The sequence below is a fragment of the Salmo trutta genome, chromosome 19 (assembly GCF_901001165.1).
Source record: "Salmo trutta chromosome 19, fSalTru1.1, whole genome shotgun sequence".
Lineage (NCBI taxonomy): Eukaryota > Metazoa > Chordata > Actinopteri > Salmoniformes > Salmonidae > Salmo > Salmo trutta.
Window position 1 is genome coordinate 2,406,888 of NC_042975.1, and position 60,084 is coordinate 2,466,971.

Genomic DNA, 60,084 nt, shown 5'->3' on the forward strand with positions numbered 1-60,084 from the left:
GCAGAACCTGAGACCAGCATGGCCTCCACCACACAGCCTGATGACACTGCACCAGCCTACCAGTCTGCTCCAGCCCAGATCAACCTACCAGCCTCCCAGTCTGCTCCAGTCTCCCAGTCTGCTCCAGCCCAGGTCAACCTACCAGCCTCCCAGTCTGCTCCAGCCCAGGTCAGAATACCAGCCTCCCAGTCTGCTCCAGCCCAGGTCAGAATACCAGCCTCCCAGTCTGCTCCAGCCCAGGTCAACCTACCAGCCTACCAGTCTGCTACAGCCCAGGTCAGAATACCAGCCTCCCAGTCTGCTTAAGCCCAGGTCAACCTACAAGCCTCCCAGTCTGCTCCAGCCCAGGACAGCCTACCAGTCTCCCAGTCTGCTCCAGCCAGACAATCACCCACAACTGCAATCCTTATTGATTCAAATGGGAAGTTCTTAGTCCAAGAAAGATAATTCCCTAGACACCAGGTGTATAAGTTCTGGTGTCCTACAACTGACAGCGCAATGCAGCAACTCAGTCAGACCAGGATTGACACCCCCGACAACATCATCATCCACACGGGCACAAACCACCTTCATGCCAAAGGTGAAAATGTATCTAAAGGCAGTGAGAAGAGTGGCAGAACGGGCACAGGCCATGTTCCCAACAACCAATAGAGAAAAGACTTCACCAGGACAGTTGATGGACAATATAAATCCAACAGATCACTGTGGACTGTGCCTCACTGCTCAACGTCAGAACGGCTCACCACCCCATTCTGACATGTCAACACTTATACCATAATGTACATCTTGATCAGGACAGTATCAGAACCTTTGCCAAGGACCTAAAAGATGCAACACTTGGCAGGGACCCACACATCCATCACCCCAGCAACAGAGGTCCCCCGCCCCACATTCTGAAACAACAGTACCTCCACCATCCCCAGGAGAGAAGAGCCCGACACGGCTTATTACAGCACAGCTCTACTAGACCAGGCCCATCACAACACAGCTCTACTAGACCAGGCCCATCACAACACAGCTCTACTAGACCCCATCACAGCACTACTAGACCCCATCACAACACAGCACTACTAGACCCCATCACAACACAGCTCTACTGGACCCCATCACAACACAGCTCTGATCACTACTCCAGGGTCGGACAGAACACTGTCCTTCAGAGAAGTACACCACATGATGCAGTCCACACCATGTATTATTCAGATCATCAGCCTACATATGCTGAGGTAACCTCTGGCAAAAAGACACCTAGAACAATCAGAGATAGGAGAGGTGCGCCAACTACTGCAACTAATATGCAGACTATTCTGGGCTAGACAGACCCTTTAATTACACACAAACTTACAAAATAAACACATACATACTTCTACAAAGGGTTGCAGATTCCACTGTACTTATTTTAAGTGCAATCTTAACACTTCCTATTGTTTGTTTAAACTATTCTGTATTTTATTGCCACTGGTATTATAATAATATTATATATTTTTTATTTATGTATGTATTTTTTTATTTCTTGTTCTTTTGTTTTGCTTTTTTGATGTACTTTACTCAATCAAACCAGTGAATATCACTTATTATAAATGAGATCATTAACTATCAGCTCTCGGAATATCCAGGGCCTATACTCACATTTTGGTTATAAAAACAACAAATCCAGAATGGATTAAAAACATCAAGGGACAGGACATCATAATCCTACTGGAAACATGGTGTCGTGGAGACATAGATACTCAGTGTCCCTCAGGCTATAGAGAAAGTTTACTACCATCAATCAAACATAAACATGTTAAAACGGTGAATCAAGTGGAATCATTTAGCATAAGCAGGATTTAGCACTGGATGAAATGAAATTTAAACAAAAAAGAAAAAGGTACTAAATCACATTTGGCTAAAACTTAACAAAAAGGTACAATCTATTGTGACAATGATGTATACATATGTGCAGCTTATGCTCCTCCTTCAGATTCACCATATTATGATGATCAGTTTGTTGTCAATTTCCTTACAGAAATCATTACATTTCAAGCAGAGGGTCAAGTGCTTCTTTGTGGAGATTTCAATGCAAGAACAGGTTCTGAGCCTTGACTACACTGATGAGGGAGGTAACCACCACATATTTGGACACCCCTCCTTGTACAGTAGCCCTATTATAAATAATAGAAACAGTCCTGACCAAATACTGAACAAAAAACAGGAAGGATTTAGTGCATCTCTTGTCGAGCCTTAGGCCTGTACATCCTTAATGGTAGAATCAGTGGGGACTCTTTAGGTCAGTTTACTTACTAATCAGCTCTTGGTACAAGTGTAGTCGATTATGCCATCACTGACATCGACCCCTCCTCCATTAGTGCATTCACTGTCAGACCACAGACACCATTGTCAGATCACAGTCAGATCAACGTGTTTCTGAAGAAATTAACCGGCAATATTCATTAAAAAAAAACATCCCAATAAACTCTACAACATAAACCCATCGTACAGATGGGATCCAAACAGTGCAGAGAAATTCATTGAAACATTATACATCAATGAAATGATGAACTCTATACAGTTCTTCAATAACTCACAATACCAAAACAATAAAAGGTGGTGTCAAGTTCTGCTCCTAGAAACATCAATTGCATATTCCAAAAAGCAGCATCAAAAGCAAATCTGAGAAAACCAAAGAAATGCAACAAACAAAAATGTAAATATTTCAGAGAAGAAAAAAAAACATTTTGATAATGAATGTAAAACAATCAGAAAACACCTAAGACAAATGTCAAACGAAAAACATAAGCAGCAAAACAACCCAGAGCTACACTATGAATACTTTGAAACTCTGAAACAGTATAAACAAACACTGAAATGCAAGAAATTTAATTATACCAACAAGACACTTGGTGAAATTGAAAACCGCAAATGGACAAAATCAGTTCTGGGACATGTGGAACAATTTAAGCACGACAAAGCCACAAGAATTATCCATAGAAGATGAAGGAATTTTGAAAACTTATTTTGATAATCGATTAAAAAAATTCAAGAAAAAAAATGAACATCCTTGAATGAGTCATTAAACACCCCAAATCCATTGAATTACCCAATAACCCAACAATAACTAAATGAAAAGCTCAAATCTACAAAACCAAAGAAGGCTTGTGGTCTAGACAACATCAGAAATGAAATGCTGAAAAACAGCACACCTTTTGTGATTAAATTGTTCAACTTTTGGCTGCTTTCCTGATGTCTGGAACCAGGGGCTCATCTCTCTTATCCACAAAAGTGGAAACAAATCAGACTCCAATATTTACAGAGGAATCTGCATAAACAGCAACTTGGGAAAGGTTTTCTGTAGCATTTTGAATTCAAGAATCCAAACCTTTCCAGATTTTTTTTTTTATAAGTAAATGTCAAATTGGCTTTGTCCCCAACCATCACACACATATATATATAATATATATATATATATATATATATATATTTACATACATATACATACACACATATATATGTGGTGTGTGTAGGTAATGTAGTAGAGATATTAAAGGTATAAATACTACTAGTGGTAATATTAGTAGAGATATTAGAGGTATAAATGTTACTAGTGGTAGAAGAGATATTAGAGGTATAAATGATACTAGTGGTAGTAGAGATATTAGAGGTATAAATGTTACTAGTGGTAATGGTAGTAGTAGAGATACTAGAGGTATAAATGTTACTAGTGGTAATGGTAGTAGAGATATTAGAGGTATAAATGTTACTAGTGGTAGTAGAGATATTAGAGGTATAAATGATACTAGTGGTAATGGTAGTAGTATAGATATTAGAGGTATAAATGATACTAGTGGTAATGGTAGTAGTAGAGATACTAGAGGTATAAATGATACTAGTGGTAATGGTAGTAGTAGAGATATTAGAGGTATAAATGTTAGAGATATTAGAGGTATAAATACCACTAGAGGTAATGGTAGTAGTAGAGATATTAGAGGTATAAATGTTAGAGATATTAGAGGTATAAATGTTACTAGTGGTAATGGTAGTAGTAGAGATATTAGAGGTATAAATGTTACTAGTGGTAATGGTAGTAGAGATATTAGAGGTATAAATGTTACTAGTGGTAGTAGAGATACTAGAGGTATAAATGATACTAGTAGTAATGGTAGTAGTAGAGATGTAGTATTATTGTTAATAATAGTGGTGGTAGCATTAATTTTATTAGTAATAATAGTAGCAAGTTCATTTTCCATGTTTAGCCTTGTCGTGACTACCATTAATGCAATGACGATTATTTTATCAAATCAATTAACTGTTTAATTATTACAATGGTTAAATGAATCATGTAACAATTAACTCATTAGCAATCTTTGGGCACCACGGAAGAAGTTTGTTTTATGAGTTACCGTTTCCCAAACTAACTCAAGAATATCCGAATATTGGTCAAAGACGAGACGTGTAAATTTGGTGTCCGAAGGCCATTCATTTAACATAAAAAGATAAATATAATATTAAAACACTCAACTCTTACCCTTCTTTTGACCCAGAAATATTTGTGTTGCAAACTATTAAATTAAGGGAGTTGCTGAGCTGTAAAGTCTCAAAACGTCCTTCAGTGTAACTGTCCGGGTTAAAATTCTAATGACAAAAGTGTTTTTAAAATGTAGAAATTCATCCTAAAAATATAAATGAACACCCATGGCATAATTGTGTTAGTGTTTGCAACAATATATAGAATAATGGGTGTTACATACTGTATCTAAAACATATTTAACTTGAATAACTTTTGTCCGGACTTTTGCTCTTCATCAATGTCATTCAGTATAACAAAGGTAAAAAGCCATTTTAAAGCAGCTCTACACCACGCTGGAGGAAAACGCAGTCAAACGTAAAGTACTTCTGGATTGGATGAGATTAACCGATTTGATGAAGCAGTTCCAAATGAGTTACCAGCTGTCAAAGGAACCTTAAAAATCCAAAAGATCATCGCAAAGGAACCTGGAAAAGATCCACCATCGGGAGGTGGAGGAGGCATCTCCGACAGAGGTGGACTTTCAGAACCAAAATGCAGAAGTAGAAACAGAAGATCCACGACTGTGAAAACCAACCACAGGACTTAAAAGGAAAGTTTGCAATAGTCAATTACGATTACCAGCCATTTGTCGGCCAAGTTCTGAAGGTTGTGGGAGAGGAGATGTAAATCAGTTGCATGCAACTAGCTGCAGAAAGAAATAATTCATTTGCGTGGCCCCAAGTTAAGGACATCACATACTACTTCAAGTCGGATGTCCAAGCAGTAATCTCCGAACCAGAACCAGAGCCGATTACTACAAAACGAAGGAATTCAAAAAACTCTGCAACTCTTGACTGGGAAAAGTTTACACAGCTTTATTAGTCCAAATTCCAAGTTGCACTGTCACGTCCTGACCAGCAGAGGGAGTAGTTGTTTAGTATTTTGGTCAGGACGTGGCAGAGGGATGTTTGTTTTGTATGGTGGGGGTTTTTGTGTGTGTTGTAGAGGGGTGTTTGCTTTATGTGTTCCTGGGTTTTGGGTGTATGTTCTAGGTTAGTATGTTCTAGGTTGTATTTCTGAATTCTGTCTAGTTTAGGTTTTCTATGTTTAGGTTTGGGTGCTGGACTCTCAATTGGAGGCAGGTGTTTCTAGTTGCCTCTGATTGAGAGTCCTATATAGAGGTGTGTGTTTGGTTTGGGAGGTTGTGGGTAGTTATCTTTTGCAGTGCTGTCTGTTCAGCCTGTGAAACTGTCATCTGTCGTGTACATCATATTTTAAATAAAATGATGTGGCGCACGCAACCCGCTGCGTATTGGTCTGACAGTGATTTAGAGATATCTTCAGATGAAGAATGTGACATGCACACCAGTTAGGCTACAGAATACTACACAAGAAAATAACATACAAAAGCAATCTAAAAATAAATCCATGTTTTAAAGATGTTATTGAAGTCATTATTGAGTTCAGTATGAAAACGTTGATAAGTTCCATTTGATGTTCAGACAATGAATTTGGTTAATATTCTGATGTTCAGAATACAGAAATGTTGTTTTGATGTTGGTGGAATAATTTTTTTATGCAATTTCTTTCAAATTCCTGATGTGATGTAATTTCATGATATTACTTTGAGAAAGATATCCACTGTTTCGTGATGATTTTAAGCAAAACTACAGTTTTTTTCACAATGTTTATGTAATGTTTTTATTTTTTATTAATAATTTGTTTGAAATGTTCAATGCTGATTTAATCCTATGTGAATTAAATTGTACCTCATGTGTCCGTTAAACTATGATGCATAGTAAAACCCATGTTTTTTATGTGTGTGGCGTATGGGTCATTTCTCTCTCTCTCTCTCTAGTATGGAAGCGATCTAAATTCAGCTAGCCTGCGCATTTTAAAAATCTTATCCTGTTTTTTTTTTTACACAGTTTTATACCTTAAAAAATAGGTAAAAGAAAAATACTATTGCTGCTACAAATAATAGATCATAGGATCATTATTGTTATTGCTGAAGGAATCACATTTAATCAATATTTGTGGGCCGTAGTGATATGTGTCATTCAGGGTAACAGAATATTGTCATACAGTACAACACCAGTATTTTATATAAAAAAATACAATAACTTTGTTTTGTTAACTCAGAGAGACAAAAACAAATCTCTAAGGATGAAGTGAAAGTAATTTTCATAGATTTTAGTATTTTATTCAGTGTAAGGCAGGAAGTTTTTGTAAAAAACCTTCAATAAATTTTGAGTTGTACCCGTGACACGTCAAATATGTTGTATTCAAAATAAAATAATGTCATATTTTTGTGGGTAGTTATATTTCTGCCTATCTAAGCCTGGATACCCAACCTTGTGATTATAAAAAAAATTGCATAATTATTTTTTTTAAACACTTAAGTGTTATACTGTGACATTTTACTAGGGTACATTCATATGAATCACAATAAAAATGAATGATTGGCTTTATTCTTGAATAGATCTAATATAAGGGCATATTAGATCTATTGTGGTCCCGTGTGGCTCAGTTGGTAGAGCATGGTGTTTGCAACGCCAGGGTTGTGGGTTCGATTCCCACGGGGGACCAGTACGGAGAAAAAAATGTATGAAATGTATGCACTCACTACTGTAAGCCGCTCTGGATAAGAGCGTCTGCTAAATGACTGCTGGGAGAGGCAGGCCTTGCAGCGCGATCTGCGTCAGAAATAGAACTGTCTTCTATTTTAGACCTTGGCAAAAAAAAAAAAATCTTCACCTTTATTTAACCAGATAAATGTGGAGATAGTTTATTGCCTAAAATAAGGGGATACATGTAAAGAAATAAGAAGTATGCATCGCAGCTTTGAACGCAGAGTTTTCTCGTCGTTTTGAGTATTTCAAAGTGTTGGAAAACGACATGCTGTTGGTTTCCTCTCCTTTCACCTTCAATGTGGATAACGCTCCCACTGATCTGCAACTTCAGCTTATCGAGCTTCAGTCTGATGCAGTGATTGATTCAAAACAATGTTCACTGACGAGGTTCTATGCATCTCTCGATGAACACAACTTTCCAAAGATTAGGAGTCATATTCAGATGATGTGTGTACTGTTAACCTATGTATGTGAACAGACATTTTCAGTGATTAAATATAACAAGTCAAGGCACAGATCATCTCTTACTGACTCTCACCTCTTGCAAGCCGAAGAACACCATCCCAACCGTGAAGAACTGGGGTGGCAGCATCATGTTGTGGGGGTGCTATGCTGCAGGAGGGACTGGTGCACTTCACAAAATAGATGGTGTCATGAGGAAGGAAAATTATGAGGATATATTGAAGCAACATCTCAAGACATCCTTCAGGAAGTTAAAGCTTGGTTGCAAGTGGGTCTTCCAAATGGACAATGACCCCAAGCATACTTCCAAAGTTGTGGCAAAATGGCTTAAGGACAACCAAGTCAAGGTATTGGAGTGGCTGTCACAAAGCCCTGACCTCAACCCTATAGAAAATGTGTGGACAGAACTGAAAAAGCATGTGCGAGCAAGGAGGCCTACAAACCTGTCTCAGTTACACCAGCTCTGTCAGGAGGAATGGGCCAAAATTCACCCAACTTATTGTGGGAAGCTTGTGGAAGGCTACCCGAAACGTTTGACCCAAGTTAAACAATTTAAAGGCAATGCTACCAAATACTAAGTGAGTGTAACTTCTGACCCACTGGGAATGTGATGAAATAAATAAAAGCTGAAATAAATCATTCTCTCTACTATTATTCTGACATTTCATATTCTTAAAATAAAGTGGTGATCCTAACTGACCTAAGACAGGGAATTACTAGGATTAAATGTCAGGAATTGTGAAAAACTGAGTTTAAATGTATTTGGCTGAGGTGTATGTAAACTTCTGACTTCAACTGTAAGTGTTCAAAATTCCTCTAGTCTCCCCCTCATATAAAGGTTTTATTAGAGTGGAGGCCAGGCAGGGTTTAACTAAACAACACTAAAACTAAAATGCCTATGTGTAAACACTAACAAAACTATAGCACTATTTAGCTAAGTAAATACTCATTAAACTATAGGACTATACCATAAAATATGTCTCTGAGAAAATGGGATGATTGCTCCCTTGTAATACCAAACAGAAGGACAATATCGGCAGATGTGGGGGATTGACATTTACATTTTAGTCATTTAACAGACACTCTTATCCAGAGCGATTTACAGTAGTGAATGCATACATTTGATACATTATTTTCCCCCTCCGTACTGGTCCCCCGTGGGAATCGAACCCACAACCCTGGCGTTGCAAACACCATGCTCTACCAACTGAGCCACACGGGACCACTTGATTGAGACGCAGCTCATGCACAAAAACAGATATCTCTAACTTAAACAGATTTTTTTGTAATGTTAATTACATTTCTGCGGGGGGGGGGGGGCGTGGAAATTGTAGGCTAATTAAAGAAACTAGCAGTGTTTTATCATCATTAAATATTATGAACAGGCTGCTTGCCTGGCTACCCAGACTCTGGCTACCCAAGACTCCTTGCGCTGGCCAAACGCTACACTTCTCTCTTAGTCAATCGTCCTTGCCTGGCTTCCACTGTAGTAAAACATGGCAGTAAACCCCCTTTACCTAGTTTATAGCAGCTTAGTAAAACAATGCTGATAACATGTTAAAGTCAATTTGAATAACCAATTGGATTCAGAAATCAACCCCTAGTCCAGCCTATTAGCGAACAGAGTTAAGACTACAACCAGTTCAGTAATCAACCAGTAATAGTCCAGATCATTAGCGAACAGAGTTAAGACTACATCAACCCCTAGTCCAGACCATTAGCGAACAGAGTTAAGACTACAACCAGTTCAGTAATCAACCAGTAATAGTCCAGATCATTACCGAACAGAGTTAAGACTACATCAACCCCTAATCCAGATCATTAGCGAACAGAGTTAAGACTACATCAACCCCTAGTCCAGACCATCTTTTTTTTTTTACCGTTGTTTTACCAGGTAAATTGACTGAGAACACATTCTGATTTACAGCAAGACCTGGGGAATAGTTTCAGGGGAGAGGAGGGGGATGAATGAGCCAATTGTAAGCTGGGGATGATTAGGTGGCCGTGATGGTATGAGTGACAGATTGGGAATTTAGCCAGGACACCGGGGTTAACACCCCTACTCTCACGATAAGTACAATGGGATCTTTAATGACCACAGAGAGTCAGGACACCCGTTTAACGTCCCATCCGAAAGACGGCACCCTACACAGGGCAGTGTCCCCAATCACTGCCCATTAGTGAACAGAGTTAAGACCACATCAACCCCTAGTCCAGACCATTAGCGAACAGAGTTAAGACTACATCAACCCCTAGTCTAGACCATTAGCGAACAGAGTTAAGACTACAAACCTATCAGAAATCAACCCCTAGTCCAGACCATTAGCGAACAGAGTTAAGACTACATCAACCCCTAGTCTAGACCATTAGCGAACAGAGTTAAGACTACATCAACTCCTAGTCTAGACCATTAGCGAACAGAGTTAAGACTACATCAACCCCTAGACCAGATCATTAGCGAACAGAGTTAAGACTAGTGGACTAGACTAGTCCAACCCCTAGGCTTTAATGGAGCTTCCGCTATGTTGTTACCACCCCTAGTTCATTCAGAACTGCAGATACGAAGGGCTGGTTTCCATGACACACATTAAAACTGATCCTGGTCTAAACAGCATGTTTTGATTGAGCGTTTTAGTCCAGGTCAGGATTAGTTTTACCTAATCTGTGTCCGGGAAACAGGCCCCAAAGGGCTAGGAGTTGTTTTGGGACCAAGTTTTATTTTCTGACTGATGAACTCTATAGGTTTGTAGAAACCAGACGGAGAAACAGAGAGAGAAAGCCCCTTTACCAGAACTCAGCATCTGTCCCTTTTCAACCTTTACATAATATCTGTCCTAATGGTCCAATGGTTTGAAAAGGCTACCTGAAAATTCAGCCTGTTCTGGTGGGATGGAGCTTTGTCCTTTCCATGGTGACATCACCATGCCGTAAATTAGTTACTAGACCAATAAGAAAGAGAGTTCCAGACTTCTCTGCCAATAACAGCTAGTTTTCAGTTTCCCCCTCCCCATTCCCAGACAGTCCTAGGAAAATTATTGTTTATTTATTTCTGACCATTTTAATTTAAAACAAATCACATTAAATGTACTTAATTGTTAGAAATTATTTTATATTGAGATAAAAAACTGCATTGGACCTTTATTACCTTTAATAAAAATACAACGTAAGTAGTGTTGTTGTCTGTACTTCACAATTTATATTTTTGACAACTTTTACTTCACTACATTCCTAAAGAAAATAATGTACTTTCTACTCCATACATTTTCCCTGACATCCAAAAATACTCCTTACATTTTGACAGGAAAATTGTCAAATTCACACACTTATCAAGAGAACATCTAAACAGAGAACATCCCTGGTCATCCCTACTGCCTCTGATCTGGAGGACTCACTAAACAGAGAACATCCCTGGTCATCCCTACTGCCTCTGATCTGGAGGACTCACTAAACAGAGAACATCCCTGGTCATCCCTATTGCCTCTGATCTGGAGGACTCACTAAACAGAGAACATCCCTGGTCATCCCTACTGCCTCTGATCTGGTGGACTCACTAAACAGAGAACATCCCTGGTCATCCCTACTGCCTCTGATCTGGAGGACTCACTAAACAGAGAACATCCCTGGTCCTCCCTACTGCCTCTGATCTGGAGGACTCACTAAACACAACATGCTTTGTTTGTAAATTATGTTGGAGTGTTTCTCTGGCTACCCAAATTATTAATATGTATATATGTTTTAAATGGTACCATCTGATTTGCTTAATGTAAGGAATATGAAATGACTTATACTTTTGATACTTAAGTATATTTGAGCAATTACATTTACTTTTGATACTTAAGTATATTTCAAAAATAATAATAATACTTGTATACTTTTACTGACTTTCACTTTTACTTGAGTCATTTTTCTATTTAAGGGTATCTTTACTTTTACTCAAGTATGACAATTCAGTACTTTTTTCCACCACTGACATCATCTTACCAATTATTTCCAAAATACAGTAACGGTATGTTGAATAATAGCTTGTCACGAACACTTAACGGCTTGGCTGATACAGTATGGCAGGAGCAACATGTTTTATTTAACTAGACAAGTCAGTTAAAGAACAAATGGTTATTTCCAGTGACGGCCTACCTGGGAACAGAAAGACAGATGTCCTGGTCCATCACTCTAACCACCAGACTACCTGTCGCCCCGACTAACTAACTCAAACCGGAGTTATTTCCCCGTGTTTATCCATCCTTTTAAATGGTACACCGTAGACAAATGACATTTCGCTACCGGGTTTTTCGTCTCGGTCCTCCAACACAAATAATAATAATAATAACAAAGACGTATTTCTCCTGCCACCGCCCGCAGTACGTTTCAACGTGACGTGACGACACGTTAACCTTAAATCACATTTACACAAAGTTAGGGATAATTAGAAGAAAAGTCACTTAACTGACGGAGGAAAAGTGAATACAGCAACACCAAGATAAACTAATTCAAGAGGAGATTCCATACAGGTAAATTAGTTCCCTTTGAACGTCATATTTTGGTTAAATAATTCAGATTTAATACTAATAAAATAAAATAATTAAAAATAATAATAATTAGATGTGTAGGAAAACAGAAAGACGAAGAAGGCTGTCAGTGACTGTGTGTAAATGTTGTGCTGTGTGGGAAACAAGCCTCACGGTACAGTTGTTCTGGGACTCTCCACTGAGTGCTATCCAATCACAGGGCAGAGGGGGGCTGAACACAGGAAATTAAACCTTTCATAAGTGGTAAATATCACCAAACTCTCAACAGATGTCCGCAGAAATGGTCTGAACATCCAGGACCAGTGGGAAAGGCGCTTTAACATACTTACTCTGAACCAAATGACAATCTAAAAGGTGAGAAATTGACTTATTTTTTGTTGTTGTTGCATGTTCTTAATAATTTACATTACATTTACCCTACTTTATCCTATGAACTTGGTCAGTCAGTGAGCAAAGTGTTGGCATGGTTACACTTTGCTCACCTTTTTTTTTATAGTAGCAGGCTACATCTCATCAGTTCCTGTTTGTGTCAGCTAATCTTGACACATCATAACAGCAAACAGCTCAGACACTAAGCGTACCCCACAAGACATGCCTTCAGAGGTCTCTTTACAGTCCCTTGTCCAGAACAGACTCCGGGAAACGCACAGTACTACACAGTCATGATTACATGGAACTCTATTCCACGTCAGGTAACTCCTGCAAGGAGTAAAATCACATGGGGGGGATAAAACTGCAGACTGTTTAGAGACAGACACTCGCAGACTGTTTAGAGACAGACACACGCAGACTGTTTAGAGACAGACACACGCAGACTGTTTAGAGACAGACACACGCAGACTGTTTAGAGACAGACACTCGCAGACTGTTTAGAGACAGACACTCGCAGACTGTTTAGAGACAGACACTCGCAGACTGTTTAGAGACAGACACTCGCAGACTGTTTAGAGACAGACACTCGCAGACTGTTTAGAGACAGACACTCGCAGACTGTTTAGAGACAGACACACGCAGACTGTTTAGAGACAGACACTCGCAGACTGTTTAGACAGACACTCGCAGACTGTTTAGAGACAGACACACGCAGACTGTTTAGAGACAGACACTCGCAGACTGTTTAGAGACAGACACTCGCAGACGTACTCTACACACATGTAAATGTTCATATTGTTGTATAGTGGTATTACACATCTTGTGTGGTAGATATGTAGTGGTGTAATGATGTACTGATTAAGTTCGTTTTTTGTCTGATGTACTTTTTTTTATTTATTTGATTTAACCTTTATTTAACCAGGAAGGGCTCATTGAGATTTAAAATCTCTTTTTCAAGAGTGTCCTGGCCGAGATGGGCAGCGCCAAGTCTATAAAAATTACAGACAAACAACATGAAAAACTACAAGTAATCTAGTAAAAACCATAGAATTCACAAGAGTATAACAAAATCAAAAACAGCAAATTAAAAACATTGACATGTCAGGGAATCAGTCTCAAGATCCTTCATCAATGATTTAAAAATACCAATCGGGACGAGTTCTTCCAGTTTAAAAGTATTTTGTAAGGCGTTCCAAGACGATGGCGCAGAGTACGTAAAAGCCCTTCTACCAAATTCAGTTCGGACATTTGGAACAGTTAGCAGGATAATGTCCAGCGAACGAAGAGAGTACCCACCACATTTCTGAACAATAAAATGGTAGTAAACCCAAAATGGCTTTGTAAATAAAAGTATACCAGTGACTGAGCCTACGAGTGACTAGAGAAGGCCAGCCAACCCTGGTATATAAAGTGCAGTGGTGCGTAAGGGTTTTGCAGTTTATAATAAATCTCAGAGTGCCATGGTAAAGGGTGTCAATTGATCTCAAACACTGAGCGGAAGCATTCATATATAAAATATCCCCATAGTCTAGTAAAGGCATAAATGTAGCTGATACTAGCCTCCTTCTGGCTTCAAAAGAAAAACAGGCCTTTTTCCTAAAATAAAATCCTAATTTCAGCTTAAATTTTTTGTAAGTTGTTGAATATGCATTTTAAAAGAGATGCCATCATCAATCAAAATTCCAAGATATTTATATGAGGTTACAATCTCATTGCCCTGACAGGTAGTAATAGGTGAAAGGTTCAGAGGTCTATTTCTTGCTTTAGAAAACACCAGTAGTTTAGTTTTGTCAGTATTGAGGATAAGCTTCAATTGACACAAGGTATGTTGAACAGTATAAAAAGCAGTTTGCAAGTTCTGGAAAGCTTTTGTAAGAGATGAGGCATAACAGCATCATCAGCATAAAAATGAAGTAACCAACCACCTTAATGTGGTTGGAATCCAGGAAGAGTTGCTGCTGCCTTGGCAGGAACTAATGGGGATCCATAATAAACCCTAGGAAGAGTAGCTGCTGCCTTGGCAGGAACTAATGGGGATCCATAATAAACCCCAGGAAGAGTAGCTGCAGCCTTGGCCGGAACTAATGGGGATCCATAATAAACCCCAGGAAGAGTAGCTGCTGCCTTGGCAGGAACTAATGGGGATCCATAATAAATCCCAGGAAGAGTAGCTGCTGCCTTGGCAGGAACTAATGGGGATCCATAATAAATCCCAGGAAGAGTAGCTGCTGCCTTGGCAGGAACTAATGGGGATCCATAATAAACCCCAGGAAGAGTAGCTGCTGCCTTGACAGGAACTAATGGGGATCCATAATAAACCCTAGGAAGAGTAGCTGCTGCCTTGGCAGGAACTAATGGGGATCCATAATAAACCCCAGGAAGAGTAGCTGCTGCCTTGGCGGGAACTAATGGGGATCCATAATAAACCCCAGGAAGAGTAGCTGCTGCCTTGGCAGGAACTAATGGGGATCCATAATAAACCCCAGGAAGAGTAGCTGCTGCCTTGACAGGAACTAATGGGGATCCATAATAAACCCCAGGAAGAGTAGCTGCTGCCTTGGCGGGGGGGTCCCTAGTGATTATGTTAAGAAGTTTAATGCTAGCTAGCAACTTACCTTGGCTCCTTGCTGCACTTGCGTAACAGGTGGTCAGACTGCCACGCAGTCTCCTCGTGGAATGCAATGTAATTGTCTAATCACCGTCCAAAAATGCTGATTACCGATTGTTATGAAAACTTAATATCGGCCCTAATTAATCGGCCATGCCGACTAATCGGTCGACCTCTAGTCCACTCCCCTCCCAGGGATCTCTGTCCACTCCCCTCCCAGGGATCTCTGTCCACTCCCCTGGAAGACAAGGTAGAGGAGTTCAGTGGATAGCTAGACAGTTCAGATCATTGAGGGATCTGTCTGTAGTGTCCTCTCCCGTCTCAAGGATCTGTATGTCCACTGAACTCTCCTACCTTGTCTTCCAGGAATCTGTCTGTTTGTCCTCTCCCCTCTCAAGGATCTGTATGTCCACTGAACTCTCCTACCTTGTCTTCCTGGAATCTGTCTGTTTGTCCTCTCCCGTCTCAAGGATCTGTATGTCCACTGAACTCTCCTACCTTGTCTTCCAGGAATCTGTCTGTTTGTCCTCTCCCGTCTCAAGGATCTGTATGTCCACTGAACCTTCCTACCTTGTCTTCCAGGGATCTGTCTTTGAGTCCAATCTCCCCTGGGAAGAATGAAGGGGTTATTTCTGATAGAGCCACTGGTAGCCTTCTATGCTTTCGCCAATTTCCTGGTCTATCCTCTGGTACCGCAGTATGTCTACAGGAGGCTATGGCAGGAGCTAACCAACAGCACCTACCCTGTCTCTGACAACACATCACGGTGCGACCCCTCCAACACCAGCAGCCATGAGGTTAGTTACTGTAGAATCTACCCTGTATCTGACACCACATCCTACCCTGTCTCTGACACCACATCCTACCCTGTCTCTGACACCACATCCTACCCTGTCTCTGACAACACATCCTACCCTCTCTCTGAAACCACATCCAACCCGACTCTGACACCACATCTTACCCTGTCTCTGACACCACATCTTACCCTGTCTCTGACACCACATTCTACCCTGTCTCTGACACCACATTCTACCCTGTCTCTGACACCACATTCTACCCTGTCTCTGACACCACATCCTACCCTGTATCTGACACCACATTCTACCCTGTCTCTGACACCACATCCTACCCTGTTCGGACACCCTATCCTACCCTGTCTCTGACAACACATCCTACCCTGTAACACATCCTGTCTCCACCATGAGGTTAGTTACTGTAGAAACCCTCACCAACAAAACAACATTTACTCTTGTTTTGTTTTACTTGTCATAGCAGACTTTGTAATCAAATTATATTTAGTGTATAGATTCAAATCATTTTTGAAAAAGTAACGGTGGACTGTCATTTCTTGAGCACTGTCTACATTTCTCAATAACATGTCTACTGTCTACATTTATCAATAAAATGTATGTCGATGACGTCTACTGACAGTGCTAGAAGACCCGTTACTATGTCGGTCTCACTATGCAGGAGAAACATATTCCGAGTTGAGAAATATATATATATATATATATATATATATATATATATATATATATATATAATATAATATAATATAATATCTCCATCACGTGATCGTGTCTACCCTGATAGATAAATATATAATATATCCTACTGTTTCCACACTATAAGCTGAGTACTAAGGAAAACCAGGCACCTGAAATCTTAGTCCCCACGGCTGGTACATTTTTGTAATGGGGTAATACCCTAAATGGGGAGGTATGATTCTTTAGCGACACACTGAATCCTATACGTTAGTGTATGAAGCAGGCTTTTTAGGCCTTTTTATAGTAGCAGGTCACTGTAATTGTTAACGTGGTTGTAACTAGGGCTGGTACTCAGCACTCTATTGTCCCTCTAATCACTCTGACATAAATGTAATGGAAAATCTAATCAAACACTTCATGAGATCTCATGTTGCTCAACATTTCTATAGGCAATTGCGCAATAAAAAAATAAAATAAAACATTTTTTTTAATAATAAAATCATTACATGCACAATTGCTTTTGTGGTCACTTTTGATAATGTTGTTTTTCCTGCTAATGGAACATTCATGCTTATATCCTACTACCATGTGTGCATTGCTGCGCTTATAATGTGAGGAAATAGACTAATAGTTTATGAACATTTTAAGCTAAATGTTCTGATCTGTTGCGTCAGCCACATTGCGTAAAAAAAAAACCAGTTTTTTTTTATTCTAGTGGTTGTATTAATTTGGGATCTATCTCATCCCATAATAACATCCCACAACTGTCCCAGATTGTTTGGAATATTTATTTCTCGCATAGACTAGGTGAACTGTTGTACTATGGGGGGGTAGTAGATTGACATAGGCTAATGCTTTTGTTGTTCGTTAGGCCTACTCATCTTGTTGGCTGACATAAAGTAAATGTGGACAGTTGTTCCAATATCTTCAATATTTATAAAAAAAAATATATATATTTCACCTTTATTTAATATGCACCACGGATTAAAGACACGCGCTGTTGCTTCCTCGATGTGTCTGTCTTCACTTGTAGCCTGTGAGAAAGACCCGATCATGTGGTGGAGAGCTGTGTGAGTTAGCGGTGCGAAGGCAGCACTCAGGGAGAAGGGCACAACGGCCATAGATTTTATTTTTTGGGGGGGGGATTTCTTTACGGCCACAAATGGGATGCTGCCGGGAAATTCGAGGCATTATCAAATGCTTGTCAAATTGTCAGTGAGAGACTGAAGTGTGTACAGCCTGCGCACAAAAAAAACAAAGCAGAGCTCATGCCTTTCCAGCGACTTTTTCAAATCATCATCTGAGTCTCATCATGCAGCCTTACAATGTATTAAACATCAACACATACAGCATTTGTAGAACAACTAAAGTTACATTAATAACTCTAAATTAAGCATATAGGAACAGTTATTTCTTTGTTAACCGCTCAACACAGACTAGCCTCATGCTCACTTCCTCAAATCGTTTGGAGGAAAATATGCTGTCTATTTTATTCAGCTTTGTTCAATTGTATTCTTCATACTATAATATAAAATAATACCACGGAATTCTAAACAAATCTTATCTGCTAAATGAACTAGTGTAGTCCACAGCCATATGGCACAGCCACATCAGGACCTGCTAAATGAACTAGTGTAGCCCCACAGCCATATGGCACAGCCACATCAGGACCTAACATAAGGACAACTCAGAGTATGCTATTCAGTTCTTCTGAAAATAGACTACATTTTCTTCATATCATGTTTCTTTAGACCTGTCTAAAATAAATAATGGATTTATTGTGAAGGTGTAGGCTATATTATATTGGATTTATTAGACTTTTTAAAATGTAGATGTTCCAAAGGTCTGCATCAGTGGTTTGTAGGCTGTGTGTGGAGGCCAGGATATGAAATGTGTTTATGTTAATTAACGGTCAATTACCGTGAGACCGACTGTTATTTGCTTGACAATCACCGGCTGATGAAATTTCAATTTTATTTTGTAACCAACTAGGAGGTTACAGTAGCTGGTTGACAGGAGACTGATTAATTACTTGTTCAGGAGATGCCTGCTTGTTCTCGATTTTTTTGAAAGGCAAGAACCACCTGTAGTCTACACCTGTTGTGGGTTAGCTTCCTCCGGCTTGAAACCTAGATTGACATAAATAACATTCTATTTCCATGTCATACTGATCTATAACAGAGCAGAGCATTGCCACATTTCTCCTTTTCACTTTGTGTACTTCCTCTTTTTCATCATGGCCATATAATAGTCTGCAGTCAATCTCTGTGGATGGATAGTGTGTGTTCTGTGTGGAACTGTCTGCCTGTAATATGTTACAGGTCCTTCTGTGTTCTCACGGTTGTGTGTTTTCTCCCATCCATCAGTGACATTATCCATTACCCCGTGTGTTTAACTGATTGTGTTTTCAGCAGAAGCAACATTAATAACTCCACCCTCTTCTCCATGACAACTCCCTTGCTGTTGTTGTTTACGTGTTTGTTTACCTTGTTGTTTTCTGTTTACACCAGGAGGTCCAGAAGGCGGCGTCTCTCTTCTCCCTCTACACCGAGCTCTTCTCCATGATCCCCTCTCTGGCCGTCACCTTCATCCTCGTTGCCTACAGCGACCAGCGCGGACGCAAGATCACCATCATCCTGCCTCTGATTGGCTCTCTGTTCTACGCGCTGTCCTTCCTGGCAGTCTCCTTCTTCGAGCTTAACCTCTATCTCCTCATCGTCGCGTCGTTCGTCAGCGCCCTGTTCGGGGGCTCTGGGACCTTCCTGGGTGGCTGTTTCTCCTACATCGCTGACCTGTGTGAGGACGGACAGCAGAAGACCCTGCGTATGGCCGGGGTGGACATGGTGATCGGCCTGCTGTCTGGAGTGGCCTCTCTCTCTACGGGATACTTCCTCCGAGCAGCAGGCTTCAACTGGCCCTTCTTCACCTCTGCTCTGTTCCTGTGTTTCAACCTGCTCTACGCCGTCTTCGTCCTGGAGGAGACGCTCCAACGACCCCTGGACGGCTCCCTGCGTCGCACCGCCATGCATCAGCTGGCCTACGGGGTCTACCAGCTGTTTGCAGGGGCCAGCAGGAGGCGCCAAGTCCTCCTGATCCTTCTCCTGCTCCTCTTCGGCTCCTTCTCCTTCGCCAACATGGGCGGGCTCTCCATGATCACGCTGTACGAGCTCAACCAGCCGCTGTGCTGGAACGAGATCCTGATTGGCTACGGCTCTGCGCTGTCCATGACGGTGTTCCTGACCAGCTTCGTGGGCGTGACGGTGTTCTCTCGCTGCGGCGTGCCCAACCTCGTCATCATTCTCATAGGGATACTGAGCGTCATGGCGGGTATGACCCTGGTGGCCTTCGCCAAGACCACGCTCATGATGTTCCTGGGTAAGGAATAAGGAGGGTATTCACATGGTAACATGGTCAGGAATAAGGAGGGTATTCACATGGTCAGGAATAAGGAGGGTATTCACATGGTCAGGACTAAGGAGGGTATTCACATGGTCAGGAATAAGGAGGGTATTCACATGGTCAGGAATAAGGAGGGTATTCACATGGTCAGGAATAAGGAGAATATTCACGTGGTCTGGAATAAGGAGGATATTCATGTGGTAACATGGTCAGGAATAAGGAGGGTATTCACTTGGTCAGGAATAAGGAGGGTATTCACATGGTCAGGAATAAGGAGGGTTTCACATGGTCAGGAATAAGGAGGGTTTTCACATGGTAACATGGTCATGCATAAGGAGGGTATTCACATGGTCAGGAATAAGGAGGGTATTCACATGGTCAGGAATAAGGAGGGTTTCACATGGTCAGGAATAAGGAGGGTTTTCACATGGTAACATGGTCATGCATAAGGAGGGTTTTCACATGGTCAGGAATAAGGAGGGTATTCACATGGTCAGGAATAAGGAGGGTATTCACATGGTCAGGAATAAGGAGGGTATTCACATGGTCAGGAATAAGGAGGGTATTCACATGGTCAGGAATAAGGAGGGTTTTCACACGGTAACATGGTCATGCATAAGGAGGGTATTCACATGGTCAGGAATAAGGAGGGTATTCACATGGTCAGGAATAAGGAGGGTATTCACATGGTCAGGAATAAGGAGGGTATTCACATGGTCAGGAATAAGGAGGGTATTCACATGGTCAGGAATAAGGAGGGTATTCACATGGTCAGGAATAAGGAGGGTATTCACATGGGTAACATTCTATCCTCTGACAGGTGTCTGGGTTCCAGCTCTGCTTGACCCAATTTTTGTTGGTGCGCATGTAACCGATGTGAAATGGCTAGTTAGTTAGCGGGGGTGCGCGCTAATAGCGTTTCAATCAGTGACGTCACTCGCTCTGAGACTTGAAGTAGGGTTTCCCCTTGCTCTGCGAGGGCCGCGGCTTTTGTGGCGCGATGGGTAACGATGCTTCGTGGGGTGTCAGTTGTTGATGTGTGCAGAGGGTCCCTGGTTCGAGCCCAGGTTGGGGCGAAGAGAGGGACAAAACCTACACTGTTACACGCACAGTACGATTTTTGACAGTTCCTGGTTCTACCGGGGATGAGGTCTTCTATGATAGGGGTCGTTCCCCTGGGACTATAATTGATATATTCTATGATAGGGGTCGTTCCCCTGGGACTATAATTGATATCTTCTATGATAGGGGTCGTTCCCCTGGGACTATAATTGATATCAGGGCTCCCTCAATCCCTCCAGGGCTCCCTCAATCCCTCCAGTCTCCAGGGCTCCCTCAATCCCTCCAGGGCTCCCTCAATCCCTCCAGGGCTCCCTCAATCCCTCCAGGGCTCCCTCAATCCCTCCAGGGCCCCCTCAATCCCTCCAGGGCCCCCTCAATCCCTCCAGGGCTCCCTCAATCCCTCCAGGGCTCCCTCAATCCCTCCAGGGCTCCCTCAATCCCTCCAGGGCTCCCTCAATCCCTCCAGGCAATCCCTCCAGGGCTCCCTCAATCCCTCCAGGGCTCCCTCAATCCCTCCAGGGCTCCCTTAATCCCTCCAGGGCTCCCTCAATCCCTCCAGTCTCCAGGGCTCCCTCAATCCCTCCAGGGCTCCCTCAATCCCTCCAGGGCTCCCTCAATCCCTCCAGGGCCCTCAATCCCTCCAGGGCCCTCAATCCCTCCAGTCTCCAGGGCCCCCTCAATCCCTCCAGTCTCCAGGGCTCCCTCAATCCCTCTCTGAGGCGACCGTATAGGTGCCAAGATAAAAGGACTCCATTTGTTTCTACTGGAGTTTATCGAACTGGGACGCACATTCTCTACGTTAAAAGTCTACCTGGCTGCGATCTCAGCATGTTATAGTAGAGTTGACGCAGCCTCACCGGAGGGTCCTGGGGGACGTGGTTCCTGAAAGGTGTACGTCTTGTCAGGGGCCGGTTTCTAGAACCTATTGAGCCCACGTGGGTCTTGGTGCTGGTTTTGGAGGCACTGTGTGCGGCCACCTTTTGAGCCTCTGGAGTTAGTGGATCTGAAAAACCTCTCCTACAGAACCTCGCTGCTCATGGCTTTGGGTTCGGCTAAACTTGTTGGAGAACTCAACACGCTGCCTGTACACCCTTCCTGTAAGTCATGGCTAAGCAGTGTCTCTCCCATTGGATTGTGGAGGCCATCTCCCTGCCATATAGCAGCAGGGGGTAAGGGTTACCTAGCGGTGAACCAGCCAGGGGTCTGGCAGCGTCTTGGGCATTGTTTAAAGGGTTGACTATAGGAGATATTTGGGCTATGGAGAGCTGGACATCACCGTTGACCCTCACTGGTATGAGGTTTTATTGGTTGGATGGTACCGCTCCCAGTTTAACCCACAGGATACTGATGGACAGGGGAGGGTCTCCCAGTATAGTCTACAGGGGAGGGTCTCCCAGTATAGTCTACAGGGGAGGGTCTCCCAGTATAGTCTACAGGGGAGGGTCTCCCAGTATAGTCTACAGGGGAGGGTCTCCCAGTATAGTCTACAGGGGAGGGTCTCCCAGTATAGTCTATAGGGGAGGGTCTCCCAGTATAGTCCACAGGGGACAGGGGGAGGGTCTCCCAGTATAGTTCACAGGGGAGGGTCTCCCAGTACAGCGGACAGGGGAGGGTCTCCCAGTACAGGGGACAGGGGAGGGTCTCCCAGTATAGTCTACAGGGGAGGGTCTCCCAGTATAGGGGACAGGGGAGGGTCTCCCAGTATAGTCTACAGGGGAGGGTCTCCCAGTATAGTCTACAGGGGACAGGGGAGGGTCTCCCAGTATAGTCCACAGGGGACAGGGGAGGGTCTCCCAGTATAGTCCACAGGGGACAGGGGAGGGTCTCCCAGTATAGTCCACAGGGGAGGGTCTCCCAGTATAGTCCACAGGGGATGGTCTCCCAGTATAGTCCACAGGGGAGGGTCTCCCAGTATAGTCTACAGGGGAGGGTCTCCCAGTATAGTCTACAGGGGAGGGTCTCCCAGTATAGCCTACAGGGGAGGATCTCCCAGTATAGCCTACAGGGGAGGGTCTCCCAGTATAGCCTACAGGGGAGGGTCTCCCAGTATAGCCTACAGGGGAGGGTCTCCCAGTATAGCCTACAGGGGAGGGTCTCCCAGTATAGCCTACAGGGGAGGGTCTCCCAGTATAGTCTACAGGGGAGGGTCTCCCAGTATAGTCTACAGGGGAGGGTCTCCCAGTATAGCCTACAGGGGAGGGTCTCCCAGTATAGCCTACAGGGGAGGGTCTCCCAGTATAGCCTACAGGGGAGGGTCTCCCAGTATAGCCTACAGGGGAGGGTCTCCCAGTATAGTCTACAGGGGAGGGTCTCTCAGTATAGTCTACAGGGGAGGGTCTCCCAGTATAGTCCACAGGGAGGTGTTGGCTTTGGGGATGACCAGTGGGTGTTGCTATGGTGACCAGTGAGATATACCAGCTGGAGCGCGTGCTACGGGCGGGTGTTGCTATGGTGACCAGTGAACTGAGATAAGGCTTATAGATGACCTGGAGCCAGTGTGTTTGGTCATGAATATGAAGCGAATGCCAGCCAACGAGTGCATACAGGTCGCAGTGGTGGGTTGTATATGGGGCTTTGGTGACAAAACGGATGGCACTGTGATAGACTGCATCCAATTTGCTGAGTAGAGTGTTGGAGGCTATTTTGTAAATGACATCGCCGAAGTCGAGGATCGGTAGGATGGTCAGTTTTACGAGGGTATGTTTGGCAGCATGAGTGAAGGATGCTTTGTTGCGAAATAGGAAGCCGATTCTAGATTTAATTTTGGATTGGAGATGCTTAATGTGAGTCTGGAAGGAGAGTTTACAGTCTAGCCAGACACCTAGGTATTTGTAGATGTCCACATATTCTAAGTGGACGGGCGGGCAGGTGCAGGCAGCGATCGGTTGAAGAGCATGCATTTAGTTTTACTAGCGTTGAAGAGCAGTTGGAGGCCACGGAAGGAGAGTTGTATGACATTGAAGCTCGTCAGGAGGGTTGTTAACAAAGAAGGGCCAGATGTATACAGAATGGTGTCGTCTGCGTAGAGGTGGATCAAGGAATCACCTGCAGCGAGAGCGACATCATTGATGTACACAGACAAAAGAGTCGGCCTGAGAATTGAACCCTGTGGCACCCCATAGAGACTACCAGAGGTCCGGATTTGACACACTGAACTGAATGATGTGCAGCCTGAATAGGACGATTTACTTGGCACCGTTCTGGGGCTGTTTTATTTGATTATGGCTGTGAAATCTGATTTAATGACGTTTTCAATGATCTTTGTAATACATGAATTACCACAAAGGTTTAGCCAACAGTTCTGTCAATCAGGTCTCTATCTAGCTCCTTTCCAAAAGGGACAACAAACAAAAATGACATAACCTGATGCTGTTCAGATATGGATGGAGAACCTAGTGAGTCAATGATGTGATGTAAGCCCTCTCTGTCCCTGGCTCTGTCCCCCTCTCTTTCTCTGTCCCTCTATCTGTCCCCCTCTCTCTCTGTCCCCCTCTCTCTCTCTCTCTCTCTCTCTCTGTCCCTCTCTCTCTCTCTCTCTCTCTGTCCCCCTCTCTCTCTCTCTCTCTCTCTCTCTCTCTCTCTCTCTCTCTCTCTCTCTCTCTCTCTCTGTCCCTCTCTCTCTCTCTGTCCCTCTCTCTCTCTCTCTCTCTGTCCCCCCTCTCTCTCTCTCTCTGTCCCCCTCTCTCTCTCTCTCTCTCTCTCTCTCTCTCTCTCTGTCTCTCTCTCTCTGTCCCCCTCTCTCTCTCTCTGTCCCTCTGAATTCAATTCAATAAATTCTTTGACATGAATGGAGGGTTTGCCATGGTTTCCACTGTTGCCAAAGAAATTTATAGGAAATATTACAAAAATGAACAATATGTTTGAGCAACAATATTACTTAAAATTAACAACAACAAAAATCATACATGGGATAACAATGTTATAAAAATTAAAACTAACAAGTAACAATTCAGGAATAAAATCTACAAGTAAATCTGTCATGTTTGTTCTTCTCAGTCAGGCTTCCAATGCTTCTGTCCATCATGCCATTCCCTGTGCTGAGATCCATGATGTCGAAGATCGTGTCAAAGACCGAGCAGGGTGAGTTTTTAGTTCAGTTTCTTTGACTAAACTAATGCTTTAAAACCCGATTTTTAAAAAAAGCACATCCGTTAATAAAGTTATTGAGAATGAAACATACAGATTTATTTAGACTTATTTCCATGCCTTTCAGCAACTACTCTTCCTGGGGTTTATTATGGATCCCCATTAGTTCCTGCCAAGGCAGCAGCTACTCTTCCTGGGGTTTATTATGGATCCCCATTAGTTCCTACCAAGGCAGCAGCTACTCTTCCTGGGGTTTATTATGGATCCCCATTAGTTCCTGCCAAGGCAGCAGCTACTCTTCCTGGGGTTTATTATGGATCCCCATTAGTTCCTGCCAAGGCAGCAGCTACTCTTCCTGGGGTTTATTATGGATCCCCATTAGTTCCTGTCAAGGCAGCAGCTACTCTTCCTGGGGTTTATTATGGATCCCCATTAGTTCCTGCCAAGGCGGCAGCTACTCTTCCTGGGGTTTATTATGGATCCCCATTAGTTCCTGCCAAGGCAGCAGCTACTCTTCCTGGGGTCCAGCAAAATTAAGTTAGTTATACAATGTATATGTTATCATGTTGCCATGTGTCTGCGCCTGTGTTTGTCCATTCCTGACCCGTGGTTTGTTTAAACAGAGAACGTTCTAGACCACAGAGTAGGACCCTTGTCCGACCAGAGAGCCATGTCTGAAGTGCTCTTCTTTTCAAGCCGTCCTCTCCTACACGGACACTTGACTAAACGATGTGGAATGCAAAGCAACCGTTCTGTCCTGGACCTACATAACAGGAGATGTACCCTGCTCTTTCTGTCTCAACGTTAGGCTGCAGTGTTGTCATGGAGACCGTCTCAACGTTAGGCTGATGTGTTGTCATGGAGACTGTCTCAACGTTAGGCTGATGTGTTGTAATGGAGACCGTCTCAACGTTAGGCTGATGTGTTGTCATGGAGACCGTCTCAACGTTAGGCTGAAGTGTTGTCATGGAGACTGTCTCAACGTTAGGCTGAAGTGTTGTCATGGAGACTGTCTCAACGTTAGGCTAAAGTGTTGTCATGGAGACTGTCTCAACGTCAGGCTAAAGTGTTGTCATGGAGACTGTCTCAACGTTAGGCTAAAGTGTTGTCATGGAGACTGTCTCAACGTTAGGCTGAAGTGTTGTCATGGAGACTGTCTCAACGTTAGGCTGAAGTGTTGTCATGTAGGAACTTTTTCAGCACTTCTGCGGGGCAGTGATGCTTAACCTACGGTATGTGGTTTGAACCAATTTACCTGACCGTGTATTCTCTCTCTCTCTCTCTCTCTCTCTCTCTCTCTCTCTCTCTCTGTCTCTCTCTGTCTGTCTGTCTGTCTCTGTCTCTGTCTCTCTCTCTGTCTCTGTCTGTCTGTCTGTCTCTGTCTCTCTCTCTGTCTCTCTCTCTGTCTCTCTCTCTGTCTCTCTCTCTGTCTCTCTCTCTCTCTCGTGTGTGTGTAGGAGCATTGTTTGCGTGCTTGGCTTGCCTGGACAGTGTGAACAGCAGTGTGGCGATATCTGTGTTCAGTAGTCTCTACGCTGCCACGGTAACCTGGTACCCTGGATTCTGCTTCCTGTTGTCTGCTGGACTCTGTGTCATCCCATTGGCCCTGCTAGTGTGAGTATTATATACTACTACTAATATACATCTAATAATATACTTCCTACTACTACTAATATACTACTACTAAGACTAATATACTACTACTACTACTACTACTAATATACTACTACTAAGATGACTCTGTCATCCCCTTGGCCCTGCTAGTGTGAGTATTATATACTACTACTAATATACCAGTGTGAGTACCCTACGTAGTCTCGTCCCTATGACCCAGTGTGAGTACTCTACGTTGTCCTACGGCCCAGTGTGAGTACCCTACGTAGTCTCGTCCCTATGACCCAGTGTGAGTACTCTACGTAGTCCTACGGCCCAGTGTGAGTACTCTACGTTGTCCTACGGCCCAGTGTGAGTACTCTATGTTGTCGACCCAGTGTGAGTACACTACGTTGTCTCGTCCCTATGACCCAGTGTGAGTACTCTACGTTGTCCTACGGCCCAGTGTGAGTACTCTACGTTGTCCTACGGCCCAGTGTGAGTACTCTACGTTGTCCTACGGCCCAGTGTGAGTACTCTACGTTGTCCTACGGCCCAGTGTGAGTACTCTACGTTGTCCTACGGCCCAGTGTGAGTACTCCTGGGTGTGAAAAGGAGGTGAGTATCTGCAGTGTGATATCAGTCCACGGGCCAACAAAGATTTTGTCCATTGTGGCAAAGGTTTGATGTTATTAAATTGGGACCTTAACTCTTGGCCTACAATTTACATGCCCAAGTGGAAATCTAATTAACGTCATAAAAGCATCTCCATCAAAATGTGTCTGTTTTTTTAAACTGGAGATTCTGTGTTTGTTGTTACTGGGCTCTGCCTCAATCCATCACAACCGCCGATATTGCCCTTCTCCATCTGAGGTGAAAGGTGACAGAACTAGAGAGGTGTTGGTCAGACCAGGATACATCCCATGTGTATGTGACTGCGTGTGAGTGTGAGAGTACTTGTGTGTTTGTGAGACAAATGGTGCATCTCAAACTTCTCTCCTCTCTTTCATCTGTACTGAAATAGGAAGAAAAAAACATGCCTGCTGAAAGCAGTGGCCTTGTGGTTAGTGTCCAACCTAAGATTGGAAGGTTAAGAGATCGATCTCCGGCCGAGTCATACCAAATACTGTTAAAATTGGACCTGATGCATCTCTGCTTGACACTCAGCATTAAGGAGAATAAATTGGGGTGTAAGGCCCTGCGATAGACTAGCGTCCTGTCCAGAGAGTGTACTTGTACATCAAGCTGCCTCACGCTACAGAACCAGGAGATTCAGCCTGAACGCAGTTCCCAGTAGAGAACAAGAGGAAGATACTGGACACGTGATGATGATGATGTCAGTCTGGAAGAGGAAGGACGATACTGGACACGTGATGATGATGATGATGTCAGTCTGGAAGAGGAAGGACGATACTGGACACGTGATGATGAGGTGTATCACATGACCTTTCCCTGGGTGATTTAAGATCACTTTATTTGTCAGCTGTAAACAAGGTCCAACCGAAATTGGTCTTCCACTTAATCCCAACCCCTCCGAAAGGACGAACAGGCTGGAGAGGCCCGTGGAGCAGTTGCCCTGGGGTGGGGGGGGTTAAGTGCTTTGCTCAAGGGCACAACGGTAGGCAACGTCCTCTAGGATTTGATACCAGCAACCCTACTGTTTCCAGCTCACTTCCCGACAGATTTTTTTCCCCGTCAGACCCAAGATTTTAAACTGGCATCCCAGCAATTGCTGACTCACCTCTCTAACAACTAGGCTACCTTCTGCCCCATGATGTTATTCAGTCAACCACATGACGACACGGACTCACTGACTCATATCAGCTTCAGTTTCCTTATCGAGGGCTGGCTGTTGTTGTGAGTTGTTACACAGGTATGTCTTTGTAGGCGTTTCATTGGACGGGTATGTCTTTGTAGGCGTTTCATTGGACGGGTATGTCTTTGTAGGCGTTTCATTGGACGGGTATGTCTTTGTAGGCGTTTCATTGGACAGGTGTTATGATACTGTTGTTTTGGTTACGGTTGTGGCTAGATGGAGTGGGCCTACAGCGCAATCTAGTGGTCGCGTCAGTGACAACTGTAGCATTATAGCTAAGCCTAACTCTTTTCATAACTTTAACCTCGCTCTCTCGACCTGCCGTGCTGGCTCTCCCATCCTGCCGCGCTGGCTCTCCCATCCTGCCGCGCTGGCTCTCCCATCCTGCCGCGCTGGCTCTCCCATCCTGCCGCGCTGGCTCTCCCATCCTGCCGCGCTGGCTCTCCCATCCTGCTGGCTCTCCCGTCCCTGTCCATTGTGGCAGCCCCCCCTCTCCAACAGTTTCTCTGGCTGTCTGGAACCACTGCTGACTCACCTAGTGTGCATCTCTATAACTTTTAAGAGGTTTCTCCTCCTTGTCTCCTTTCTTTCATCTGCACTGAATTAAAAGCCCCGGATAGTTGAAAACTATAAACTGTAATCCACAGGGAATCTGCCTTTTCACCTGTCCAGTTTTATAATGTCAGACTCTGTGCAGGTCAAAGGATGTAGTGAGAGACTGGAGGCAGGACTCCCTGTTTCTCTCTCACTCTGTCAATCTCTCTGTCTCGCTCTCTGTCTCTCTCCCTGTCTCTCTCAATCTCCCTGTCTCCCTCTCTCTCTGTCTCTCTCAATCTCTGTCTCCCTCTTGCTCTCTCTCTATTTCAATCTCTGTCTCCCTCTCGCTCTCTCTCTGTCTCTCTCAATCTCTCCCCGTCTCTCTCCCTCTCTCTGGCTCGTTCTCTTGCTCTTTCTGTGACCTACAGGAGTGTGGGGCTGCTGGGGGTGGATGAAAGTAAGGAGGCAGAGGTCCTCATCCCAGAAGAGGAAGTCCTGGCTGGAGACGATGACCCTCTCCTCACCTGAGTCTGGTGAGGCAAGACTAGAAACTTTGTCCTGGTGCTCTTTAATTTGTTCTCTCTCTCTCTTTCTCTTCCTCTGCGGGAGTCTGTTCTGGCGCCTACTGTAGATCTATACTTAATCTGTGTTTTGGGAAATCGGCCCATGGTGGCATATGGTTGGACGAACAGAGCTGGACTCGTAAACCAATCAGCAGACTAGGACTCTGAGAGATCGATTACCTCAGTTGAATTGTTCTGATATATAAAGTCAGATTTTCATTTCAGGGTAAATAGTGAAGTCTTCAGTAACATAATATAAAGCGGTTTTGTCAGAGCTCAGAACTGTTTCCTTCAAACTGGTCACGTTTTATCCATACACACGTTATATTTCTGCCGTCCTTAATAATAATAATAATAATAATAATAATAATGTAGGATGTAAAAATGTATGTCTCAATGTGTGCTATGATTAATGCAGTCAGTCCAATTCATCTTTTTTTATTTACAGGGTTGCAGGTAGCGGTCGGGCCAGTAACCAAAAGGTCCTTGGTTCAAATCATCGAGCCGACAAGGTGGAAAAATCTGTTTTGAATGTTCCCTTGAGTTGCTCTGAATAAGACGGTCTGCTGAATGAGCTGTGTTTTGGTGGGTGTCGGTATCACAGGTGTTGCTTTTTGGTTTGATTTCCCCGTAGCCTCTAAACTCAGCGTCAATTTCTCTGTAAAGTAAGACCGCGTTTCTTTTTTAATTAAACACACAGCCCAATTCTTCTGATCACTCACGGTTGGAATAATTAGTCGATGTTTTAACGTTGTACACGATTCAATTATTCACGTTGTTGCAAAAAAAAAAAAAAAACAAAGAAAAAAGGAGGAAATAAACTAATTGATTTTCCAAAATGTTTTTAAGTAGCTAATGACTAGAAGCCTCTGAAGGGAAATGAATTACCGGCTAGATATCGAACAGAATGACTGTAATAGCAGACAGAGGTAGTCTACCTCATCACAGATCGGTACTGACTGTATGTCACGTCGTGTGTATGTTCTATTTCACCCGTTTTATTCCTGGTCTCACGTCTGTTGGTGTTGTCGTTACATGACAAGGAGAGACGGCTCAAACTGACAGGCTACAACTCATTTAGCACTTTCTCAATGACTGCCTTACACAAACATGATAGACTGATGTACAGACGCTCAAGGAAATGCACTTTCTGTCTGAACTATGTCACGACTTGTTCGTTTCCCCAGTGATCAAAACTGGTTGGAAAGACGTCATTTCAATGGTAACTGGTTGGAATTACATGTTTTTTCAACCAGTGTTGCTCTCTGGGCCCTAGACCAGTTCAGGGCTCTTGGTGTCGTTGTCGTCATGTCACAAACAGATCAGGATAACAACTTTATGTTGGTTGATACACTTCAACTACACTGTTACAGTAGGTTACCTCCACTTTAATGATTGATTAACCCCAACGATCAATAACTCAGAACTGATCATGTAAAAAAACAACATAGTCACATGGATGTGAAGGACAGTATTGCGAAAATACTACTTTAGGGGAAAATGTAAAAATAAAAAGTTGTATTTTGAACCATTGGATGGTGCTGTTATTTTCACAATAATTTACGACTGCTACAAATGTTTGTAATTGTAAAAAATATAAAATAAAATACAAAAAATAAATTGGTATAAAATGTGTGACGTAATTTATGAAACTCTTTTTTTTCCTACGTTTTCTGACAACTAAACATTGAAGTGGCTGGATTGTGTTATTTGCTGTCATTGGTTTCTAGAAAAGCAAAACGTGTGTAATTCCTATAGTGGCCACCAGGGGTCAATATTGTTTTAGGATGAAACTCCAACCAAGTGATGTATTAAATCCCTAGATAGCAATGTTATGTATTGACCATTGAGAGACTTTTGTTGACACTGGTCGGCCATATTGGCACTCCCCTGTAGGAGCAGTCCTCCATATATGGAATTAAACAGTATTTCAATTAAATGTTTCACGGACAAAATTACATGTATTTTTGTTGTTGTTTATATATTTTTAGATCACATAATATAATTTAAAAGTATGCATTAATAAGATGTCTGTAATAGAATAAAACATGGCAAAAAATGAATGTACTGTAAACATGAAAGCAGTTCTATAGCTTCCAAAATATGTTTTAAAATGGAGGGGTGGTGGTTTCAATACGGTGCCCCTTATCAGTCATCGTATGTGTGTGTGTGTGTGTGTGTGTGTGTGTGTGTGTGTGTGTGTGTGTGTGTGTGTGTGTATATATATATACATACATACATACATACATACATACACACACACGTGTGTATGATAATTGGCCTTTACTGCCTAGTGCCACTGATATTGGGAACGTTCCTCTGCCCAGGTGCTGCTGGCGCCTGACAGCAGCGTTTCTTAAAGGAGTTCACATGAATGGATACAACTGCTATTGATGACTTCGAAGCTGGTAAATTCCCATCTCCCACATGGTTACGAATGCAGCATAAGACTGTTGGCATATATATATATATATATATATATTATTATTATTGAATTGGAATTCAAATCAAAGTTTATTTGTCATGTTATTTAGAGACCAACTGCAATTTTTAAGTTAAAAAAAATGTATTAGGTGAACTATAGATAAGTAAAGAAATAAAAACAACAGTAAAAAGACAGGTTATATACAGTAGAGAGGCTATATACAGTAGAGAGGCTATATACAGTAGAGAGGTTATATACAGTAGAGGCTATATACAGTAGAGAGGTTATATACAGTAGAGAGGTTATATACAGTAGAGAGGTTATATACAGTAGAGAGATTATATACGGTAGACAGGTTATATACAGTAGAGAGGCTATATACAGTAGAGAGGCTATATACAGTAGAGAGGCTATATACAGTAGAGGCTATATACAGTAGAGAGGCTATATACAGTAGAGAGGCTATATACAGTAGAGAGGCTATATACAGTAGACAGGCTATATACAGTAGAGAGGCTATATACAGTAGACAGGCTATATACAGTAGACAGGCTATATACAGTAGAGAGGCTATATACAGTAGAGAGGCTATATACAGTAGCGAGGCTATATACAGTAGCGAGGCTATATACAGTAGAGAGGCTATATACAGTAGAGAGGCTATAAACAGACACAGGTTAGTCAGGCTTATTGAGGTAGTATGTTCATGAATGTATAGTTAAAGTGACTATATGAAAAACAGAGAGTAGCAGTAGTGTAAAGACGGGTCTGATTAGCTGTTCAGGAGTCTTATGGCTTGGGGGGGTAAAAACTGTTTAGAAGCCTCTTGAACCTAGACTTGGCGCTCCGGTACCTCTTGCCATGCGGTAGCAGAGAGAACAGTCTATGACTGGGGTGGCTGGAGTAAATTTTTAGGGCCTTCCTCTGACAACACCTGGTGTAGAGGTCCTGGATGGCAGGAAGCTTGGCCCCAGTTATGTACTGGGCCGTACGCACTACCCTCTGTAGTGCCTTGCGGTCGGGGGACGAGCAGTTGTCATACCAGGCGGTGATGCAACCAGTCAGGATGCTCTCGATGGTGCAGCTGTAGAACCTTTTGAGGATCTGAGGATCCATGCCAAATCTTTTCAGTCTCCTGAGGGGGAATAGGTTTTGTCATGCCCTCTTCACGACTGTCTTGGTGTGCTTGGACCATGTTAGTTTGTTGGTGATGTGAACACCAAGGAACTTGAAGCTCTCAACCTGCTCCACTACAGCCCCGTCGATGAGAATGGGGGCGTGCTCGGCCCTCCTTTTCCTGTAGTCCAGTTGTGATTTAATTGACGCTGTTTAACTTTTGGTTTAATAATAAAATCCCTCCTATTACTTTATATCAATGCCAGAACATTTCCTCACCCTAATTCCCCTCAGTGTTTAAAACATTTCCTCAGCCTAATTCCCTTCAGTGTTTAAAACATTTCCTCAGCCTAATTCCCTTCAGTGTTTAAAACATTTCCTCAGCCTAATTCCCTTCAGTGTTTAAAACATTTCCTCAGCCTAATTCCCTTCAGTGTTTAAAACATTTCCTCAACCTAATTCCCTTCAGTGTTTAAAACATTTCCTCAACCTAATTCCCCTCTGTGTTTAAAACATTTCCTCAGCCTAATTCCCCTCAGTGTTTAAAACATTTCCTCAGCCTAATTCCCCTCTGTGTTTAAAACATTTCCTCAACCTAATTCCCCTCAGTGTTTGATTGATTTTAATTTTATGCTACACAAAGGTAAATAACATACAATTTTCTAAACGAATCCAATCTGTTGGATTTATAGCACCCGTTACTGAGATGGTTGTTCCAGTTTAGATCATTAGTCTCAGTATTACATCTTCTCTACCCTGGCTGTCATTCTGAATGCAGGTGATTAACTATTCCACTTGTTGGATAGCCTAACTCTGGCTGGATTCCAATAGGAGTTAACTATTCCACTTGTTGGATAGCCTAACTCTGGCTGGATTCCAATAGGAGTTAACTATTCCACTTGTTGGATAGCCTAACTCTGGCTGGATTCCAATAGGAATTACACATCACTTTGCAAACCAGCATAATGTGACTTGCAGGTCTGATGTGGCCTGTAAACCAGGAGTTTCCTAACACCACCGTGTTAGGGTATAACTAGGTCCTCAACAAAAGGCCTTATGATATGCAGTATGCAATGTATTTACATTAATAGTTATATTTTAAAGGTTAATAAGGCTGGTGGAACCATTTCATAGAGGGTTCTAGGAAGAACCCTCCAAAGATAAAAAGGTTCTAGGTAGAACCATATACAGGGGGTTCTATGAAGAACCCTACAAAGAGGGTTATAGGTGGAAACGTCTGCAAAGGGTTCTACCCAGCACCAAAATGGTTCCCCTATGGGGGCAAACTGAAGAACCCTGTATGGTTCTACTGACCGACCCTTTACGGTTCTACTGACCAACCCCTGTATGGTTCTACTGACCGACCCTGTATGGTTCTACTGACCGACCCCGTATGGTTCTACTGACTGACCCTGTATGGGTCTACTGACCGACCCCTGTATGGTTCTACTGACCGACCCTGTATGGTTCTACTGACCGACCCTGTATGGTTCTACTGACCGACCCTGTATGGTTCTACTGACCGACCCCGTATGGTTCTACTGACCGACCCCCGTATGGTTCTACTGACCGACCCCCGTATGGTTCTACTGACTGACCCCTGTATGGTTCTACTGACCGACCCTGTATGGGTCTACTGACCTACCCTGTATGGTTCTACTGACCGACCCTGTATGGGTCTACTGACCGACCCTGTATGGTTCTACTGACCGACCCTGTATGGTTCTATTGACTGACCCTGTATGGTTCTACTGACCGACCCTGTGTGGTTCTACTGACCGACCCTGTATGGTTCTACTGACCGACCCTTTACGGTTCTACTGACCGACCCTTTACGGTTCTACTGACCGACCCTTTACGGTTCTACTGACCGACCCTGTAAGGTTCTACTGACTGACCCCTGTATGGTTCTACTGACCGACCCCGTATGGTTCTACTGACCGACCCCGTATGGTTCTACTGAACGACCCCGTATGGTTCTACTGACCGACCCCTGTATGGTTCTACTGACCGACCCTGTATGGTTCTACTGACCGACCCTCTATGGTTCTACTGACCGACCCCGTAGTGGTTCTACTGACCGACCCCGTAGTGGTTCTACTGACCGACCCTGTATGGGTCTACTGACCGACCCCGTATGGTTCTACTGACCGACCCTGTATGGTTCTACTGACTGACCCCGTATGGTTCTACTGACCGACCCCTGTATGGTTCTACTGACCGACCCTTTACGGTTCTACTGACCGACCCCGTATGGTTCTACTGACCGACCCCGTATGGTTCTACTGACCGACCCTGTATGGTTCTACTGACCGACCCTTTACGGTTCTACTGACCGACCCTGTATGGTTCTACTGACTGACCCCTGTATGGTTCTACTGACCGACCCTGTATGGTTCTACTGACCGACCCCTGTATGGTTCTACTGACCGACCCCGTATGGTTCTACTGACCGACCCCGTATGGTTCAACTGACCGACCCTGTATGGTTCTATTGACCGACCCTGTATGGTTCTACTGACCGACCCTCTATGGTTCTACTGACCGACCCCGTAGTGGTTCTACTGACCGACCCTGTATGGTTCTACTGACCGACCCTGTGTGGTTCTACTGACCGACCCTGTATGGTTCTACTGACTGACCGACCCTGTATGGTTCTACTGACCGACCCTCTATGGTTCTACTGACCGACCCCGTAGTGGTTCTACTGACCGACCCCGTAGTGGTTCTACTGACCGACCCTGTATGGGTCTACTGACCGACCCCGTATGGTTCTACTGACCGACCCTGTATGGTTCTACTGACCGACCCCGTATGGTTCTACTGACCGACCCCTGTATGGTTCTACTGACCGACCCCTGTATGGTTCTACTGACCGACCCTTTACGGTTCTACTGACCGACCCCTGTATGGTTCTACTGACCGACCCTGTATGGGTCTACTGACTGACCCTGTATGGTTCTACTGACCGACCCTTTACGGTTCTACTGACCGACCCCTGTATGGTTCTACTGACCGACCCTTTACGGTTCTACTGACCGACCCTGTATGGTTCTACTGACTGACCCCTGTATGGTTCTACTGACCGACCCCGTATGGTTCTACTGACCGACCCCTGTATGGTTCTACTGACCGACCCTTTATGGTTCTACTGACCGACCCCTGTATGGTTCTACTGACCGACCCCTGTATGGTTCTACTGACCGACCCTGTATGGTTCTACTGACCGACCCTGTATGGGTCTACTGACCGACCCCTGTATGGTTCTACTGACCGACCCTGTATGGTTCTACTGACTGACCCCGTATGGTTCTACTGACCGACCCTTTACGGTTCTACTGACCGACCCTGTATGGTTCTACTGACTGACCCCTGTATGGTTCTACTGACCAACCCGGTATGGTTCTACTGACCGACCCCTGTATGGTTCTACTGACCGACCCCTGTATGGTTCTACTGACCGACCCCTGTATGGTTCTACTGAACGACCCTGTATGGTTCTACTGACCAACCCTGTATGGTTCTACTGACCAACCCTGTATGGTTCTACTAACCGACCCCTGTATGGGTCTACTGACCGACCCCTGTATGGTTCTACTGACCGACCCCGTATGGTTCTAATAACCGACCCCTGTATGGTTCTACTGACCGACCCTGTATGGTTCTATGTACGTGTGTGTCCAGCTCTGTTCTGCCAGCCAGTCAGCCAGCTTGGTTTAAATCAGATTCTCACTGGGTTATACATAACTATTTTCCTTTATATTTTATTAACATGGGTTTACTCTGTGCTTTTGCATTCTGGCTGTATTAAGTTGGGGTTGCATTTCTAATGACACCCTATTCCCTATATAGTGCACTACTTTAGACCAGGGCCTATGGAACCCTATTCCCTATATAGTGCACTACTTTAGACCAGGGCCTATGGCACCCTATATAGTGCACTACTTTAGACCAGAGCCCTATGGAACCCTATTCCCTATATAGTGCACTACTTTAGACCAGAGCCCTATGGCACCCTATTCCCTATATAGTACACTACTTTAGACCAGAGCCCTATGGAACCCTATTCCCTATATAGTGCACTACTTTAGACCAGAGCCCTATGGCACCCTACTCCCTGTATAGTGCACTACTTTAGACCAGAGCCCTATGGAACCCTATTCCCTATATAGTGCACTACTTTAGACCAGAGCCCTATGGAACCCTATTCCCTATATAGTACACTACTTTAGACCAGAACCCTATGAGCATTGTGAATCTGGTACCATTTGGGACTCAGAAGGGTTTGGTAACCATTCTGTTTTAGAAGGATTTAAACGATATAAAACCAAAACAAAACAAAAACAAATAATAAGTGGTGCGTGCATATGTATTCACCCCCTTTACTATGAAGCCCTAAATAAGATCTGGTGCAACCAATTACCTTCTGAAGTCACATAATTAATTAAATTAAGTCCACCTGTGTGCAATCTAAGTGTCCCATGATCTCAGTATATATACACCTGTTCTGAAAGGCCCCAGAGTCTGCAACACCACTAAGCAAGCGGCACCATGAAGACCAAGGAGCTCTCCAAACAGGTCAGGGACAAAGTTGTGGAGAAGTACAGATCAGGGTTGAGTTATAAAAAAATATCAGAAACTTTGAACATCCCACGATGCACCATTAAATCCATTATTAAAAACTGGAAAGAATATGATACCACAACAAACCTGCCAAGAGAGGGCCGCCCACCAAAACTCACAGACCAGGCAAGGAGGGCATTAATCAGAGAGGCAACAACGAGACCAAAGATAACCCTGAAGGAGCTGCAAAGCTCCACAGCGGAGATTTGAGTATCTGTCCATAGGACCACTTTAAGCCGTACACTCCACAGAGCTGGGATTTATGGAAGAGTGGCCAGGAAAAAAGCCATTACTTAAAGAAAAAAATAAGCAAACACGTTTGATGTTCGCCAAAAGACATGTGGGAGACTCCCCAAACATATGGAAGAAGGTACTCTGGTCAGATGAGACTAAAATTTAGCTTTTTGGCCATCAAGGAAAACGCTATGTCTGGCACAAACCCAACACCTCTCATCACCCCGAGAACATCATCCCCACAGTGAAGCATAGTGGTGGCAGCATCATGCTGTGGGGATGTTTTTCATCGGCAGGGACTGGGAAACTGGTCAGAATTGAAGGAATGATGGATGGCGCTAAATACAGGGAAATTCTTGAGGGAAACCTGTTTCAGTCTTCCAGAGATTTGAGACTAGGACGGAGGTTCACCTTCCAGCAGGATAATGACCCTAAGCATACTGCTAAAGCAACACTCGAGTGGTTTAAGGGGAAACATTTAAATGTCTTGGAATGGCCTAGTCAAAGCCCAGACCTCAATCCAATTGAGAATCTGTGGTATGACATAAAGATTGCTGTTCACCAGCGGAATCCATCCAACTTGAAGGAGCTGGAGCAGTTTTGCCTTAAAAATTGTATGGTTGAGAGGGATGAGGAAAAATGTATGGCAAATGACTGGCCGACTGGCAAACATATTTGCCGTGGCGGCAGGTAGCCTAGTGGTTAGAGTGTAGGGGCGGCATGTAGCCTAGTGGTTAGAGTGTAGCGGGGGGCAGGTAGCCTAGTGGTTAGAGTGTAGGGGGGGCAGGTAGCCTAGTGGTTAGAGTGTAGGGGGGGCAGGTAGCCTAGTGGTTAGAGTGTAGGGGGGGGGCAGGTAGCCTAGTGGTTAGAGTGTAGGGGGGGCAGGAAGCCTAGTGGTTAGAGTGTAGGGGGGGGGCAGGTAGACTAGTGGTTAGAGTGTGGGGGCGGCAGGTAGCCTAGTGGTTAGAGTGTAGGGGGGCAGGTAGCCTAGTGGTTAGAGTGTGGGGGGGGCAGGTAGCCTAGTGGTTAGAGTGTAGGGGGGGTAGGTAGCCTAGTGGTTAGAGTGTAGGGGCGGCAGGTAGCCTAGTGGTTAGAGTGTAGGGGGGGGCAGGTAGCCTAGTGGTTAGAGTGTAGGGGGGGGGCAGGTAGTGTTATAAATATATTTGATAAGCTGGTCTATTGCGCAACACTTATCTGCTGATACAAAAGACACATTCTGTGTTGAACTGATACTAGCTATACACGCACACCCAGAAACAGATTGGCCGAATTAGACCTTACACAGCACTGATAAAACAGGAAATGACCTGATCACAGGGGTCAACGTCCAGTCTCGCAATAATATCTTGTGACTACAGAGATACACAGACAAGGACTCAGCACAAAGTACACACACACACACAAACCCATCCCAGAGGGCTGGGTCAGCGGAACAAAGAACACACTCATGGACCAATGGGGAGACGATACCGACCCGAGACCAGATCGTCACTCCACTCATCGACCAGTCAGGAGGACGAATCTACAAGACTCAACATACGTCATTACATTACAATCATGTTGTATAAAATAGATGCACACTATGTGTAGGCGCTCGCTTCCGCTAGTTCCATAAGAGCTAAAAGAACGAGTCCGTGCACGTTTTGCCAAATATCTTTGTCTCTTAATAAAGCTGCCTTACGATAATTGAATCCACCCGGTCCAGCGTCTTGACTTGGTCTCCTTCTCAAGTAACTGATCATCAACAGTAGCCTAGTGGTTAGAGTGTAGGGGGGGCAGGTAGCCTAGTGGTTAGAGTGTAGGGGGGCAGGTAGCCTAGTGGTTAGAGTGGAGGGGCGGCAGGTAGGCTAGTGGTTAGAGTGGAGGGGCGGCAGGTAGCCTAGTGGTTAGAGTGTAGGGGGGGCAGGTAGCCTAGTGGTTAGAGTGTAGGGGGGCAGGTAGCCTAGTGGTTAGAGTGGAGGGGCGGCAGGTAGCCTAGTGGTTAGAGTGTAGGGGGGGGGCAGGTAGCCTAGTGGTTAGAGTGGAGGGGCGGCAGGTAGCCTAGTGGTTAGAGTGGAGGGGCGGCAGGTAGCCTAGTGGTTAGAGTGTAGGGGGGGCAGGTAGCCTAGTGGTTAGAGTGTAGGGGGGCAGGTAGCCTAGTGGTTAGAGTGGAGGGGCGGCAGGTAGCCTAGTGGTTAGAGTGTAGGGGTGGCAGGTAGCCTAGTGGTTAGAGTGTAGGGGGGGCAGGTAGCCTAGTGGTTAGAGTGTAGAGGGGGGTGCAGGTAGTCTAGTGGTTAGAGTGTAGGGGGGCAGGTAGCCTAGTGGTTAGAGTGTAGGGGTCGCAGGTAGCCTAGTGGTTAGAGTGTAGGGGGGCAGGTAGCCTAGTGGTTAGAGTGTAGGGGGGGCAGGTAGCCTAGTGGTTAGAGTGGAGGGGCGGCAGGTAGCCTAGTGGTTAGAGTGTAGGGGGGGCAGGTAGCCTAGTGGTTAGAGTGTAGGGGGGCAGGTAGCCTAGTGGTTAGAGTGGAGGGGCGGCAGGTAGCCTAGTGGTTAGAGTGGAGGGGCGGCAGGTAGCCTAGTGGTTAGAGTGTAGGGGGGGCAGGTAGCCTAGTGGTTAGAGTGTAGGGGGGCAGGTAGCCTAGTGGTTAGAGTGGAGGGGCGGCAGGTAGCCTAGTGGTTAGAGTGTAGGGGGGGGGCAGGTAGCCTAGTGGTTAGAGTGTAGGGGGGGCAGGTAGCCTAGTGGTTAGAGTGTAGGGGGGGTAGGTAGCCTAGTGGTTAGAGTGTAGAGGGGGGTGCAGGTAGTCTAGTGGTTAGAGTGTAGGGGGGCAGGTAGCCTAGTGGTTAGAGTGTAGGGGCGGCAGGTAGCCTAGTGGTTAGAGTGTAGGGGGGGTAGGTAGCCTAGTGGTTAGAGTGGAGGGGTGGCAGGTAGCCTAGTGGTTAGAGTGTAGGGGGGGCAGGTAGCCTAGTGGTTAGAGTGTAGAGGGGGGTGCAGGTAGTCTAGTGGTTAGAGTGTAGGGGGGCAGGTAGCCTAGTGGTTAGAGTGTAGGGGTCGCAGGTAGCCTAGTGGTTAGAGTGTAGGGGGGCAGGTAGCCTAGTGGTTAGAGTGTAGGGGGGGCAGGTAGCCTAGTGGTTAGAGTGGAGGGGCGGCAGGTAGCCTAGTGGTTAGAGTGTAGGGGGGCAGGTAGCCTAGTGGTTAGAGTGGAGGGGCGGCAGGTAGCCTAGTGGTTAGAGTGTAGGGGGGGGGGCAGGTAGCCTAGTGGTTAGAGTGTAGGGGGGGCAGGTAGCCTAGTGGTTAGAGTGTAGGGGGGGGGCAGGTAGCCTAGTGGTTAGAGTGTAGGGGGGGCAGGTAGCCTAGTGGTTAGAGTGTAGGGGGGGGGCAGGTAGCCTAGTGGTTAGAGTGTTGGACTAGTAACCAAAAGGTTGCGAGTTCGTAATCCTCAAGCTGACAAGGTACAAATCTGTCTGTCCATAATAAATACAAATTATCCCATACTGCCAGTGCAAGCCCATAGCCAAATGTTTCGCTAGCTAGCACAACATAGCTAACTAAGGACACTGCACTAACTCGGCAGCTAACACAGGCAGCGGTTTCATAGAAACTAGTTGATCCATTATGATTTAATCATAATGTCAGTACTAGCTACAGTGGTTAGCTAGTTTGGAGGAAGTACTCTATTTAGTGTTGTGTGACTGTGTGTTGCATCCGTGGACTTAGCTAGCTACCATCCCATAGCCTATACGACCAGCTCATCCGTGGACTTAGCTAGCTACCATCCCATAGCCTACACGATGGGCTCATCCGTGGACTTAGCGAGCTACCATCCCATAGCCTATATGACTGGCTCATCCGTGGACTTAGCTAGCTACCATCCCATAGCCAATACGATGGGCTCATCCCGGGGAGCTAGCTAGCTACCATCCCATAGCCTATATGACTGGCTCATCAGTGGACTTAGCTAGCTACCATCCCATAGCCTACACGATGGGCTCATCCGTGGACTTAGCTAGCTACCATCCCATAGCCTGTACGACTGGCTGATCTGATTTAGACCATACACACGTTTCCTCTCCAAACGACATTTTCATACTTCCTTCCTCTCCTCTTTACTTTCCCCTAAACTACCAAATCCTCCAGCCTTCTCTCCCCTCTTTCAATTCCTCTCCTCTCCCAACCTCTATCGACACACACACACACACACACACACACACACACACACACACACACACACACACACACACACACACACACACACACACACACACAAAGATTTGCACGTCCTTTTTATCAGAAGATTCTAGATTAACTCTGGTCCTAATCGGAGTGCTCTCTTTATTGAGCCAAACTCCCGCTCCGCTGAGGGAGAGAGGGGGGGAGAGAGAGAGAGGGGGAGAGAGAGAGAGGGGGGGGGGAGAGAGAGAGAGGGGGAGAGAGAGAGAGGGCAGCTTAGTCAGGACAGGAAGAGAAAGAAAAAAACCTCTAATGCTTTCGCTTTTTCCACTCTCCCTCCGTCTTTCTTTCTAATGGCTTCCTAATCAAGGCACTTCATCTTTAGGCAAATCATTACATTTCAGGAGCAGCCAACATTCCGGCTGCGTTGCCAGTTTTAAACACATCTACAGCAGACAGAGAGCACAGTGCGATTGTTCTACCTGATATATATATATATATTTCAATCATATTTCATCGTGTGGTCCAGCCCAAATGTTTCCACATTGAAAAAACATATTATTACGTCTGGGGCCTAATAGTTCAATAAACCTGTACTTAATTACTCTAAACTATTATTAATGTGTTATTGACTGCCCTTCGTGAGTAGCGTTTATATCAGGTATACATTTTATAGTGTGTTTGTTTGATCTCAAACGCTTCCTCTGTCCATATTTAAGGGTTGAGGTGGCTAATAGAAAGGGATCTTTCGGGATGGATTAGAGGGGGGGTCTTCCAGGGGGGGGTCGTCTTCCGGGGGGGGGTCTTCCAGGGGGGGGCGTCTTCCAGAGGGGGGGGGGTCTTCCGGGGGGGGTCTTCAGGGGGGGGGGGGTCCACCGGGGGGGTCTTCCAGGGGGGGGCGTCTTCCACAGGGGGGGGGGGGGTCTTCCAGAGGGGGGGTCTTCCGGGGGCGACACCCTGTTATCCCACACTGTTATCCTTGCGACACCCTAAGTGAGAGACTGATCAACCACTACAGGAAGTGAGAGACTGATCAACCACTACAGGAAGTGAGAGACTGATCAACCACTACAGGAAGTGAGAGACTGATCAACAACTACAGGAAGTGAGAGACTGATCAACCACTACAGGAAGTGAGAGACTGATCAACCACTACAGGAAGTGAGAGACTGATCAACCACTACAGGAAGTGAGAGACTGATCAACCACTACAGGAAGTGAGAGACTGATCAACCACTACAGGAAGTGAGAGACTGATCAACCACTACAGGAAGTGAGAGACTGATCAACAACTACAGGAAGTGAGAGACTGATCAACCACTACAGGAAGTGAGAGACTGATCAACAACTACAGGAAGTGAGAGACTGATCAACCACTACAGGAAGTGAGAGACTGATCAACCACTACAGGAAGTGAGAGACTGATCAACCACTACAGGAAGTGAGAGACTGATCAACCACTACAGGAAGTGAGAGACTGATCAACAACTACAGGAAGTGAGAGACTGATCAACAACTACAGGAAGTGAGAGACTGATCAACCACTACAGGAAGTGAGAGACTGATCAACCACTACAGGAAGTGAGAGACTGATCAACCACTACAGGAAGTGAGAGACTGATCAACAACTACAGGAAGTGAGAGACTGATCAACAACTACAGGAAGTGAGAGACTGATCAACCATTACAGGAAGTGAGAGACTGATCAACAACTACAGGAAGTGAGAGACTGATCAACAACTACAGGAAGTGAGAGACTGATCAACAACTACAGGAAGTGAGAGACTGCTCAACCACTACAGGAAGTGAGAGACTGATCAACAACTACAGGAAGTGAGAGACTGATCAACAACTACAGGAAGTGAGAGACTGCTCAACAACTACAGGAAGTGAGAGACTGATCAACAACTACAGGAAGTGAGAGACTGATCAACAACTACAGGAAGTGAGAGACTGCTCAACAACTACAGGAAGTGAGAGACTGATCAACAACTACAGGAAGTGAGAGACTGATCAACCACTACAGGAAGTCATTGCAGCTAAATGTGGCACAACCAGTTATTGAGTGTAAAGAGGGCAATTACTTTTTCACACAGGGGCATTAGGTGTTACATAACTTAGTTTAGTAAATAAATGTAATAAGTTATGAAAATGTTGTGTCATTTGTTCAGTACTTTTTATCTAATATTAGGTTTTGCTTGAAGATCTGATAACATTCAGTGTAAAAAAAATATGCGAATATAGTGAAAATCAGGATGGGAGGCAAATACTTTATCACAGCACTGTACAGCGACACACACACACACACACACACACACACACTGGCAATCACTGATACAGCATTCAGAAAAATTCCACTTGAGTGAGGTGGTCCATATCTCTCCTCCTGAGTTGGGTTAAGTGAGGTGGTCCATATCTCTCCTCCTGGGTTGGGTTAAGTGAGGTGGTCCATATCTCTCCTCCTGAGTTGGGTTAAGTGAGGTGGTCCATATCTCTCCTCCTGGGTTGGGTTAAGTGAGGTGGTCCATATCTCTCCTCCTGGGTTGGGTTAAGTGAGGTGGCCTCTCCTCCTGGATTGGGTTAAGTGAGGTGGTCCATAACTCTCCTCCTGCTAGAGCTGGTTTGGGTTAAACTGGGCATGAAATAGCAGGAAATTATTTATATAATCCATGTTCCTTTTTTTGTTGTTGGTGTTTTGACGTTTCTCATGCAGTCGTGGGTCTCATGCTGTGGGGAACATGACAGGGAACATGCTGTGGCCAAAGACAGACTCCAGTGTTAGGAGATTGTTGCGGCCTTAAGACTTAATCCTCTTCATCTTGGGTGGGACATAAGACTTAGTCCTCTTCGTCCTGGGTGGGACATAAGACTTAGTCCTCTTCGTCCTGGGTGGGACATAAGACTTAGTCCTCTTCGTCCTGGGTGGGACATAAGACTTAGTCCTCTTCGTCCTGGGTGGGACATAAGACTTAGTCCTCTTCGTCCTGGGTGGGACATAAGACTTAGTCCTCTTCGTCCTGGGTGGGACATAAGACTTAGTCCTCTTCGTCCTGGGTGGGAAATAAGACTTAGTCCTCTTCGTCCTGGGTGGGACATAAGACTTAGTCCTCTTCGTCCTGGGTGGGACATAAGACTTAGTCCTCTTCATCTAGCTATAGCTAGACTTGGCCTATTGGTTGACTACTAGTGATGATGTATTGGTTGATCTAACTATAACTAGACTACTAGTGATGATGTATTGGTTGATCTAACTATAACTAGACTACTAGTGATGAGGTATTGGTTGATCTAACTATAACTAGACTACTAGTGGTGATGTATTGGTTGATCTAACTATAACTAGACTACTAGTGATGAGGTATTGGTTGATCTAACTATAACTAGACTACTAGTGATGATGTATTGGTTGATCTAACTATAACTAGACTACTAGTGGTGGTGTATTGGTTGATCTAACTATAACTAGACTACTAGTGATGAGGTATTGGTTGATCTAACTATAACTAGACTACTAGTGATGATGTATTGGTTGATCTAACTATAACTAGACTACTAGTGATGAGGTATTGGTTGATCTAACTATAACTAGACTACTAGTGATGATGTATTGGTTGATCTAACTATAACTAGACTACTAGTGATGATGTATTGGTTGATCTAACTATAACTAGACTAGTCATGGTGATGTATTGGTTGATCTAACTATAACTAGACTACTAGTGATGATGTATTGGTTGATCTAACTATAACTAGACTACTAGTGATGATGTATTGGTTGATCTAACTATAACTAGACTAGTCATGGTGATGTATTGGTTGATCTAACTATAACTAGACTACTAGTGATGATGTATTGGTTGATCTAACTATAACTAGACTACTAGTGATGTATTGGTTGATCTAACTATAACTAGACTACTAGTGACGTATTGGTTGATCTAACTATAACTAGACTACTAGTGATGAGGTGTTGGTTGATCTAACTATAACTAGACTAGTCATGATGATGTATTGGTTGATCTAACTATAACTAGACTAGTCATGGTGATGTATTGGTTGATCTAACTATAACTAGACTACTAGTGATGATGTATTGGTTGATCTAACTATAACTAGACTACTAGTGATGATGTATTGGTTGATCTAACTATAACTAGACTACTAGTGATGATGTATTGGTTGATCTAACTATAACTAGACTACTAGTGATGATGTATTGGTTGATCTAACTATAACTAGACTACTAGTGATGATGTATTGGTTGATCTAACTATAACTAGACTACTAGTGATGATGTATTGGTTGATCTAACTAGACTAGTCATGGTGATGTATTGGTTGATCTAACTATAACTAGACTACTAGTGATGATGTATTGGTTGATCTAACTATAACTAGACTACTAGTGATGATGTATTGGTTGATCTAACTATAACTAGACTACTAGAGATGTATTGGTTGATCTAACTATAACTAGACTAGTCATGGTGATGTATTGGTTGATCTAACTATAACTAGACTACTAGTGATGATGTATTGGTTTATCTAACTATAACTAGACTAGTGATGATGTATTGGTTGTTTTTATTTATTTATTTTGAGGCTCTTTGTTATGAAACGTGCCATAGAAATTTAATAAATGATAATTAATTATATGTTGTTATCTAGTGAACATAATACATGATAATGAATTATATGTTATCTAGTGAGCATAATAAATGATAATGAATGATATGTTATCTAGTGAGCATAATAAATGATAATGAATTATATGTTATCTAGTGAGCATAATAAATGATAATGAATTATATGTATTCTAGTGAGCATAATAAATGATAATGAATTATATGTTATCTAGTGAGCATAATAAATGATAATGAATTATATGTTATCTAGTGAGCATAATAAATGATAATGAATTATATGTTATCTAGTGAGCATGAAATATCTTTGATTTAAGCATGTGTTCTTGGATGCAATGTTCCGTCCAAATATTTTGGGGGCATTGAGCAGCTTTTACGTCTTGTGAGCAGAAACGTATACGTTGACAGTAGCCAATAGGCTGAACCCTGACAGTTATAAACAGTAGCCAATAGGCTGAACCCTGACAGTTATAAACAGTAGCCAATAGGCTGAACCCTGACAGTTATAAACAGTAGCCAATAGGCTGAACCCTGACAGTTTTAGACAGTAGCCAATAGGCTGAACCCTTACAGTTTTAGACAGTAGCCAATAGGCTGAACCCTGACAGTTATAGACAGTAGCCAATAGGCTGAACCCTGACTGTTTTAGACAGTAGCCAATAGGCTGAACCCTGACAGTTATAAACAGTAGCCAATAGGCTGAACCCTGACAGTTTTAGACAGTAGCCAATAGGCTGTACCCTGACAGTTTAGACAGTAGCCAATAGGCTGAACCCTGACAGTTTAGACAGTAGCCAATAGGCTGTACCCTGACAGTTTAGACAGTAGCCAATAGGCTGTACCCTGACAGTTTAGACAGTAGCCAATAGGCTGAACCCTGACAGTTATAAACAGTAGCCAATGGCTGAACCCTGACAGTTATAGACAGTAGCCAATAGGCTGAACCCTGACTGTTTTAGACAGTAGCCAATAGGCTGAACCCTGACAGTTATAAACAGTAGCCAATAGGCTGAACCCTGACAGTTATAGACAGTAGCCAATAGGCTGAACCCTGACAGTTTTAGACAGTAGCCAATAGGCTGAACCCTTACAGTTATAGACAGTAGCCAATAGGCTGTACCCTGACAGTTATAGACAGTAGCCAATAGGCTGAACCCTGACAGTTATAGACAGTAGCCAATAGGCTGAACCCTGACAGTTTTAGACAGTAGCCAATAGGCTGTACCCTGACAGTTTAGACAGTAGCCAATAGGCTGAACCCTGACAGTTTAGACAGTAGCCAATAGGCTGTACCCTGACAGTTTAGACAGTAGCCAATAGGCTGTACCCTGACAGTTTAGACAGTAGCCAATAGGCTGAACCCTGACAGTAGCCAATAGGCTGTACCCTGACAGTAGCCAATAGGCTGTACCCTGACAGTAGCCAATAAGCTGTACCCTTACAGTTTCAGTAGCCAATAGGCTGAACCCTTACAGTTTTAGACAGTAGCCAATAGGCTGTACCCTGACAGTTATAGACAGTAGCCAATAGGCTGAACCCTGACAGTGTTAGACAGTAGCCAATAGGCTGAACCCTGACAGTTATAGACAGTAGCCAATAGGCTGAACTCTTACAGTTATAGACAGTAGCCAATAGGCTGAACTCTTACAGTTATAGACAGTAGCCAATAGGCTGAACCCTGACAGTTTCAGTAGCCAATAGGCTGAACCCTGACAGTTTCAGTAGCCAATAGGCTGTACCCTTACAGTTTTAGACAGAAGCCAATAGGCTGTACCCTGACAATTTCATTAGCCAATAGGCTGAACCCTTACAGTTTTAGACAGTAGCCAATAGGCTGAACCCTTACAGTGTTAGACAGTAGCCAATAGGCTGAACCCTGACAGTTTTAGACAGTAGCCAATAGGCTGTACCCTGACAATTTCATTAGCCAATATGCTGAACCCTTACCGTTATAGACAGTAGCCAATAGGCTAAACCCTTACAGTTTTAGACAGTAGCCAATAGGCTGAACCCTGACTGTTTTAGACAGTAGCCAATAGGCTGAACCCTGACAGTTATAGACAGTAGCCAATAGGCTGAACCCTGACTGTTATAGACAGTAGCCAATAGGCTGAACCCTTACAGTTTTAGACAGTAGCCAATAGGCTGTACCCTGACAATTTCATTAGCCAATATGCTGAACCCTTACCGTTATAGACAGTAGCCAATAGGCTGAACCCTTACAGTTTTAGACAGTAGCCAATAGGCTGAACCCTGACTGTTTTAGACAGTAGCCAATAGGCTGAACCCTGACAGTTATAAACAGTAGCCAATAGGCTGAACCCTGACAGTTATAGACAGTAGCCAATAGGCTGAACCCTGACAGTTTTAGACAGTAGCCAATAGGCTGAACCCTTACAGTTATAGACAGTAGCCAATAGGCTGTACCCTGACAGTTATAGACAGTAGCCAATAGGCTGAACCCTGACAGTTATAGACAGTAGCCAATAGGCTGAACCCTGACAGTTTCAGTAGCCAATAGGCTGAGCCCTTACAGTTTTAGACAGTAGCCAATAGGCTGAACCATGACAGTTATAGACAGTAGCCAATAGGCTGAACCCTGACCATTATAGACAGACTCAATCTTGCAAAGTTACATTTGTTTTGGTTTGTTGCATTGAAATAGGGGTTGATATAATGTTAATTCGATCTAGTGCAAACTAATCTGGTGAACTCAGGGAAGTTCAACGTCTTGCGTCTCTGCGCAGCAGTCCTGGAGGAATTGTACGGCTTCTCACAAGCGCAGTTTAGAGAGAACATTGGTTGGAAAAGTCCCACTGTATCTTTACCACAGTTTAGACACAGGACTTACCATAACCGCTCTCAGGGATGGCTAACTCTGAAAATCCCTTTGGTCTCTAATGAGTGAGATAAATCATATTTCTTTTTTTTTTTTGCTCCTTATTTGTGCAACAATCTTCAAAACATTATTACATTTTACACTGAGTTTACCAAACATTAGGAACACTTTCCTAATATTGAGTTGCAATACAGTGTCAGTTTGTCAGGGCGTGGACTCCACAAGGTGTTGAAAGCGTTCCACAGGGATACTGGCCCATTTTGACTCCAATGCTTCCCACAGTTGTGTCCAGTTGCCTGGATGTCCTTTGGGTTTGTGGATCATTCTTGATACACACAGGAAACTGTTGAGTGTGAAAAACCCAGACTGGCACCTACTACCACACCCCGTTCAAAGGCACTTCAATCTTTTGTCTTGCCCATGTCTCAAGGGTTAAAAATCCTTCTTTAACCGGTCTCCTCCCCTTCATCTACGCCGATTGAAGTGGATTTAACAGGTGACATCAATAAGGGATCATATCTTTCACCTGGATTCACCTGGTCAGTCTGTCATGGAAAGAGCAGGTGTTCTTAATGTTTTGTATACTCAGTTTATGTTCTGGTGCCTCTAGGTCAAATCAGAAAGCTAATTAAGGACCGTATTACTGATGAATGTGTTTGTGTTTTAGGAACCTGTTTTTCTTTCTGCTCGCATTTTGTATTTATAGTTTAGTGTGTGTATTTTCTGTAATTTATGTAGTCTAATTTATGTAGTCTAATTTATGTAGTCTAATTCAAGGCTCATCTTTTGTCTCAGTAGGACTCCCTGATAAAATAAAGGTTACATTTTAAAATAGACAGCACTGAATGAAAACAAACAATTTGACATAGAAAGTCATCTATTAATCAGCTACCAAAAAAAAGTAAATCTTTACATTCATAAATAGTATTCATAGTTGACATTGTATCTCTGTGTTTACAAGGTCTATATTTCCGATCTGTATTAAGATATCCTAATGCTGTTTGTTTATGTAGGACAGGCAACTGTTCTACCTCGGGTCGGGCTATCTCAAACTATAGTGCTTTTTGGGGATTGGCCGTTAGCCTGTTAACACACGTATCTACGTAATGATGGTGAAACTTCGTAGTTCTGTTTCCTGGGTCACGGAACAACACTTTTTTGGTGGGTGGCCCCCGGACTAATAGGGAATAGGGTGGCGTTTGGTCAAAATAAGTGCACTATATATGGAATAAGGTGGCGTTTGAGACGTTCGGACTGTGTTTCTCTGGGTCAAGGCCTTCTTATCTCAGGGTTAAGGTAGCTTTATATCAGACTGTGTTGCTCTGGGTCAAGGCCTTCTTATCTCAGGGCTACAGTAGCTTTATATCAGACTGTGTTGCTCTGGGTCAAGGCCTTCTTATCTCAGGGTTACAGTAGCTTTATATCAGACTGTGTTGCTCTGGGTCAAGGCCTTCTTATCTCAGGGTTACAGTAGCTTTATATCAGACTGTGTTGCTCTGGGTCAAGGCCTTCTTATCTCAGGGTTACAGTAGCTTTATATCAGACTGTGTTTCTCTGGGTCAAGGCCTTCTTATCTCAGGGCTACAGTAGCTTTATATCAGACTGTGTTTCTCTGGGTCAAGGCCTTCTTATCTCAGGGCTACAGTAGCTTTATATCAGACTGTGTTGCTCTGGGTCAAGGCCTTCTTATCTCAGGGCTACAGTAGCTTTATATCAGACTGTGTTGCTCTGGGTCAAGGCCTTCTTATCTCAGGGCTACAGTAGCTTTATATCAAGTGTTCCAAGATGGCGTAGCAGTTCAGACGTCCTGTCGTGTCCCGTGTATATATATATATATTTACATATTTTTTCTTCACTTATCTTTTTACATTTTTTTTATTTCTAAATACTCAACCTCAAAGCACTCTCCTGCAACCCGCCTCATCAATTTAAAAAAAAATAGTATTATTTACCTCATCTGAATTCCACGACAGAAGCTAGCCAGAGGTTAGCCATTTTTCACTGGCTAACGTTGAAGTTCAGCTAGCTACGGTTAGCTGTCCTCAGCTATCCATTAGCTCGAAAAGCTATCGCCAGTTTTTGTATAGCGCGACTCAGACCAGAGCATATCGGACCTATTCTCTCTCCTTTCCTCGATTTCTACCGCAGGCTCTGGACATTTACACCTGGATCTTGCAGCTAACTAGCTGCTACCTGAGTGACTATTGGCAACGTCGGTCACGGAATTTAACACACACTATTACGGAGCTTGCTAGCTAGCCAGCTGAAGAGTTCCGTCAGCCACTCGTGGGCTATTCCTGAGCTAGCCAGCTGAAGTGTCTCCTGGGCTACAACTGTCCTATCCTGACCCGTTTTACTGCCGATGCGGAGCCCCATTGGGTCTTCACGACTGGATCACCGACGTTATCTACCCGAGGGAGTTGTACAACTGGCCCCTCCGTCGCGACGTAACCTGATCGCCCATCTGCGGCCAGCTAATCGTTAGCTGTCTTTTCGGCTGCGATCTGAATAGGTCTGTCGGACACTTTTCTTGGGCCACTATAACTAACTATTTTGCCAACTTGGACAGGCCCCCCCTTCCACACGGAACCCCACTAACCCACAGACGGAAACGCACGAGGCGGCTAAAAACAGACCTCCCTCCCATCTTCCACCAGCTTGCTACCTATGGCCCGGCTAGCTGTCTGAATCTCACTGGACCCTCTGATCACTCGGCTAAGCATGCCTCTCCTTAATGTCAATATGCCTTGTCCATTGCTGTTCTGGTTAGTGTTTATTGGCTTATTTCACTGTAGAGCCTCTAGCCCTGCTCATTATACCTTATCCAACCTCTCAGTTCCTCCACCCACACATGCTATGACATCTTCTGGTTTCAATGATGTTTCTAGAGACAATATCTCTCTCATAATCACTAAATGCCTAGGTTTACCTCCTCTGTACTCACATCCCACCATACCTTTGTCTGTACATTATACCTTGAAGCTATTTTATCGCCCCCAGATACCTGCTCCTTTTTCTCTCTATTCTGTACGTCACAGACGACCAATTCTTATAGCTTTTAGCCGTACCCTCATACTTATTCTTCTCTGCTCCGCTGGGGATGTAGAGGTGAATCCAGGCCCTGCAGTGCCTGGCTCCACTCCTACTCCCCAGGCGCTCTCTTTTGATGACTTCTGTAACCGTAATAGCCTTGGTTTCATGCATGTTAACATTAGAAGCCTCCTCCCTAAGTTTGTTTTATTCACTGCTTTAGCACACTCTGCCAACCCGGATGTCCTAGCTGTGTCTGAATCTTGGCTTAGGAAGTCCACCAAAAACTGTGAAATCTTCATCCCTAACTACAACGTTTTCAGACAAGATAGAACGACCAAAGGGGGCGGTGTTGCAATCTACTGCAGAGATAGCTTGCAGAGTTCTGTCCTGCTATCCAGGTCTGTACCCAAACAATTTGAACTTCTACTTTTAAAAATCCACCTCTCCAAAAACAAGTCTCTCACCGTTGCCGCCTGCTATAGACCCCCCTCGGCCCCTAGCTGTGCTCTGGACACCATATGTGAACTGATTGCCCCCCATCTATCTTCAGAGCTCGTGCTACTAGGCGACCTAAACTGGGACATGCTTAACACCCCAGCCATTCTACAATCCAAGCTTGATGCCCTCAATCTCACACAAATTATTAATGAACCCACCAGGTACAACCCCAAAGCCGCAAACACTGGCACCCTCATAGATATCATCCTAACCAATGTGCCCTCTAATTACACCTCTGCTGTTTTCAACCAAGATCTCAGCGATCACTGCCTCATTGCCTGCACCCGTAATGGGTCAGCGGTCAAACGACCTCCACTCATCACTGTCAAACGCTCCCTGAAACATTTCAACGAGCAAGCCTTTCTAATCGACCTGGCCCTGGTATCCTGGAAGGATATTGACCTCATCCCGTCAGTAGAGGATGCCTGGTTATTTTTTAAAAATGCCTTCCTCTCCATCTTAAATAAGCATGCCCCTTTCAAGAAATTTAGAACCAGGAACAGATATAGCCCTTGGTTCTCCCCAGACCTGACTGCCCTTAACCAACACAAAAATATCCTGTGGCGTTCTGCATTAGCATTGAACTGCCCCCGCGATATGCAACTTTTTAGGGAAGTTAGAAACCAATACACACAGGCAGTTAGAAACGCCAAGGCTAGCTTTTTCAAACAGAAATTTGCTTCGTGCAACTCCAACTCTAAAAAGTTCTGGGACATTGTAAAGTCCATGGAGAATAAGAACACCTCCTCCCAACTGCCCACTGCACTGAGGATAGGAAACTGTCACCACCGATAAGCCCACTATAATTGAGAATTTCAATAAGCATTTTTCTACGGCTGGCCATGCTTTCCACCTAACTACCCCTACTGCATTCAACAGCACTGCACCCCCCACAGCTACTCGCCCAAGCCTCCCCCATTTCTCCTTCTCCCAAATCCATTCAGCTGATGTTCTGAAAGAGCTGCAAAATCTGGACCCCTACAAATCAGCTGGGCTTGACAATCTGGACCCTTTCTTTCTAAAATTATCTGCCGAAATTATTGCAACCCCTATTACTAGCCTGTTCAACCTCTCTTTCGTGTCGTCTGAGATTCCCATAGATTGGAAAGCAGCTGCTGTCATCCCCCTCTTCAAAGGAGGTGACACTCTTGACCCAAATTGCTACAGACCTATATCCATCCTACCCTGCCTTTCTAAGGTCTTCGAAAGCCAAGTCAACAAACAGATTACCGACTATTTTGAATCCCACCGCACCCTCTCCGCTATGCAATCTGGTTTCAGAGCTGGTCATGGGTGCACCTCAGCCACGCTCAAGGTCCTAAACGACATCGTAACCGCCATCGATAAGAAACATTACTGTGCTGCCGTATTCATTGACCTGGCCAAAGCTTTTGACTCTGTTAATCACCACATCCTCATCGGCAGACTTAGGACTTAGTAGCCTTGGTTTCTCAAACGATTGCGTCGCCTGGTTCACCAACTACTTCTCTGACAGAGTTCAGTGTGTCAAATCGGAGGGCCTACTGTCTGGACCTCTGGCAGTCTCTATGGGGGTACCACAGGGTTCAATTCTTGGGCCAACTCTTTTCTCTGTATACATAAATGATGTCGCTCTTGCTGCTGGTGAATCTCTGATCCACCTCTACGCAGACGACACCATTTTGTATACTTCTGGCCCTTCTTTGGACACTGTGTTAACAACCCTCCAGACGAGCTTCAATGCCATTCAACTCTCCTTCCGTGGTCTCCAACTGCTCCTAAACACAAGTAAAACTAAATGCATGCTCTTCAACCGATCGCTGCCTGCACCTGCCCGCCCATCCAGCATAACTTCTCTGGACGGTTCTAACTTAGAATTTGTGGACAACTACAAATACCTAGGTGTCTGGTTAGACTGTAAACTCTCCTTCCAGACTCACATCAATCATCTCCAATCCAAAGTGAAATCTAGAATTGGCTTCCTATTTCGCAACAAAGCATCCTTCACTCATGCTGCCAAACATACCCTCGTAAAACTGACCATCCTACCAATCCTCGACTTCGGCGATGTCATTTACAAAATAGCCTCCAATACCCTACTCAACAAGCTGGATGCAGTCTATCACAGTGCCATCCGTTTTGTCACCAAAGCCCCATATACAACCCACCACTGCGACCTGTATGCTCTCGTTGGCTGGCCTTCACTTCATAATCGTCGCCAAACACATTGGCTCCAGGTCATCTACAAGACCCTGCTAGGTAAAGTCCCCCCTTATCTCCGCTCACTGGTCACCATAGCAGCACCCACCTGTAGCACGCGCTCCAGCAGGTATATCTCTCTGGTCACCCCTAAAGCCAACTCCTCCTTTGGTCGTCTCTCCTTCCAGTTCTCAGCTGCCAATGACTGGAATGAACTACAAAAATCTCTAAAACTGGAAACACTTATCTCCCTCACTAGCTTTAAGCACCAGCTGTCAGAGCAGCTCACAGATCTCTGCACCTGTACATAGCCCATCTTTAATTGAGCCCAAACTACTACCTTTTCCCCTACTGTATTTATTTATTTTATTTATTTTGCTCCTTTGCACCATATTATTTATATTTTAACTTTTAACTTTCTTCAAACTACAAATCTACCATTCCAGTGTTTTTCTTGCCATACTTTATTTACTCTGCCACCATGGCATTTTTTTGCCTTTACCTCCATTATCTCACATCATTTGCTCACATTGTATATAGTCTTATTTTTTTCTACTGCATCATTGATTGTATGTTGTTTTACTCCATGTGTAACTCTGTTTTTGTATGTTGTCGAACTGCTTTGCTTTATCTTGGCCAGGTCGCAATTGTAAATGAGAACTTGTTCTCAACTTGCCTACCTGGTTAAATAAAGGTGAAATAAAAAAATAAAATAAAATAAAATAAAAATAAATATCAGACTGTGTTTCTATGGGTCAAGGCCTTCTTATCTCAGGGCTACAGTAGCTTTATATCAGACTATAACAGCCCTGGTTCGGTTTAGCTTGTGTTTTGTTTTGTTGTTTCACACACTTTGTTTCTATGTCGTCAACCTGATTTGATTAAAGCAAACAAAGATGACTTTTGCGAGAACACCCCCCCTTGGAAAAGAGTTTAAAGAGTTTAGCATCTGGAAAAGAGTTTAGCATCTGCAGTTAAAAATGCATTTACTTTAAATCTCCTTTTATCTCTATCATTTCTCTTCATAAATATTTAATCTTTCTTATTAAAAACAGAATAATTTTCTATAAACCAGTTCATGGCAATACATCTAATACAAGTCACTGCTTCATTGCTCCAGACCACCACAAGGGGGAGGTAGAGCACTCATTATGGGGTCCCAAGGTTTTTATTTTTATTGAGGTTTTTTTTCCCTCTCAATTGTACATTTTTTGCTTGACTCGTTATGATGTTATAACTACTTACATGTGCTTCCCCTGTAATGTTTTTGTCAGCCATCTTTGCTGAAGAAAGTCAACAGGGACGGGTGGCTCGCGTCAAATTCCTCATTGGAACCACTCGATATGATTGGTCATATAAAAACCTTGGGACCCAAATGCATAATGAGTGCTCTACCGCCCCCCTGTGGTGGTCTGGAGCAATGAAGCAGTGACGCTGGGTACCTCTAAGTCGCGTGGTGCAAGCTCGCAACTTTTTAAAGGAGGAGGCAATGTACTCATTCCAGGATTTTTCTTTATTTTTTACTATTTTCTACAATGTAGAATAATAGTGAAGACATCACAACTATGAAATAACACAGGTCTCCCGCGTGCCCTGCATTTCATAGCGTTTGATGGTTTTTGCGACTGCGTTCTTGACATTTTCTGGATTGACTGACCTTCATGTCTTAAAGTAATGATGGACTGTCATTTCTTTTTGCTTATTTGAGCTGTTCTTGCCATAATATGGACTTGGTCTTTCACCAAATAGGGCTATCTTCTGTATACCACCCCTACCTTGTCACAACACAACTGATTGGCTCAAACACATTAAGAAGGAAAGAAATTTAAAAAAATGTTGAAGAAGGCACACCTGTTAAGAAGGCACACCTAGATCTTAGTGCCGCTTTTGATACCATTGATCACCACATTCTTTTGGAGAGATTGGAAACCCAAATTGGTCTACATGGACAAGTTCTGGCCTGGTTTAGATCTTATCTGTCGGAAAGATATCAGTTTGTCTCTGTGAATGGTTTGTCCTCTGACAAATCAATTGTAAATTTCTGTGTTCCTCAAGGTTCCGTTTTAGGACCACTATTGTTTTCACTATATATTTTACCTCTTGGGGATGTCATTCGAAAACATAATGTTAAATTTCACTGCTATGCGGATGACACACAGCTGTACATTTCAATGAAACATGGTGAAGCTCCAAAATTGCCCTCGCTAGAAGCCTGTGTTTCAGACATAAGGAAGTGGATGGCTGCAAACTTTCTACTTTTAAACTTGGACAAAACAGAGATGCTTGTTCTAGGTCCCAAGAAACAAAGAGATCTTCTGTTCAATCTGACAATTAATCTGGATGGTTGTACAGTCGTCTCAAATAAAACTGTGAAGGACCTCGGTGTTACTCTGGACCCTGATCTCTCTTTTGAAGAACATATCAAGACTGTTTCAAGGACAGCTTTTTTCCATCTACGTAACATTGCAAAAATCAGAAACTTTCTGTCCAAAAATGACGCAGAAAAATTAATCCATGCTTTTGTTACTTCTAGGCTGGACTACTGCAATGCTCTACTCTCCGGCTACCCGGATAAAGCACTAAACAAACTTCAGTTAGTGCTAAATACGGCTGCTAGAATCCTGACTAGAACCAAAAAATTTGATCATATTACTCCAGTGCTAGCCTCCCTACACTGGCTTCCTGTTAAGGCAAGGGCTGATTTCAAGGTTTTACTGCTAACCTACAAAGCATTACATGGGCTTGCTCCTACCTATCTTTCCGATTTGGTCCTGCCGTACATACCTACACGTACGCTACGGTCACAAGACGCAGGCCTCCTAATTGTCCCTAGAATTTCTAAGCAAACGGCTGGAGGTAGGGCTTTCTCCTATAGAGCTCCATTTTTATGGAATAGTCTGCCTACCCATGTGAGAGACGCAGACTCAGTCTCAACCTTTAAGTCTTTACTGAAGACTTATCTCTTCAGTAGGTCCTATGATTAAGTGTAGTCTGGCCCAGGAGTGTGAAGGTGAACGGAAAGGCTGGAGCAACGAACCGCCCTTGCTGTCTCTGCCTTGCCGGTTCCCCTCTTTCCACTGGGATTCTCTGCCTCTAACCCTATTACAGGGGCTGAGTCACTGACTTACTGGTGTTCTTCCATGCCGTCCATGGGAGGGGTGCGTCACTTGAGTGTGTTGAGTCACTGACGTGGTCTTCCTGTCTGGGTTGGCGCCCCCCCCTTGGGTTGTGCCATGGCGGAGATTTTTGTGGGCTATATTCGGCCTTGTCTTCGTACGGTAAGTTGGTGGTTGTAGACATCCCTCTAGTGGTGTGGGGGCTGTGCTTTGGCAAAGTGGGTGGGGTTATATCCTGCCTGTTTGGCCCTGTCCGGGGGTATCATCGGATGGGGCCACAGTGTCTTCTGATCCCTCCTGTCTCAGCCTCCAGTATTTATGCTGCAGTAGTTTATGTGCCGGGGGGCTAGGGTCAGTCTGTTTCATCTGGAGTATTCTCTTGTCTTATCCGGTGTCCTGTGTGAATTTAAATATGCTCTCTCTAATTCTCTCTTTCTCTCTTTCTTTCTTTCTCTCTGAGGACCTGAGCCCTAGGACCATGCCTCGGGACTACCTGGCATGATGACTCCTTGCTGTCCCCAGTCCACCTGGCCATGCTGCTGCTCCAGTTTCAACTGTTCTGCCTGTGGCTACGGAACCCTGACCTGTTCACCGGACGTGCTTGTTGCACCCTCGACAACTACAATGATTATTATTATTTGACCATGCTGGTCATTTATGAACATTTTAACATCTTGACCATGTTCTGTTATAATATCCACCCGGCACAGCCAGAAGAGGACTGGCCACCCCTCATAGCCTGGCTCCTCTCTAGGTTTCTTCCTAGGTTTTTTGCCTTTCTAGGGAGTTTTTCCTAGGGAGTTTTTCCTAGCCACCGTGCCTCTTTCACATGCATTGCTTGCTGTTTGGGGTTTTAGGCTGGGTTTCTGTACAGCACTTTGAGATTTCAGCTGATATACGAAGGGCTATATAAATAAATTTGATTTGATTTTATTTGATTTGAAATACATTCCAGGTGACTACCTCATGAAGCTGGTTGAGAGAATGGTTGAGAGAGTGTGCAAATCTGTCATCAATGCAAAGGGTGGCTACTGTGAAGAATCTCAAATATTAAATATATTTTTTGATTTGTTTAAACACTCTTTTGGTTACCACATGATTCCATATGTGTTATTTCCTAGTGTTGATGTCTTCAAGAAAATATTAAAAATAAAGAAAAACCCTTGAATGAGTGGGGGTGTCCAAACTTGACTGGTACTGTATAAATTCAAACAGTACTTTAGAACCATTTAAATATAATAAATATAATATGTCTGTTTGTAACAGTGTGTTATATGTGAGAATGTGATGGTATTATAAATTGTATTTTAATGTTGAAAGACTCTTGGAAGATTAGTCCAAAGGAGGACTAAAAGAGATCCTAATCAAATCAAAAATCTAATAAAAAATCTAATTTTGGCCTCCCCAGTGGCGCAGCGGTCTAAGCCACTGCATCTCAGTGCTAGAGGTATCACTACAGACACCCTGGTTCGAATCCAGGCTGTATCTCATCCGGCTGTGATTGGGAGTCCCGTAGGGCGACGCACAACTGGCCCAGCGTCGTCCGGGTTTGGCCGGTGTAGTCCGTCATTGTAAATAAGATTTTTATTTTTTATTTTACTGACTT

The 60,084-nt window shown here is 43.9% G+C and overlaps 1 protein-coding gene across 2 annotated transcripts; it reads left to right on the forward strand.

The window, feature by feature from the left end:
- The first annotated feature begins 11,702 nt into the window (after window positions 1-11,702).
- On the forward strand, window positions 11,703-31,270 carry LOC115153813 (solute carrier family 46 member 3). Of its 2 annotated transcripts, none has more exons than XM_029699407.1 (8): window positions 11,703-12,089; window positions 12,376-12,461; window positions 15,670-15,884; window positions 19,085-19,949; window positions 25,032-25,115; window positions 26,579-26,735; window positions 29,496-29,600; window positions 30,079-31,270. In XM_029699407.1, the coding sequence occupies exons 3-7, from the start codon at window positions 15,705-15,707 to the stop codon at window positions 29,593-29,595; spliced, it is 1,386 nt and encodes a 461-aa protein (XP_029555267.1). In that variant the 5' UTR covers window positions 11,703-12,089; window positions 12,376-12,461; window positions 15,670-15,704; the 3' UTR covers window positions 29,596-29,600; window positions 30,079-31,270. The 2 variants fall into 2 exon arrangements, with proteins under 2 accessions (XP_029555267.1, XP_029555268.1); XM_029699408.1 differs by having other exon boundaries at window positions 15,786-15,884.
- Window positions 31,271-60,084: the final 28,814 nt, after the last annotated feature.

Bases quoted from the DNA above. Each gene is read 5' to 3' on its own strand.
- LOC115153813 (XM_029699407.1), top strand. From the start codon at position 15,705: ATGAAGGGGTTATTTCTGATAGAGCCACTGGTAGCCTTCTATGCTTTC. The intron at 15,885-19,084 runs GTTAGTTACTGT...TGTTTACACCAG, and splicing joins CCAACACCAGCAGCCATGAG to GAGGTCCAGAAGGCGGCGTC. The intron at 26,736-29,495 runs GTGAGTATTATA...TGTGACCTACAG, and splicing joins ATCCCATTGGCCCTGCTAGT to GAGTGTGGGGCTGCTGGGGG.